At 45.6% G+C, this 71,988-nt stretch overlaps 1 protein-coding gene across 1 annotated transcript; it reads left to right on the top strand.

Moving 5' to 3' along the window:
* The first annotated feature begins 11,956 nt into the window (after positions 1–11,956).
* Positions 11,957–59,288, top strand: LRRC31 (leucine rich repeat containing 31). The gene is made up of 10 exons (XM_066600870.1): positions 11,957–12,241; positions 24,811–25,053; positions 30,952–31,089; positions 31,963–32,130; positions 51,206–51,373; positions 51,845–52,012; positions 53,729–53,896; positions 55,274–55,441; positions 56,996–57,163; positions 58,683–59,288. Exons 1-10 carry the CDS (start codon positions 12,229–12,231, stop codon positions 58,997–58,999), a joined length of 1,719 nt encoding a protein of 572 aa, XP_066456967.1. The 5' UTR covers positions 11,957–12,228; the 3' UTR covers positions 59,000–59,288.
* Positions 59,289–71,988: the final 12,700 nt, after the last annotated feature.

The following is a 71,988-nucleotide window of genomic DNA, read 5'->3' as shown; positions in this document are numbered from 1 at the left end:
GCTTGTGCCAAATTTCAAATTTCTATGACATTAAGAAGTGAGAGAATTGGATTCCGTACATAAAATTTGGATGCTAATTCTTTTGTGCTTAGAATTGAATAATCAGGTTGGGACACATTAGCTTTTCCTATTTATGACATAATCAATGCCCGTGCCAAATTTCAAATTTCTATGACATCGGGAAGTGAGAGAATTAGATTCCGTACGTAAAATGTTGACGCTAATTCTTTTGCGCTAGAATTGTATAATCGAGTTGGGACCTAAAATTTTCCTATTTATGACATAATAATCAATGCCTGTGCCGAATTTCATGTTTCTATGACATCAGGAAGTGAGTGAATTAGATTCTGTACATAATATTTTAGACGCTAATTCTTTTGCACTAAGAATTGAATAATCGAGTTGGGACCCATTAGCTTTTCCTATTTATGACATAATCAATGCTCGTGCCAAATTTCATGTTTCCATGACATCGGGAAGTAAGAGAATTAGATTCCGTACATAAAATTTGGACACTAGTTCTTTTGCGTGAGAATTGAATAATTAAGTTGGGACCCATTAACTTCCTATTTATGACAAAATCAATGCCTGTGCCAAATTTCAAATTTCTATGACATTGTGAAGTGAGAGAATTAGATTCCGTACGTAAAATTTGGACACTAGTTCTTTTGTGCTTAGAATTGAATAATCGAGTTGGGACCCATTAACTTTTCCTATTTATGACATACTCAATGCTTGTGCCAAATTTCATGTTTCTACGACATCGGGAAGTTGGAGAATTAGATTCTGTACGTAAAATGTGGACGCTAATTCTTTTGCGCTTAAAATTGAATAATTGAGTTGGGACCCAATAACTTTTCCTATTTATGACATAATCAATGCCCGTGCCAAATTTCAAATTTCTATGACATCGGGAAGTGAGAGAATTAGATTAGGTACGTAAAATTTCAACGCTAATTCTTTTGCGCTAGAATTGAATAATGGAGTTGGGACCCATTTACTTTATCTATTTTGGAGATAATCTATGCTTGTGCCAAATTTTAAGTTTCTACGACATCAGGAAGTGAGAGAATTAGATTCAGTACGTAAAATTTGGACGCCAGTTCTTTTGTGCTAGAATTGAAATATCGAGTTGGGACCCCCTTACTTTTCCTATTTTGGACATAATCTATGCTTGTGCCAAATTTCATGTTTCTACGACATAGGGAAGTTGGAGAATTAGTGGCGAGTCAGTCAGTGAATCAGTCAGTGAATCAGTCAGTGACTCAGTAAAGGCTTTCATCTTTATATATATATATAGACTAGCTGATATACCCGGCTTCGGCTGAGTTAATTTGGTACTCGTGTTTATCTGGTGTTCACATGGAAAATCTTATGAAGTCGTGGTTTAGAGATACCGGGAAAAAAATATGTTCACCATTTTGCATGGTTCTTTGCATTACCCAGGAAACAACATGTGGAGGTAACCATGCAACGTTTTCTTTTAATAAAATGACATCTGGAAGTGAGAGAATTAGATTCCGTACGTAAAATTTGGACGCTAATTCTTTTGCGCTTAGAATTGAATAATCGAGTTGGAACCTATTAACTTTTCCAATTTATGACATAATCAATGCCTGTGCCAAATTTCCAGTTTCTATGACACCGGGAAGAGAAAGAATTAGATTCCGTATGTAAAATTTGGATGCTAATTGTTTTGTGCTTAGAATTGAATAATCAAGTTGGGACCCATTAACTTTTCCTATTTATGACATACTCAATGCTTGTGCCAAATTTCATGTTTCTACGACATCGGGAAGTTGGAGAATTAGATTCTGTACGTAAAATGTGGACGCTAATTCTTTTGCGCTTAAAATTGAATAATTGAGTTGGGACCCAATAACTTTTCCTATTTATGACATAATCAATGCCCGTGCCAAATTTCAAATTTCTATGACATCGGGAAGTGAGAGAATTAGATTAGGTACGTAAAATTTCAACGCTAATTCTTTTGCGCTAGAATTGAATAATGGAGTTGGGACCCATTTACTTTATCTATTTTGGAGATAATCTATGCTTGTGCCAAATTTTAAGTTTCTACGACATCAGGAAGTGAGAGAATTAGATTCAGTACGTAAAATTTGGACGCCAGTTCTTTTGTGCTAGAATTGAAATATCGAGTTGGGACCCCCTTACTTTTCCTATTTTGGACATAATCTATGCTTGTGCCAAATTTCATGTTTCTACGACATAGGGAAGTTGGAGAATTAGTGGCGAGTCAGTCAGTGAATCAGTCAGTGACTCAGTAAAGGCTTTCATCTTTATATATATATATAGACTAGCTGATATACCCGGCTTCGGCTGAGTTAATTTGGTACTCGTGTTTATCTGGTGTTCACATGGAAAATCTTATGAAGTCGTGGTTTAGAGATACCGGGAAAAAAATATGTTCACCATTTTGCATGGTTCTTTGCATTACCCAGGAAACAACATGTGGAGGTAACCATGCAACGTTTTCTTTTAATAAAATGACATCTGGAAGTGAGAGAATTAGATTCCGTACGTAAAATTTGGACGCTAATTCTTTTGCGCTTAGAATTGAATAATCGAGTTGGAACCTATTAACTTTTCCAATTTATGACATAATCAATGCCTGTGCCAAATTTCCAGTTTCTATGACACCGGGAAGAGAAAGAATTAGATTCCGTATGTAAAATTTGGACGCTAATTGTTTTGTGCTTAGAATTGAATAATCAAGTTGGGACCCATTAACTTTTCCTATTTATGATATAATCAATGCCCGTGCAAAATTTCACGTTTCTATGACACCGGGAAGTAAGAGAATTAGATTCTGTACGTAAAATTTGGACACTAGTTCTTTTGCGCTTGAATTGAATAATCGAGTTAGGACCCATCAACTTTTCCTATTTATGACATAATCAAAGCCCGTGCCACATTTCACGTTTCTATGACACTGGGAAGTGAGAGAATTAGATCCCGTACGTAAAATTTGGACGCTAATTCTTTTGCGCTTAGAATTGAATAATCGAGTTGGGACCCATTAACTTTTCCTATTTGTGATATAATCAATGCCCGTGCAAAATTTCACGTTTCTATGACACCGGGAAGTAAGAGAATTAGATTCCGTACATAAAATTTGGACGCTAGTTCTTTTGCAGTGCATGGTTGTGGTACGGTGTAGCATTTTTAATTGAGGCAACAGATTATTTGGACAATGTATGGCACAGTTATTTGGGCACTACACTATTTGGCAATTATAATTAAGCCCTGTTTGGTATGATTTTTTCCTTGTATGATTATAAAGAGGCTGGGCAAACTTTTTTGGTAAGCAATTATTAATAGAGATGAGCGAACGTACTCGTCCGAGCTTGATACTCGTTCGAGTATTAGCGTGTTCGAGATGCTCATTATTCGAAACGAGCACCACGCGATGTTCGAGTTACTTTCACTTTCATCTCTGAGACGTTAGCACGCTTTTCTGGCCAATAGAAAGACAGGGAAGGCATTACAACTTCCCCCTGCGACGTTCAAGCCCTATACCACCCCCCTGCAGTGAGTGGCTGGCGAGATCAGGTGTCACCCGAGTATATAAATCGGCCCCTCCCGTGGCTCGCCACAGATGCATTCTGACAGAGATCAGGGAAAGTGCTGCTGATGCCGGAGCTGCTATAGGGAGAGTGCTAGGATTGATTTTAGGCTTCAAGAACCCCAACGGTCCTTCTTAGGGCCACATCTGACCGTGTGCAGTACTGTTGAGGCTGCTTTTTGCAGTGTTGCACTTTTTTTTTTTTTGTATATCGGCCGTGCAGAGCATTGCGTCCTGCAGTAATTTTACATAGTCCAGGGCCAGTAGTGGTGAGGCAGGGACAGTGAAAGACATATACAGTCTATATAGGCAGTGGGCTTTTCCAAAACAATTTGGGAAAAAAAATCTCTTTGGGCTGCCTGTGACCGTCCTCAGTGTACTACGTCTCTGCTGGGGGTAGTTGTCCTAATTCATATGCAGCCAGCTAAGTGTTACAGCAGGCTTGCGCAAAATTCTTTCCTGGCTCTGCGTTGCCTCTTACATCACCGCTGTATTCCTGTCCAGAGTGAAACAGTCTGCAGTAATTTTACATAGTCCAGGGCCAGTAGTGGTGAGGCAGGGACAGTGAAAGACATATACAGTCTATATACACAGTGGGCTTTTCCAAAAAAATTTGGGAAAAAAAATCTATTTGGGCTGCCTGTGACCGTCCTCAGTGTACTGCGTCTCTGCTGGGGGTAGTTGTCCTAATTCATACGCAGCCAGCTAAGTGTTACAGCAGGCCTGCGCAAAATTCTTTCCTGGCTCTGCGTTGCCTCTTACATCACCGCTGTATTCCTGTCCAGAGTGAAACAGTCTGCAGTAATTTTACATAGTCCAGGGCCAGTAGTGGTGAGGCAGGGACAGTGAAAGACATATACAGTCTATATAGGCAGTGGGCTTTTCCAAAAAAAATTGGGAAAAAAATCTATTTGGACTGCCTGTGACCGTCCTCAGTGTACTGCGTCTCTGCTGGGGGTAGTTGTCCTAATTCAAACGCAGCCAGCTAAGTGTTACAGCAGGCTTGCGCAAAATTCTTTCCTGGCTCTGCGTTGCCTCTTACATTACCGCTGTATTGCTGTCCAGAGTGAAACAGTCTGCAGTAATTTTACATAGTCCAGGGCCAGCAGTGGTGAGGCAGGGACAGTGAAAGACATATACAGTCTATATAGGCAGTGGGCTTTTCCAAAAAAATTTGGGAAAAAAAATCTATTTGGGCTGCCTGTGACCGTCCTCAGTGTACTGCGTCTCTGCTGGGGGTAGTTGTCCTAATTCATACGCAGCCAGCTAAGTGTTACAGCAGGCTTGCGCAAAATTCTTTCCTGGCTCTGCTGTGCGTTCCGTAAGCGAAGTCAGCCTCCAACCACAGGCCAATAAGCGGCACATTTAATTACAGCGTTCTGTTTCTGCACTACTGGTAATACAGCATGCTGAGGGGTAGGGGTGGCCTAGAGGACGTGGACGCGGGCGAGGACGCGGAGGCCCAAGTCAGGGTGTGGGCACAGGCCGAGCTCCTGATCCAGGTGTATCGCAGCCGACTGCTGCGGGATTAGGAGAGAGGCACGTTTCTGGCGTCCCCACATTCATCTCACAATTAATGGGTCCACACGGTAGACCTTTATTAGAAAATGAGCAGTGTGAGCAGGTCCTGTCGTGGATGGCAGAAAGTGCATCCAGCAATCTATCGACCACCCAGAGTTCTGCGCCGTCCACTGCTGCAACTCTGAATCCTCTGGCTGCTGCTCCTCCTTCCCCCCAGCCTCCTCACTCCATTACAATGACACATTCTGAGGAGCAGGCAGACTCCCAGGAACTGTTCCCGGGCCCCTGCCCAGAATGGCCAGCAATGGTTCCTCTCCCACCGGAGGAGTTTGTCGTGACCGATGCCCAACCTTTGGAAAGTTCCCGGGGTCCGGGGGATGAGGCTGGGGACTTCCGGCAACTGTCTCAAGAGCTTTCAGTGGGTGAGGAGGACGATGACGATGAGACACAATTATCTATCACTCAGATAGTAGTAATTGCAGTAAGTCCGAGGGAGGAGCGCACAGAGGATTCGGAGGAAGAGCAGCAGGACGATGAGGTGACTGACCCCACCTGGTTTGCTACGCCTACTGAGGACAGGTCTTCAGAGGGGGAGGCAAGTGCAGCAGCAGGGCAGGTTGGAAGAGGCAGTGCGGTGGCCAGGGGTAGAGGCAGGGCCAGACCGAATAATCCACCAACTGTTTCCCAAAGCGCCCCCTCGCGCCATGCCACCCTGCAGAGGCCGAGGTGCTCAAAGGTCTGGCAGTTTTTCACTGAGAGTGCAGACGACCAACGAACAGTGGTGTGCAACCTTTGTCGCGCCAAGATCAGCCGGGGAGCCACCACCAGCCTCACCACCACCAGCATGCGCAGGCATATGATGGCCAAGCACCCCACAACGTGGGACGAACGCCGTTCACCGCCTCCGGTTTGCACCACTGCCTCTCCCCCTGTGCCCCAACCTGCCACTGAGATCCAACCCCCCTCTCAGGACACAGGCACTACCGTCTCCTGGCCTGCACCCACACCCTCACCTCCGCTGTCCTCGGCCCCATCCAGCAATGTCTCTCAGCGCAGCGTCCAGACGTCGCTAGCGCAACTGTTTGAGCGCAAGCACGCCGCCACGCACCCGCACGCTCAAGCGTTAAACGTGCACATAGCCAAACTGATCAGCCTGGAGATGCTGCCGTATAGGCTTGTGGAAACGGAGGCTTTCAAAAACATGATGGTGGCGGCGGCTACGCGCTACTCGGTTCCCAGTCGCCACTACTTTTCCCGATGTGCCGTCCCAGCCCTGCACAACCACGTCTCCCGCAACATTGTACGCGCCCTCACCAACGCGGTTACTGCCAAGGTCCACTTAACAACGGACACGTGGACAAGCACAGGCGGGCAGGGCCACTATATCTCCCTGACGGCACATTGGGTGAATTTAGTGGAGACTGGGACCGAGTCAGAGCCTGGGACCGCTCACATCCTACCTACCCCCAGAATTGCGGGCCCCAGCTCGGTGCTGGTATCTGCGGCGGTGTATGCTTCCTCCACTAAACCACCCTCCTCCTCCTCCTCCTCCAACGCAACCTCTGTCTTGCAATCAAGATGTGTCAGCAGCACGTCGCCAGCAGTCGGTGTCGCGCGGCGTGGCAGCACAGCGGTGGGCAAGCGTCAGCAGGCCGTGCTGAAACTACTCAGCTTAGGAGAGAAGAGGCACACGGCCCACGAACTGCTGCAGGGTCTGACAGAGCAGACCGACCGCTGGCTTTTGCCGCTGAGCCTCCAACCGGGCATGGTCGTGTGTGACAACGCCCTTAACCTGGTGGCGGCTCTGCAGCTCGGCAGCCTCACGCACGTGCCATGCCTGGCCCATGTCTTTAATTTGGTGGTTCAGCGCTTTCTGAAAAGCTACCCAACCTTGTCAGACCTGCTCGTAAAGGTGCGCCGGGTCAGCGCACATTTCCGAAAGTCCAAGACGGATGCTGCCACCCTGCGGACCCTGCAACATCGGTTTAATCTGCCAGTGCACCGACTGCTGTGCGACATGCCCACACGGTGGAACTCTACGCTCCACATGTTGGCCAGGCTCTATGAGCAGCGTAGAGCTATAGTGGAATACCAACTCCAACATGGGCGGCGTAGTGGGAGTCAGACTCCTCAATTCTTTACAGAAGAGTGGGCCTGGTTGGCAGCCATCTGCCAGGTCCTTGGAAACTTTGAGGAGTCTACCCAGATGGTGAGCGGGGATGCTGCAATCATTAGCGTCACCATTCCTCTGCTATGCCTCTTGAGAAGTTCCCTGCAAAGAATAAAGGCAGACGATTTGCGCTCGGAAACGGAGGCGGGTGAAGACAGTATGTCGCTGGATAGTCAGAGCACCCTCATGTCTATATCTCAGCGCGTTGAGGAGGAGGAGGAGGAGGAGGGGGAGGAGCATGAGGAGGAGGGGGAAGAGACAGCTTGGCCCACTGCTGAGGGTACCCATGCTGCTTGCCTGTCATCTTTTCAGCGTGTATGGCCTGAGGAGGAGGAGGAGGAGGATCCTGAAAGTGATCTTCCTAGTGAGGACAGCCATGTGTTGCGTACAGGTACCCTGGCACACATGGCTGACTTCATGTTAGGATGCCTTTCTCGTGACCCTCGCGTTACACGCATTCTGGCCACTACGGATTACTGGGTGTACACACTGCTCGACCCACGGTATAAGGAGAACCTTTCCACTCTCATACCCGAAGAGGAAAGGGGTTCGAGAGTGATGCTATACCACAGGACCCTGGTGGACAAACTGATGGTAACATTCCCATCCGACAGCGCTAGTGGCAGAAGGCGCAGTTCCGAGGGCCAGGTAGCAGGGGAGGCGCGGAGATCAGGCAGCATGTACAGCGCAGGCAGGGGAACACTCTCCAAGGCCTTTGCCAGTTTTCTGGCTCCCCAGCAAGACTGTGTCACCGCTCCCCAGTCAAGGCTGAGTCAGCGGGAGCACTGTAAAAGGATGGTGAGGGAGTACGTAGCCGATCGCACGACTGTCCTCGGTGACGCCTCTGCCCCCTACAACTACTGGGTGTCGAAGCTGGACACGTGGCCTGAACTCGCGCTGTATGCCCTGGAGGTGCTTGCTTGTCCTGCGGCTAGCGTCTTGTCAGAGAGGGTGTTTAGTGCGGCTGGGGGAATCATCACGGATAAGCGTACCCGCCTGTCAACCGACAGTGCCGACAGGCTTACACTCATAAAGATGAACAAAGCCTGGATTTCCCCAGACTTCTCTTCTCCACCAGCGGACAGCAGCGATACCTAAACAATATGTAGGCTGCACCCGCGGATGGAAGCATCGTTCTCTATTACCATCAAAAACGTGGACCTTTTAGCTTCATCAATCTGTGTATTATATTCATCCTCCTCCTCCTGAAACCTCACGTAATCACGCCGAACGGGCAATTTTTCTGAGGCCCACAAGGCTCAGTCATATAATTTTTGTAAACAATTTTTATACGTTTCAATGCTCATTAAAGCGTTGAAACTTGCACCTGAACCAATTTTTATTTTAACTGGGCTGCCTCCAGGCCTAGTTACAAATTAAGCCACATTAACCAAAGCGATTAATGGGTTTCACCTGCCCTCTTGGTTGGGCAGGGGCAATTTTTCTGAGGTACATTAGTACTGTTGGTACACCAACTTTTTTGGGTCCTCGCCTACAGTGTAATCCTATTAATTTTTAGCCCACCTGCATTAAACCTGACATTACCTCAGCTGTGCTGGGCACTGCAATGGGATATATTTATGTACCGCCAGTGGGTTCCAGGGAGCCACCCATGCTGTCGGTCCACACGGAGTTGTAACTGCATGTGTCCACTTCTAAAGAACCCCAGTCTGACTGGGGCATGCAGTGTGGGCCGAAGCCTGGATTAAACATCACATTACCTCAGCTGTGCTGGGCACTGCAATGGGATATATTTATGTACCGCCGGTGGCTTCCTAGGACCCACCCATGCTGTCTGTCCACACGGAGTTGTAACTGCATGCGTCCACTTCTAAAGAACCCCAGTCTGACTGGGGCATGCAGTGTGGGCCCAAGCCCACCTGCATTTAATCGGACGTTAGCTCTGCTGTCCAGGGTACTGCAATGGGAAACATTTATGTACAGTCGGTGGGTTCCAGGGAGCCACCCATGCTGTGGGTGCACACGGAATTCCCATTGCGGAGTTGTACCTGCCTGTGACTATTTATAAAAAAACGCGGTCTGACTGGGGCATGCAGACACCTTGACAGAATGAATAGTGTGTGGCACATAGGTTCCCCATTGCTATGCCCACGTGTGCAGCTCCTGATGGCGGTGGCACAGGATTATATTTCTCATTGCTTCTGTACAGCATTGTGGGCTATCGCCCTGCCATTTTTAAAGAGGGTCGCTGCCTAGCCGTGCCAACCCTCTGCAGTGTGTGCCTGCGGTTCCTCCTCATGGCAGACGCACTTATAAATAGACATGAGGGTGGTGTGGCATGAGGGCAGCTGAAGGCTGCGCAGGGACACTTTGGTGTGCGCTGTGGACACTGGGTCGTGCGGGGGGGGGGGGGGGGGGTTGGGCAGCATGTAACCCAGGAGAAGTGGCAGCGGAGTGTCATGCAGGCAGTGATTGTGCTTTGTTGGAGGTAGTGTGGTGCTTAGCTAAGGTATACATTGCTAATGAGGGCTTTTCAGAAGTAAACATTGTTGGGAGGGGGGGCTCACTCTTGCCGCTATTGTGGCTTAATAGTGGGACCTGGGAACTTGAGATGCAGCCCAACATGTAGCCCCTCGCCTGCCCTATCCGTTGCTGTGTCGTTCCCATCACTTTCTTGAATTGCCCAGATTTTCACAAATGGAAACCTTAGCGAGCATCGGCGATATACAAAAATGCTCGGGTCGCCCATTGACTTCAATGGGGTTCGTTACTCGAAACGAACCCTCGAGCATTGCGAAAATTTCGTCCCGAGCAACGAGCACCCGAGCATTTTGGTACTCGCTCATCTCTAATTATTAATCAAATCCATTTATGATTCCCATGCATTAATTGATCACATATTGTCAATCTGTGATACTTGCACCAATACGTATGTTTGTATCCATGCCTAAGGGCTCTTTCACATGAGCGTATATCGGCCGCTGTTTTCATGGTCGGCCGATATATGCTCTCATCTGATGCACTGGATTCCAATGCATCAGTTCAGATGGGCGTATTCCTGTGGCGTAAAAGCGCCTGGCTGGACAATATATCGCCGGGCAGGAAAGATATTCCTGGAACTAGCTTTTTGGCCAGAATATGTTGGCGGATGCATAGACCCCTATGGGAGCCTACGACAGCTGCCGGAGAAAGGAGGGGCGGAGGGAGTTTAGCAGCGTGATTGTTAAACTCCCTCCCTCTTCTCTCCTCCTCTTTGCCCCTTGCGAGCTGTTTGTAATGGGAGTTGGCATGGCAGGAGCGTGCCAGTTGCTAAGCTCCCGCCCTCTCCCTTTGCTGGCTGCCGACATGAGATGGAGAGGGGGCGGGAGCTTAGCACACTAGCTCCTGCCCCACCTCCTCCCCTTGTCGAGAGGCGGTGAGGGGGAGGGAAGGGGGAGACAGTTTAGCAGAGCTAAACTGCCTTTCCCCGCTCAACGGCATTACGGGCTTGGCATATATGCACTAGGTTCGGGCCGTCTGAACGGGTGCCAAAATGATAGATTTGTGCGCCCATTCACGCGTTTTTATGTTGCCGGCAGGGTCCTATAGGTCTTTTTAGTCTATGGGAGCCACCGCCGTACTCTGTCCGAAAGATAGTTCCTTTACTATCTTTTTTTGGCCGGCATAAAATCCCCCAACCAGAATGTGCCCTGTATGTGCTATCTTGGCCAGCCGGCCGTTTTTACAATGCGGGAATACGCCTATCTGCATTGTAAACCAATGCATCAGATTGGCAGCGTATATTGGGTGGTTGTAAAAGTGCTAGCTGATCGCTAAATTCAGTTCAAACTAAAAATTGTTGTTCAGCCTCATCAGCAGTTCTCCACGGGGAGTGCTGATAGCATTATTTCCCCCTGGAGAACAAAGGATCTGAATGCAGATAATAGTCTTGGGCTAGTAACTGCATTCAGCTAAGGCTTCATTTGCACACTTAATTGCTCTTAAGTAGCTGAGTAGCTACCTAATAGTTTATGCAAAATGATCATTTAAAGCTGTCACTCAAACTGTAGTATGAGCAATCATCTGCTGGTGTAAATGGGCCTTAACTGCACCTGTGTCCTGTTGGTATTCCTGAATCTGAGTTTGTTCTGAATTCCTGGCTACAGTACCTCTACCTGCCAATCACGCCAGGACTGGTCTCAGCTTGGTTGGTTGGTCCAGTGGATTCACAATTCCGTAATCCGTAACAATCAGTAAGGTGAGTATAAGGTGGGCATAGAGAAATGTGGAGTTATGATATAATTTGTAGTAAGAGACAAATCTAGTGGCGTGTCCCTATGCTTTGATACTAAACTTATTTTAACATTCAGTGGTACTGAAAACTGTGCATCATGCTGGGCTTCCAGCGTGCTGAGTTATTGGAAATTTACTGGGCTGTAAAAATGATAATACGAGCCCATGTGTTCTTCATAATGAAAACATTAGGAAACTACAATTGATTCTGAAAACAATTGCACAGTCTTCTTCATACCCGACATGACTCCAATCCAAGAGCATACAAGTCTGGGTTGTACATTGACTTTAGAAAGTACACAATAAATATATTTTAACTTTCTCACTCTGTAACCTGAGCTAGCTACTGACTCAGCCACTTACCAGCATTTTTCTTGGCATCCCATACTAAAAGGAAGTCTTAAGTCAAAGTCCATCCTATTTCCTGGGTTGTTATGTTCTGTGCTGTTGCACTACCTGTTCTAGTATAGCAGAAGCTGTCTTGAGCAGAGCTGGTTACATGATCATACCTTGTTTCTTTACTCTTGTACAGCGGACAGGAATGCAGCATGGTGTAGGTGGAGTGAGAACGCCTTGGGTTTCACCATGATTTTTTGCTTAACACGATGACCCTTAGCGCAGACAGACCTGAAGTTGTAAAGCCAAGGGACATCAAGGAATATACTCCTACAATTCCCAACATCTTGGAGTGCACAACCTTTGTAACGCGGTACAAAGCATGGACATTAAAGGTATGCTAACACTGTTATGCACATTTTACTGTACTTTTTGCAATCAAAGGCTATTTAGTCTAATGAGTTCCAGAGGTGTGCTTTCTCCCACAGCATTGCACAGCATAGACTTCTATGGGGACCTTTGGTGCGTAAATGCGCACAAAATTGAGCATGCTGCATTTTTTTTTGCATGCGCAAAATGCACCCGCAAAAAAGACTAATGAGAATAAACCCATGGAAAGGAATGGCCTCTATTCTTTGCGTATTGCGCGCACAAATACGGTCATCTGAAGCCGCCCTTAGGCCTCATGTCCACGGGGAAAATCAGATCCGCTGCAGATTCTACATGGAGAATCTGCAGCGGGTCCCTCCTACCCCGCGGACATGAGCGCCGAAAATAAGAATTTAAAAGTATTTACCATCCGGCGCGGGCGGAGAAGACCAGCTGTTCCTCACGGCCGGATCTTCATTTTCGGCCGGCGGATGAATTCCTGACGCCGGCGGCACGTCGCCGGCACGTCGTCGACGTGCCGCGCGCATGCGCCGGGCACATCCGCCGAGCCGAAGCAAGGAAGATGCGGCCGTGAGGAACAGCTGATCTTCTCCGCCCGCGCCGGATGGTAAATACTTTAAATTCCTATTTTAGGTCTCCCGCGGATCCGGACGGCTTCCATAGGCTTCAATAGAAGCCCGCGGGAGCCGTCCCCGCGGGAGACCCGCACGAAAATGGAGCATGGTCCGGATTTTTCCATGCTCCATTTTTTTTTAAATCCCTTTTATTGACGATCCGCGGGTATTTATGTACCCGCGGGTGGTCAATGCATCCCTATGGGATGCGGATCCGCATGCGGGAGATCCGCTGCGGATCTTAAATCATATTTTGCCCGTGGACATGAGCCCTTAGTGTTGATTTTTAAACATCCTATGTACAGTAGCTTATTTAGATTGGAAGGTACATTAGAAAAAAAACAAATAGTAGGCAGATTGTGTGGCTAGTGAGTTATATAAGATACAAAACATTGGGGTGCATTTGTTAAGGCCCATTTAGACACAACAATTATCGCTCAAAGCCATCTTCTGAGCCATAATCGTTGTGTGTAGCTGCACTTACATCGTGCAGTTTTCATTAAACCATCGCTCATTGTTGTCTTTCAGCGTGCTGAAAGACAACAATGAGTCTTATCAGGGATTCACATCGGGATACAATTGTTTCAGCTGTATCCCGCTCCCTGATGACAGGTGGGGTATGAAAAACGCAGCTGTCCAGGCGCTCCATGCAGAAAACCGCTGGATGCAGAAGACAAGAGGGGCCAGCCGTCTTGTCTTCTGTATCCTCCGCGGGGAGCGCTCAGCTATATGACAGCTGGGCGCTCCCAGTGGGGAACAGCTGGATGCAGAGAACAAGCCTTCAGTGTGATTGCATCTAGACATTGTCATAAACTGCAACAAAATTTGGTGTATAGTGTGAAATCCAGTTTTACAACAAAAAGAATAATCTACTGTGCCTTGTTCAATGAGGGGCCGTGGCTTAAGGGAAAGGGAGCATGGCTTAAATATGCCAACATGCACTAAACTAAGCAAACAAAACCAATATGCACTTTTGTTACGCGCTTTAACAAACATAACTACTCTTGGAGTTAAATTATATACAATTTTGATAACTATTCAATAATCCAGAAACAACTAAGCGCCCTTTTACACGGGCCGAGAAATCATTCAGATCCCTGAATCCAGAGGGGATCTAAACGATTTCCGTTCATGGTTAATGCATGTCCGGTATTAGTGCAGCATGTGTCCATGTAAGGTTTTTAATGAAGAACCAGTCAAGAAACAATTTCAAACAACAAGAACTACTTTTTGTTTTTTGTTTCTTGTTGTTTGACATTGTTTCTTGACCGATTCTTCATAAAAAACCTTACATGGACACACGCTAAATGGCAATGTGGACGATGAATGAGAATTTCATTGCCATCTAAACAGGCAGTCGTTCAACTATGAATGACTGCCTGCTTACTGTGAACGGAGGCGGGTGGGCCTGTATGATACCCAGCCCCGTTCCACCTCCAATGACTCAGCCATGCTCGTTACTGTGTAAAAGCACATGAACGATTATCACTAGGACAACTTGTTGGGCATCTGTGCCCAACAAGTCGTCCCATGTAAAAGGACCCTAACAGGTCCTGTTAATGCCGGTTTAAAGGGATTTTACTGTAGATATGTTACACAGTTTAATGTCTCCAATTAGCTTCTTATATGGAAGAGTTGTAAAGAAACATTCAAAAATTCAGCAAAAATTGTGTGTTTTATAGTTTACTGCACATACTCCAGTATGCACCTAAAAATTATAAAAGAGTAAGCACTAAGATCTATTCCTGCTATGCCAATGATGAGAGGGGCACCAATCCAGCAAATCAAAATTTAGTCGTTGGTGCACATTGCTATTTATTATGCAATATCATATAAAGTATCGTGCAATGTTCCTTTTTGAAGCATATTAAAACATACTAGAGTACACATATACTATATGTGCCTCCCCGCACAACCTGATTGGTTAGAGTAGTACGTGTTCAAATTAATCAATTGTCATAATAACAATATCAATTAAATTATAATTTAGCTTATAGTTGCTCTTCAGGCCTCCTTCACACAAATGTCATTTTAGCACTGCAATAGCTGCCCCCCCCCCTTCCCAAAAAAAACCTAGCCATCGGAGCTTAAAATTGCGTGAACAAAAAATGGCCACAGTTTTACGTGCTGGTTGCGGGGTCTTGCAGTGCACTGACGCCACAGCTCCAAAATCCCTCGGCCACCAGAACAATATAAAGTGACATGAAATGCCTCACTAGAGGAACAGGTCATTGTTTAGCAGCGCTCCTTGCTATTAAACTCCCTCCCTTCCTTTGCCAGCTGGCTCCCATAGGAAAAATATCAGCGTTTAAAAAAACCGTACCTATTGCGCTATGTTTTAACGCATGATTTTTTAGGCCAAAGGTTCTTTTAGACGCGATTTTTGGATGCACCTACTCTGCATTAAAATAACGCTCATATGAAAGAGGCCTTGGTCTCCCATCACCACTGCAGACCCCTTTACCTGGACTCCCCCTGTTCTATTACATGGTTGATATGGCTCAGTATGTTTTGAATGTTATACACAATACTCATTATTTCGTACAGTCTTGTCTTATATCCTTGTTCTCCTGAGCAGTTCTCACTGCAAACCCTGCTACATTCACAATTTGTGAATTTTGTCAGAATCATTAACTATTCCACCAGCAATGCATGTGAATGGCAAGAATTACAGCACTGTGTATTTTAGAATTCATAGCCTGTTTATTATTGATGCAGGTTAGCTCCATTCAACATCAATGGAGTTAATTTGTGAAACCACATGCCAAACTGCACCAGAAATCAGATTTCTCCTGCAGATTATTTTGAGAATGCAAGGCGGATTTGCCCAGTGCTAATCCTGATCGGGTGAAGACACTGGCAACGCCCCCACAATCATTAGAATACAGTCATCTGAAACCATCAATTTTTGTGGGATCAGATGACTCTTGTTGATGTATGGGGGTCTTCCAAGTTTCCCCAATAGATGATGTCAAGGGAAAGAAAGTTCAGGCACATCGAATTCATCCTTTTGTCCCTGGGTGAGATAAGTTGCCACCAGAGCTGTCTGGTTGTATGTAGCTTTCTCCACTCTCCCCATATAAAACACATGAACACTCAACTGAACTGTGCGTTCAGCCAACAACTATTAAAGGTTTATTAGTAGAGATGAGCGAGCACCAAAATGCTCGGGTGCTCGTTACTCGGGACGAAATTTTCGCGATGCTCGAGAGTTCGTTTCGAGTAACGAACCCCATTGAAGTCAATGGGCGACTCGAGCATTTTTGTATATCGCCGATGCTCGCTAAGGTTTCCATTTGTGAAAATCTGGGCAATTCAAGAAAGTGATGGGAACGACACAGCAACGGATAGGGCAGGCGAGGAGCTACATGTTGGGCTGCATCTCAAGTTCCCAGGTCCCACTATTAAGCCACAATGGCGGCAAGAGTGGGCACCCCCCTCCCCTCCCAACAACTTTTACTTCTGAAAAGCCCTCATTAGCATGGCATACCTTAGCTAAGCACCACACTACCTCCAACAAAGCACAATCACTGCCTGCATGACACTCCGCTGCCACTTCTCCTGGGTTACATGCTGCCCAACCCCCCCTCCCCCCGCACGACGCAGTGTCCACAGCGCACACCAAAGTGTCCCTGCGCAGCCTTCAGCTGCATTCATGCCACACCACCCTCATGTCTATTTATAAGTGCGTCTGTCATGAGGAGGAACCGCAGGCACACACTGCAGAGGGTTGGCACGGCTAGGCAGCGACCCTCTTTAAAAGGGGCGGGGCGATAGCCCACAATGCTGTACAGAAGCAATGAGAAATATAATCCTGTGCCACCCCCATCAGGAGCTGCACACGTGGACATAGCAATGGGGAACATATGTGCCACACACTATTCATTCTGCCAAGTTGTCTGCATGCCCCAGTCAGACCGCGTTTTTTTATAAATAGTCACAGGCAGGTACAACTCCGCAATGGGAATTCCGTGTGCACCCACAGCATGGGTGGCTCCTTGGAACCCACCCGCTGTACATAAATGTATCCCATATCAGTGCCCATCACAGCTGAGGTAACGTCCGATTAAATGCAGGTGGGCTTCGGCCCACACTGCATGCCCCAGTCAGACTGGGGTTCTTTAGAAGTGGACAGATGTAGTTACAACTCCGTGTGGACCGACAGCATGGGTGGGTGCCAGGAAGCCACCGGCGGTACATAAATATATCCCATTGCAGTGCCCATCACAGCTGAGGTAATGTCATGTTTAATGCAGGTGGGCTTCGGCCCACACTGCATGCCCCAGTCAGACTGGGGTTCTTTAGAAGTGGACACATGCATTTACAACTCCGTGTGGACCGACAGCATGGGTGGGTGCCAGGAAGCCACCGGCGGTACATAAATATATCCCATTGCATTGCCCATCACAGCTGAGGTAATGTCATGTTTAATACAGGTGGGCTTCGGCCCACACTGCATGCCCCAGTCAGACTGGGGTTCTTTAGAAGTGGACACATGCAGTTACAACTCCCTGTGGACCCACAGCATGGGTGGCTCCCTGGAACCCACCGGCGGTACATAAATATATCCCATTGCAGTGCCCAGCACAGCTGATGCAACGTTAGATTACACTGTAGGCGAGGGCCCCAAAAAATTGGTGTACCAACAGTACTAATGTACCTCAGAAAAATTGCCCATGCCCAACCAAAAGGGCAGGTGAAACACATTAATCGCTTTGGTTAATGTGGCTTAATTTGTAACTAGGCCTGGAGGCAGCCCAGTAAAAATAAAAATTGGTTCAGGTGCAAGTTTCAACGCTTTAATGAGCATTGAAACGTCTAAAAATTGTTTACAAAAATTATATGACTGAGCCTTGTGGGCCTAAGAAAAATTGCCCGTTCAGCGTGATTACGTCAGGTTTCAGGAGGAGGAGCAGGAGGAGGAGGAATATTATACACAGATTGATGAAGCTAAAAGGTCCCCGTTTTTGATGGTGATAGAGAACAATGCTGCCATCCGCGGGTGCAACCTACGTATTGTGTATCGCTGCTGTCCGCTGGTGGAGAAGAGAAGTCTGGGGAAATCCAGGCTTTGTTCATCTTGATGAGTGTAAGCCTGTCGGCACTGTCGTTTGACAGGCGGGTACGCTTATCTGTGATAATTCCCCCAGCCGCACTAAACACCCTCTCTGACAAGACGCTAGCCGCAGGACAAGCAAGCACCTCCAGGGCATACAGCGCGAGTTCAGGCCACGTGTCCAGCTTCGACACCCAGTAGTTGTAGGGGGCAGAGGCGTCACGGAGGACGGTCGTGCGATCAGCTACGTACTCCCTCACCATCCTTTTACAGTGCTCCCGCCGACTCAGCCTTGACTGGGGAGCGGTGACACAGTCTTGCTGGGGAGCCAGAAAGCTGTCAAAGGCCTTAGAGAGTGTTCCCCTGCCTGTGCTGTACATGCTGCCTGATCTCTGCGCCTCCCCTGCTACCTGGCCCTCGGAACTGCGCCTTCGGCCACTAGCGCTGTCGGATGGGAATTTTACCATCAGTTTGTCCGCCAGGGTCCTGTGGTATAGCATCACTCTCGATCCCCTTTCCTCTTCGGGTGTGAGAGTGGAAAGGTTCTCCTTATACCGTGGGTCGAGCAGTGTGTACACCCAGTAATCCGTAGTGGCCAGAATGCGTGTAACGCGAGGGTCACGAGAAAGGCATCCTAACGTGAAGTCAGCCATGTGTGCCAGGGTACCTGTACGCAACACATGGCTGTCCTCACTAGGAAGATCACTTTCAGGATCCTCCTCCTCCTCCTCCTCCTCAGGCCATACACGCTGAAAGGATAACAGGCAAGCAGCATGGGTACCCTCAGCAGTGGGCCAAGCTGTCTCTTCCCCCTCCTCCTCATGCTCCTCCCCCTCCTCCTCCTCCTCCTCCACGCGCTGAGATATAGACATGACAGTGCTCTGACTATCCAGCGACATACTGTCGCTGTCCGTTTCCGAGCACAAAGCGTCTGCCTTTATTCTTTGCAGGGAACTTTTCAAGAGGCATAGCAGAGGAATGGTGACGCTAATAATTTCAGCATCCCCGCTCACCATCTGGGTAGACTCCTCAAAGTTTCCAAGGACCTGGCAGATGGCTGCCAACCAGGCCCACTCTTCTGTAAAGAATTGAGGAGGCTGACTCCCACTACGCCACCCATGTTGGAGTTGGTATTCCACTATAGCTCTACGCTGCTCATAGAGCCTGGCCAACATGAGGAGCGTAGAGTTCCACCGTGTGGGCACGTCGCACAGCAGTCGGTGCACTGGCAGATGAAACCGATGTTGCAGGGTGCGCAGGGTGGCAGCATCCGTGTGGGACTTGCGGAAATGTGCGCTGACCCGGCGCACCTTTCCGAGCAGGTCTGACAAGGTTGGGTAGCTTTTCAGAAAGCGCTGAGCCACCAAATTAAAGACGTGGGCCAGGCATGGCACGTGCGTGAGGCTGCCGAGCCGCCACCAGGTTATGGCCGTTGTCACACACGACCATGCCCGGTTGGAGGCTCAGCGGCGCAAGCCAGCGGTCGGTCAGCTCTGTCAGACCCTGCAGCAGTTCGTGGGCCGTGTGCCTCTTCTTTCCTAAGCTGAGTAGTTTCAGCACGGCCTGCTGACGCTTGCCCACCGCTGTGCTGCCACGACGCGCGACACCGACTGCTGGCGACGTGCTGCTGACACATCTTGATTGCGAGACAGAGGTTGCGTAGGAGGAGGAGGAGGAGGGTGGTTGAGTGGAGGAAGCATACACCGCCGCAGATACCACCACCGAGCTGGGGCCCGCAATTCTGGGGGTGGGTAGGACGTGAGCGGTCCCAGGCTCTGACTCTGTCCTAGCCTCCACTAAATTCACCCAATGTGCCGTCAGGGAGATATAGTGGCCCTGCCCGCCTGTGCTTGTCCACGTGTCTGTTGTTAAGTGGGCCTTGCCAGTAACCGCGTTGGTGAGGGCGCGTAGAATGTTGCTGAGACGTGATCGTGCAGGGCTGGGACGGCACATCGGGAAAAGTAGTGGCGACTGGGAACTGAGTAGCGCCGGGCCGCCGCCGCCATCATACCTTTGAAAGCCTCCGTTTCCACAACCCTATACGGCAGCATCTCCAGGCTGATAAATTTGGCTATGTGCACGTTTAACGCTTGAGCGTGCGGGTGCGTGGCGGCGTACTTGCGCTCCAACACTTGCGCTAGCTACGGCTGGACGGTGCACTGAGAGACATTGGTGGATGGGGCCGAGCACAGCAGAGGTGAGGGTGTGGGTGCTGGCCAGGAGACGGTAGTGCCTGTGTCCTGAGAGGGGGGTTGGATCTCAGTGACAGGTTGGGGCACAGGGGGAGAGGCAGCGGTGCAAACCGGAGGCGGTGAACGGCCTTCGCCCCACCTTGTGGGGTGCTTGGCCATCATATGTCTGTGCATGCTGGTGGTGGTGAGGCTGGTGGTGGTGGCTCCCTGGCTGATCTTGGCGCGACACAGGTTGCACACCACTGTTCGTCGGTCGTCTGCACTCTCAGTGAAAAACTGCCAGACCTTTGAGCACCTCGGCCTCTGCAGGGTGGCATGGCGCGAGGGGGCGCTTTGGGAAACAGTTGGTGGATTATTCGGTCTGGCCCTGCCTCTACCCCTGGCCACCGCACTGCCTCTTCCAACCTGCCCTGCTGCTGCACTTGCCTCCCTCGTACTTACTCCAATTACTACTACCTGAGTGATAGACAACTGTGTCTCATCGTCATCGTCCTCCTCACCCACTGAAAGCTCTTGAGACAGTTGCTGGAAGTCCCCAGCCTCATGCCCCGGACCCCGGGAACTTTCCAAAGGTTGGGCATCGGTCACGGCAAACTCCTCCAGTGGGAGAGGATTCGGAACCATTGCTGCCCATTCTGGGCAGGGGCCCGAGAACAGTTCCTGGGAGTCTGCCTGCTCCTCAGAATGTGTCATTGTAATGGAGTGAGGAGGCTGGGAGGAAGGAGGAGCAGCAGCCAGAGGATTCAGAGTTGCAGCAGTGGATGGCGCAGAATTCTGGGTGGTCGATAGATTGCTGGATGCACTTTCTGCCATCCACGACAGGACCTGCTCACACTGCTCATTTTCTAATAAAGGTCTACCGCGTGGACCCATTAATTGTGAGATGAATGTGGGGACGCCAGAAACGTGCCTTTCTCCTAATCCCACAGTAGTCGGCTGCGATACACCTGGATCAGGAGCTCGGCCTGTGCCCACACCCTGACTTGGGCCTCCGCGTCCTCGCCCGCGTCCACGTCCACTAGGCCTACCCCTACCCCTCAGCATGCTGTATTACCAGTAGTGCAGAAACAGAACGCTGTAATTAAATGTGCCGCTTATTGGCCTGTGGTTGGAGGCTGACTTCCCTTACGGAACGCACAGCAGAGCCAGGAAACAATTTTGCGCAAGGCTGTAGTGAGACGTAGGTGCGTATGACTGAGCTAGTGGAATTCACAGCGCAAAAGCAGTCAAGTGGCCAAAGGCCAGTAGTAGGCCTTATGTGTTTTGCTTCTATTTTTTTAAAATGGTGAGCTGATACAGCAGACAGATACTGTGGGCAGCGTATAATATTATGTATACTCTTGCCCTTCGGCGGGATGACAGAGCTGATGTAACAGAGACAGCAGATCCAGGAAACAATTTTGCGCAAGCCTTCTGGAACGCTTAGCTGCGTATTAATTAGGACTACTACCCCCAGCAGATAGATACTGTAGGCAGCGTATAATATTATGTATACTGTTTCCCTCTGGCGGGATGACGGCGCTGATGTAACAGAGACAGCAGATCCAGGAAACAATTTTGCGCAAGCCTGCTGTAACGCTTAGCTGCGTATTAATTAGGACTACTACCCCCAGCAGATAGATACTGTAGGCAGCGTATAATATTATGTATACTCTTTCCCTCTGGCGGGATGACGGCAATCATGGAACAGAGACAGCAGATCCAGGAAACAATTTTGCGCAAGCCTGCTGTAACGCTTAGCTGCGTATTAATTAGGACTACTACCCCCAGCAGATAGATACTGTAGGCAGCGTATAATATTATGTATACTCTTTCCCTCTGGCGGGATGACAGCGCTGATGTAACAGAGACAGCAGATCCAGGAAACAATTTTGCGCAAGCCTTCTGTAACGCTTAGCTGCGTATTAATTAGGACTACTACCCCCCAGCAGATAGATACTGTAGGCAGCGTATAATATTATGTATACTGTTTCCCTCTGGCGGGATGACGGCGCTGATGTAACAGAGACAGCAGATCCAGGAAACAATTTTGCGCAAGCCTGCTGTAACGCTTAGCTGCGTATTAATTAGGACTACTACCCCCAGCAGATAGATACTGTAGGCAGCGTATAATATTATGTATACTCTTTCCCTCTGGCGGGATGACGGCGATCATGTAACAGAGACAGCAGATCCAGGAAACAATTTTGCGCAAGCCTGCTGTAACGCTTAGCTGCGTATTAATTAGGACTACTACCCCCAGCAGATAGATACTGTAGGCAGCGTATAATATTATGTATACTGTTTCCCTCTGGCGGGATGACGGCACTGATGTAACAGAGACAGCAGATCCAGGAAACAATTTTGCGCAAGCCTGCTGTAACGCTTAGCTGCGTATTAATTAGGACTACTACCCCCAGCAGACACGCAGTAAACTGAAGACGGTCACAGGCAGCCCAAATATAGTATTTTTCCCCAATTTTTTGGAAAAAGCCCACTGCCTATATACCCTGAATATCTCTTTCCCTGCCTCACCAGTACTGGCCCTATACTCTGTACAATGACTGCAGACTGCGGACGCAGTGCTCTGCATGCCCGATATACAAAAAAAAAATTGTGCAACACTGCTAAAAGCAGCCTCAACAGTACTGCACACGGTCAGATGTGGCCCTAAGAAGGACCGTTGGGGTTCTTGAAGTCTAAAATAACTCCTAACGCTCTCCCTATAACAGCTCCGGCACCAGCAGCACTTTCCCTGATCTCTGTCAGAATGCATCTGTGGCGAGCCGCGGGAGGGGCCGATTTATATACTCGGGTGACACCTGATCTCCCCAGCCACTCACTGCAGGGGGGTGGTATAGGGCTTGAACGTCGCAGGGGGAAGTTGTAACGCCTTCCCTGTCTTTCTATTGGCCAGAAAAGCGCGCTAACGTCTCAGAGATGAAAGTGAAAGTAACTCGAACATCGCGTGGTACTCGTCTCGAGTAACGAGCATCTCAAACACGCTAATACTCGAACGAGTATCAAGCTCGGACGAGTACGTTCGCTCATCTCTATTTATTAGCTTCATTATTGTGTGATGATAGTAGATCCCATGGAAGATGGATGGATAGAAAAATAGATGATGGGATCAAAATCTTGCCCTGCAATTGCTAAAGTTAGAATGTATGAACTGTCCTTTAGTAGTCTCTATTCAAAGTGATACATTTACCTGTACTGCAATTTCAATTATATTAAAAAGTATTTGATGTTTTTACTGCTATTCATAGTTAAAGTAGTTTTCCTGTTTCAGCAAAGATAGGTTATTTATTGTAGATGAGCGAGCATTACCTTTAGCGAGTATCTCCCCTGCTCGAGACTGCAGGTTCGGGTGCCGGCAGCGGGGGAGAGCGGGGCGGAACGGAGGGGAGATCTCTCTCTCCCTCTCTCCCCCCCGCTCCCTCCTGCTGACAGCCGCTACTCATGGCTCCCCCGCGCCGGCACCAGAACCTGCAGTCTCGAGCGGGGGAAATACTCGCTAAAGGCAATGCTCGCTCGAGCAATTGCCTTTAGCGAGTATACTCGCTCATCTCTATTATTTATTATACAATGAAACATTTAGTAACTTTATAATATACTTTGCATATCAATTTGCCATAGTTTTCATGATCTTTGCTTGCTGTAACTCACTGAGAACCTTCATTCTTTACTTATGGTCCTTATAGACAAGCCGATACTCATTTGATCGAGTGAGTAACTTCACCGCTAACTCTTTCGCATTTGCGCAGCCTGTCTAGACAGATACATTGTTGGCTTGTTCAGGTGAGAATCATTTAGTCCCTGTATAAGCAAAGGAGATGGACTGAAAGATTTAAACCGAACAATAAGCGAATGAGCCAACGATGATTTTTATGCCTGCACAAACGAATGAGAAGAGAACGATTCTCATTCGTTGTTCAGTCATTGGCTCGCTTTTAGACTGAACGATTATTGTTCCCCTTTGCTCTTTTGAACAATAATTGTTCTATTTAAACGCAGCGTTACTCAGTTTTGGTCATGTGACGACCAGTTGCTTGACTGATTAGAAGAGAGAACCCTCTATTCATTGTACTGTAACTGTTGCGGTGTACTTGAGTGTTTATTACATCCTCTGAAAGTAAACAACGAAGGCTCCCATTGAATCACACCAAGAAGAAATATTAAGACTGAGAAATTGATGTATAAAGTACATTAGAAAATTGTTTAACTTCTCATTATGCAATGAATAGCTTTATCTGCAACATTTAAACCCTTTCTTTCCTTTCTAGGATGTATCAGTATTTAAGCAAAAAATGTTCAATATTTATGGAATATAGTATTTTCTAAATTATACTCCGCAATTTTGATCTAATTTCATCTATTATGCGAACCTACGCGGTTCGGGTGTTTTTGAAATCGAGCACCGCTTTTTCCGAGTAACTCACTACTCGGACGGAAAGATTCGGGGGGCGCCGGGGGGCAGCGTGGTGGAGCGGGGGGTAGCAGTGAGGAGCAGGGGGGGAGCTCTCTCTCTCCCCCCCCACTCCCCTCTGCAACCCACCCGCTCACCCCCAGCGCCCCCCGAATCTTTTTGTCTGAGTAGAGAGTTACTCGGAAAAAGCGGTACTCGAGTTTACAAACACCCGAACCGAGTAAATTCGCTCATCTCTAGTGCTGATATATTCTACAATGCTATCCACAGAAAGCATTCATGTCCCTTTTTTATTTTTAAAAAGGATCCAAAAAGAATGAGGGAACAGCTCAGAAAAGGTCTCCGTTTGATTTGATATTTAGTCAGATACAAAGGAAAAAGTCAGATAAAGGAAAGAGTGACATATTCCAAGTCAACAGATTCTTCAAAGCATTCGATAAGGGAGCAACCAAAACGACTAATGCCAAGGATGATGAAGTCTCTGATAACAGGCCTGTACCTGGGGATTATGGGGACAACGGAAACGAAGAAGCCAGTCCTAGAGAAGGTAAGTAAATTATCTATCTCATATCTATCTATTGTACTTAATCTTTCAAAAATACTCCCTTTGCTGGATTAGTTGGAAATCATTCATTAAACCAGCATTTTTCGGTCTGAAAATTTGTAAAGTTCTAGTAGTCTGAAAAAAGTGAGGTAATTTTTGGGTTAATGGAGTATACGGCCTCATACACACAACAAAATTCATAATACAATAGTATTGTTATTAGAGATGAGCGAGTATACTCGCTAAGGCACATTACTCGAGCGAGTAGTGCCTTAGCCGAGTATCTCCCCGCTCGTCTCTAAAGATTCGGGGGCCGGCAGCAGGCGGGGAGCGGTGGGGGAGAGCTCTCTCCCTCTCCCCCCCCCCCCCCCCGCTCCCCGCCGCAACTCATCTGTCACCCGCGCCGGCCCCCAAATCTTTAGAGACGAGCGGGGAGATACTCGGCTAGGGCACTACTCGCTCGAGTAATGTGCCTTAGCGAGTATACTCGCTCATCTCTAATTGTTATCCTAAGAAGGTTTCTGTACATCTGTGTGACATTATATGTTTGTATGTGTTCGTATGGTAATGTATGTATATGGAAAAAGATTCTGCCAGGCTCCAGTGCATGCTGTTTGTATGCTGCAGAATTCACCGAAATACTGCATCAAGGTATATGGATCCATGTAAAAACCTCCATATGGTCACCATTTTTCTCCTCCACACTACTACGAAGGAGGACTTGTTTTTAGGTTCAAAAATAGTTTTATTAAACATTTTACAACATACAAGTTTACATGAACAAAAATAAAGAGAATTGGGCAGGGTAGGGGGTAGGGAAAGCCATTACACAATATGGCTATTTTAACAGTAGTAAATAGGTGAGACAAGGCAAGGAATTTTCTGCAGTCAATTAATTCATTAGTCTCTCAGAAAAAAAGAACTCGACCAGCGGAGGTCACCGTATTACAGATAAACTTGATCAACTTAACTCCTGTTGAGACGAGCAGGGAGGTCCAACTGTGTTGGGGTGGGATAAGTTATGATCGTAACAGAACAGAACAAGAACATGGTGCAACATAATGCACCCCCTTTTGTAAGTGGGGGGGCATTATGTTACGATCGTGTGGGCAAACTAAGCGTGGGGCCCACACGATCGTACCCAAAGAGGGAATGGAATAGGATGCACGCACACAGGATGCACTAGGGTCACACGGGTTTCAGGCAATTGACCCTGTGCTACAGGGGAGGATGATAGAGGCCCTACCTAAGCGGGGACATCGCCCCAATAAAGGGTGGCCCAGCGGTCTTCGGAACTGGGGCCTAGCTGATCCTAGGAGCCACGCCACAGAACAGAAGACATACACATGCCGCATGACAGGGACAGAACAGAATACACAGAGCCTGAAAACACAGCATACAGCAGCCAAAATGCAACCACAAGTAACAGATGATAAGCTGAATGTAAATACCAGGTATTGGTTGACATTTTGTACAAAACTTGGAAGCTAGCTGGCCAACTTCTCGGCTCCTGGTTATACCGCTAGTCCCTACATTAACTAGGAGTCCAGGAGAAAACTGACAGAATTTAAACGAACAACGGACATGAACCAGCAAGACACAGATCACACAGAAAGCTTGCAACAGGACAGAACAGAGCACAGGGCACACAGCCACATGCAAAAGGAACAGGACAGAGCACAGGGCACACAGTACAAGTAAAACAGTACAAGACTAGCTTCAGCCAAGGATTCATGACTGCTCACTCTGAAACCCAGACAGAGACTGACAAGAGCAGGGTTTATATGTGAGCACAGACCCAGGAGATTGGCTAGCAGAAAGTACCACACCCAGCCAGCTCAATCAATTAACCCTTGAGGGCTGTGCTGCTAGGAAGCTTAGAATTACAGATCCCAGCAGCACACGTAACAGGATAGTGCCATCTTGGGCATCCGTTTGAACTTTCATATACAGTCAGTAATAGCTATATTTTTCCCGTTTCACCCAGTAGATTCCCTCCTCCAACTAAGCTCCCACAGGCCTGCTCCTCCAGTAGAAGACCCGAGATAGGGTCTTAACAGATAAACGTATAAGTACCACCAGACAAAAACACAGACTGGGAAGGGTCGCGTCCATAATTGGACATGAGGGGAGGGAACAGGCGAGGAGGAGATCGGAGTTCAAGTCCAGGCCCTTTCTTCATCTAGGTCTGCCCCTCGAGTCCTGGTTCCTCCATCTCAGGGGGAGGACTTGTTTTTGAAGCAGGCAATCATTATGGAACTCATGTGCACATCTACAAAAGAACATATGAAACTCGTATGGAGTTACAGTGAATTTATATAGTACCTGTAGACACTACATGGAAACATATAATCAGAGCTGGTTTCAAACAAAGCTGGACCCTGAGCAAAATATAAAGTGGGGCCTCAAATACCAAAATACTGTACCAACAACATAGCTGATTTCAGTTAATTCAGAAGGCTCTGTGCAGAGAGCTGTAGTGCTGTTCTCTAGTTCTGTCAGGAGTGTTGCTATGGTCTTAAAAGAACAGTGGCACAAACCCCAAAGTACTGTATAAGTCCCACCCACACAGACATATAAAAATGAGTTAAATATACCTACAATTGCAATCAAAATTATTTAACTTCCATTGCAAATTAGGTTTATTTGCCAAATTTACAAATGTTCAGCAAAAAAACACTCAAAAGAAAAATAATTTAATTAGTTCAGTACAACTAATGTAACAAGTGGTTTATCCTAATTGAACACAAAATGTTACTTTTGGTGACAACTGCAGTCTTGGAATTATTCATCCCTCTTAGGGACCTTCCACACAGGACTGCACAGACTACGTGCGGATTTTGATGCAAAATTGAAAATGACTTAAAATATGCCTGCAATTCCAGATCAAAATCCACATTTAGGCCTGTGAATTTCGGTGTAGAATTACGCAGCTGCGGATTTGACTGCATCCTGTGGTGTAGTTCCATCCCATATCAAAAGTCCCTTAATAGAATCCCTCATAAGAGCGCATATTTGCAAATCAACTGTTGTCTCAAGCACACCTGATGCAACTAATCAAGGACTTCATTAATTGTATCAGGTGTGCTTTACATAAAACACATCAAACACCTGGAATAGTTAGAGCTGTGTTAACTTTGACGTTTAGTTGCAAGAGTGATATAAAAAGTTAAGAGAAGAGATAATTGACTTGCACAAACAAGGAAAAGGATGCATTAAGATAGCAAAGGCACTGAATGGTTCTAGATATATAGTTGGAAGCATAGTTTGCAAGTTCAAAGTTAAAGGTGCACTGGCTACATTACCTGGACATGGCAGAAAAAGAAAGTTACTATTGGTTGCTACCAGATTCTCGAGGAGGCAGGTGGGCAAAATCCCTAGAGTGATTGCAAAAGAACTGCAGCATGATTTTGTGGCAACAGGCACTTAGTTTTCCATCTGCACAGTAAGGCCTTAGTCAGATGGGCGTTTTTTCACGCGATTTGCGCATGCGTCCGGCGATTTTATAAAACCATTGCTTTGCAATGGTATCGGACACATGAGCGCTTTTTACACGCTCATCCGATAAATTATAGAACAGAAATCGCAGATCGCACCTATCTGCGATCTGCGATTCCTGTTCTCTTCTCTATATGCGCTCAATAGGGCCGGCGGCAGCAGCGCTGACCTCATTGAGACCATATACTAGACAAATCATTCTTCTCTGCCACAGCTGTAACAGCTGTGGCAGAGAAGAACAATGTTTGCCCATTGAATTCAATGGAGCCGGCAATACAGCCGGCTCCATTGAAAGCAATGGGCTGCCGGCGAGCGCGGGATGAATTTTCGGGAAGGGCTTAAATATATAAGCCCTTCCCTGCAATTCATCCAGAAATGTGTAAAAATAAAAAAAATATATATACTCACCTGGTCCCGGCAGACGGAGTTCAGCCGCGGCCAGCAGCAGTTCTCCTGAACTGCTCTCTGTAGTATTCAGCAGCCGGGGATTTAAAATCCCCACCAGCTGAATGAGCTGCCTCTGATTGGCTCAGCGCAGGGCCAATCAGAGGCAGCACTCACTCACCCATTCATGAATTCATGAATGGGTGTGAGGGAGAGCTGCCTCTGATTGGTCAGGCTGTGACCAATCAGAGGCAGCTCATTCAGCAGGCAGGGATTTTAAATCCCCGGCTGCTGAATACTACAGAGAGCAGTTCAGGAGAACTGACGCCGGCCGCGGCTGAACTCCATCTGCCGGGACAAGGTGAATATTTTTTATTTTTATTTTTTACACATTTCTGGATGAATGAATTGGAGGGGCGGGCTTATATATTTAAGCCCTTCCCGAAGATTCATCCCGCAATCGCCCGCAGCGCATTGCTTTTTAATGGAGCCGGCTGTATTGCCGGCTCCATTGAATTCAATGCGCTGGACAGCTCCGGCCCATTTCTATTGAAACGCGGCTAGGAGCAGTATTTTCAGGCGATTTTTCGGCCCCGGTCACGCGATTTGCGGATGCGCATCCGTCATGCGATCCGCAAATCGCGTGAAAAAACGCCCGTCTGACTAAGGCCTAAGACGCATGCTAAACACTGATAGTCTTCATGCCTGAACTCCAAGATATACACCTCTACAGATCCCAAAAGCACAACAAAAGTCAGCTTCAGTACGCTCCAAAAACTTTTTTAATATGTCATAGAAGTTTTGGAATTCTGTTCTGTGGAGCGATAAAACAAACTTTATGGATCATCAGTATATCTGCAAGAGGAAGGATGGCGCATACACTGAAAGAACACCCTGCATATAGTGAAGCATGGCAATGGCATAGTGGTGCTCTAGGGCTGCCTTGCTTCCTCTGGTACTGGAAACCTGCAACGTGTGGAGGCCAAGATGGATTCAATCAAGTATCGGGAAAACTTAGAAAAAAATGTCTTGCTTTCAGTGACGAAGCTGAAACTTGGGCATCACTGGACCTTCCAACAGAACAATGATCCCAAGTCCACTAAGGCTTGGTTTTAGAAGAAGTCCTAGAAAATTCTGGAGTGGTCGTCACAGTTGGCCGACTTGAACCCCATAGAAAATCTTTGCTGGGATTTGAGGAAGGCAGTTGTAGCACGCAAACCCAAGAATATTAATGAAGTGGAAGCCACTGGCCATGACGAATGGGCCAAGATTTCTCAGAATCGCTATTGGAAGCTGCTGTTTGGCGATGCATCATGTTGGCAGCAGGTCATAACAGCAAGAGATGATCTACTGAGTGCTAAAGACACTAGCCACAGATAATAGTATTCTATCATAAATTACCATGCTCTAATTTTCCAAAGAAAATAAATCTTTTAGACACATTACCCCAAACCCACAGCGAGTGGAGTAGTGGAGGTCTATGGAGTCAGCGTGACCTAATGACATCATTACACCACCTGTGCTGGCATGCTGATGACCTATGTGTGATCCTGCAGCCTTCTTGGGGCTTTTTGACATGGGACAATTGTTGGGCACCTGAGAGCCATCCTAGCGATAATCACTCCTATGCTTTCACTAAATAGAGACGAGAGGGCCGGAACGATCTACATTCACAGTAAACAGGATGATCGGCGTTTGATTTTTATGCCTGCAGAAACTGAATTATTTGTTGTTCAGATTATCCAGCCAGAATATGAATGATGATTGGGCTATGTTAAAGGGCCATTGGCCACAAGCCTATAGTGGCATGTGGTCTAGAAAAAATGGCAGGGCAGGGAATTCCCTGCTCAATCATAGGTTTCAAGTGTATCTATCTTTCCTATGATTGTATGCATGGGGCATTACTGTTTTAAATGTGATACTTGGATTACTGCTGGAATCATTTCTGTAAAAAAAAACAATATGGCATTGTGCTGTTTTATATGATTTTTTTTTCCTCAAATATTTTGCATTGCACAGAAGAGCATGAGCTGGATTCAGATACATCTGGATGGTGGAAGGTACAGCAGTTTATGGAGAAGTTTGGTAAAAAAGCAGAAATTCACTTTATAAACCTAAATAGCTGTGGTCTGACAGCTAATGGCATAAAAGAGCTTGGTAAGTAAATCTCAGTTTACTGCTGTAATAATCTGATATTTTGGCACACCACAGTTAATAGTACTGTATTACACTTCATCATTTTAGGTAATATTGCCTGCAACTTCTACAACAATTGACTCAGGTGCAACTGCACTGATGGCAGCTTTTAGATGTGGTGCCAATTAGCCACATTTTGGATGGAGGTCTATTTTACATGGCCTAGAACTTCTTCTAGCTTTGCTGGTTTTATATACATGATATATATTATATTACTCCACTTAGAATCACCTACATCACTTATTAAAGCGATTGTCCAGAGAAAGTCTCTTTTAAGTTTTAGAACCATATCACTTTGAACAATAAAACAAAAGTGAACTTCTTGTACGGTATTCAGGCTATATAGTCCATTGTATGTATAAGTGACACCCAAAGTGAAAGCAAAAATTAGCTTGTTCTGTCTTGTTTGAAGTCTGTATTGAGTTTATCTGCCGTCTGACAATCAACACAAGATCCACTCATAATTGGATGCGTCAGAAGTGTCTGATCAGTAGGGTCCAACCACCAGATTCCACCCATCAGATATCCTATTGATGTGACATATATGTATCTAGCAGGAAAACGTCATTCTAATCCAACCAAAGTCATTTATGGTAAATCTGTAGAATACATCACAATTATCTGATATTACCATGTATCAAAAGAATGGGATCCAGAGAAGGAGATTGATACAATTTGCAAGAAATGCCAGTAAGAAAATTTGTGGATTCTTGAAGAGATGCAGATCAGCAATGATTTGTAATTAGTGAATTCTCCTTTATCATGAGTAATAAAAACACTATCTTCTACATCAAATTACGTTCCTTACAGCTGTATACTTATATCTTCCATTAGGTTCACTGATGGCATTTCTCCAAGATGCTGAAGAAATTGACCTTTCTTGGAATGAGTTGGTTGGTGGATCTATAATGCTGTTGACCCCACACCTCTGTCATGTCAATAGATTACGAATACTAAGCTTAAGTAACTGTGGTCTGACAGCTGATGATGCTGGAGCTTTAGGTATGGTTATCTGGAGGTTGGCATGCTCAATCGGGTTACATTTAAGCTTTTGGGGTCCCATGATTATTTGTTACACAGCTGCCACAGCTGAATTGCTTAAAGGGGTTGTCCCACGCCGAAACGGGGTTTTTTTTTTTCAACCCCCCCCCCCCCCCGTTCGGCGCGAGACAACCCCGATGCAGGGACTTAAAAAAAAGACAGCACAGCGCTTACCTGAATCCCTGCGCTCCGGTGACTTCTATACTTACCGGTTGAAGATGGCCGCCGGGGTCTGCTCCCTCCGTGGACCGCAGCTCTTCTGTGCGGTCCATTGCCGATTCCAGCCTCCTGATTGGCTGGAATCGGCACGTGACGGGGCGGAGCTTCACGGAGCTACACGGAGCCCCATAGAGAACAGCAGAAGACCCGGACTGCGCAAGCGCGTCTAATTTGGCCATTAGACGGCGAAAATTAGACGGCAACCATGGAGACGGGGACGCCAGCAACGGAACAGGTAAGTGAAAAACTTTTTATAACTTCTGTATGGCTCATAATTAATGCACAATGTACATTACAAAGTGCATTATTATGGCCATACAGAAGTGTATAGACCCACTTGCTGCCGCGGGACAACCCCTTTAAACATGTGTGCTCACTTTCATAAAAGGACAAACACTATTACAGTTTTGTCAAGAGCTTACTCATATTAACAGGAAATGTTATAAAATTGTCTAACGTAAAGCATATATCAATTTCTCATGGTTTTTCAAGATCTCTGCTTGCAGTCATCTAACAGCAAACTTCGTTGTTCACTTTGGGAGTATAAAACTTCTATCCTGGTGATGTGATGAACAAACAAATAGTCAACCCCTTACAGTGTACTAATCAGAACAGTTTTGTAATGAGCTGTATACTTTTGTGTTCAGGCAGCAGAAATGCAGTCCTAAGCTCTCGCTCATGACATGAAGGTTGCAAGTTCATTTCCCGCATGGTTCAGGTAGCCGGCTCAAGTTTGACTCAGCCTTCCATCCTTCCGAGGTCGGTAAAATGAGTACCCAGCTTGGGGAGGGGGGAGGCTAATAAATAAATTACCTGAAACCACTGCAGAATACGTTGGCGCTATACATATAACAAGAAGTAGACAGTGAAGGTGAGAAGGTTCTAGTTAGATGACTGCAGGCAGGTACCATTGAAAACCATAAGTAATTGAGACTGAAATTATTATAGAAAACTGCATAATTTTTTATTTATCATGGATAGCTTTCATTTGATGATACTGTAATAAGCCTTTAAGTTATTTTAATTAAAATAGTTTTGATGTTTCACCATTTTCAAATTTTCTGCTTTGTCAATATTCCAGGGGCTGAAATCCCGTCCTGATAATGGGACATCAGACAGAGGCATGGTATCGTTGTATCTTGTCTCCACCATAAGAATGGGTGGAGACAAGATACACACGTACAACCAATGCCCCCTACAGGATTGGCTGGGCTGGAGAATGGGTGGGCATAATGTCCCCTGCTGGCTGCTGTCAATCACCCCTCTGCCGCTGGGCTTTGTCCCCTTTGCTTCCTGCTGCCCTGCTACACTCCCTGGTATCGTCACATGTGCGCTCACCGGATACAAAGCGCTGTCCCTGCGGCCATGTCCCCCCTGTGCTGCAACACCTCTGGGGATCCCTTGGGTCTGCTCTCACTCGTCCCTGGTCCTGGGCTGATCCACTGCTGCTGCATCCTCCCTGCTCCGGCGCTGTGCGTGTCCTGTCACTGTTCATGCAGGTGTGTTCCCATTGGATTGCTGGAGGCGCTGGCAGTTGACTTCCGATGGCGGGTTTCCTGAGGTCCCCGCTGCGCTCTCTGCTCCCGGCTGCTTACCGCTGTGCTTGCGAGTGGTGGCAGCAGTAGGAGACAGCAGCAGCACAGCATGGAGCATAGGAGCCGCTGTGGCCAGCAGCCCAGCACAGCAACCCACACAGCTGTTCAGCAGGGGCCGCCTTACTTTCCTCCATAGTCATACTGCCAGTAACACACAGCTGCAGTTGACATCGGAGCAGGGAGATTATTGCGTGGGGAGGGAGTTTTGGCTTGGATGGAGGGTTAGGGTTAGGGTTAGTTTCACTGTTAAGCTTACATTATTAGATCAGCCCCCATTTTCCAGCCCAGCAAATCCAGTGGGGGCGTTGGTTGTGGGTGTGCGTTTTGTCTCCACCTATTCTTATGGTGGAGAAAGATGCAACAATACCCAGAGGCATTGCTCATTCTAGGAGAGAACAATGAGGGGGTCTTCACTTTGGCGAGAAAATCGTGAGATTTTATTGCGATGCAAGAGTGAGTGAAAACACATGATTATGAAACCAATGATTTTTAATGGTTTAATTCTCATTTGCGTTATTTTCATTTTTGCGATGCTGCATGAAAAAAAATTTCCTTCTCATCTCTCCTAACAACCTGCGTATGTACTGTGTTTCAAATGCATTCATTGAGAACAATAGGGCTCTTTACACAATAAAATAGAACATGCTGCATTCTTTGCGCATGTAACATATGCAATAAATATACGATAGTGTGAGTGGAACAATGAAAATTAATGTACTTTCATTTACGCTATTTACTATGTATTATGCACACATACAGTGTGTGCATAATATGCAAAGCAAATAAGTTTTTTGAGCCCATTTAGACGGGATGAATGTAGGGGAAAGTATGCCCGACGCTCGTCCCCGGATACACTTGCTCCAGTGCTGTTGCACTGGAACTAGTATTGCTGGCTCACTCACAAAATGGCCAGCAGGAGGGAGGGAAAGATGCAGGAGATTTCTATTTAATTCTGAATGGTTGCTATTTACACGGAGCGATCAGCGATCAGCTAATTATTTATGCTGCATAAACGATGGACGATAAGCTAAACGATCATCGTTCAGTGTAAACAGCAGCCATTCAGTACTGAACGGCCGCTATGTTAAGTCAATGGAGAGGAGCTTCGGAGCGCAAGGAGAGAAACCTCCTCCAGCCGCCCCGCTGTGAGCCAGCGATACTAGCTCCTGTTTAACAGCACGGGAGTGAGTACATGCGGGGACGAGTGTCGGGCATCGTTTGCCCGACATTCATCCTGTCCAAATGGGCCTTTAGTCTTTTTATCTGTGCCACTACTCCCTATAGACTGCAAACTCTTTAAAACTTCCTCTATTAGTTTGTCCATGTGTCTGGCTATGACAGTCTGTCTACTTCCCAGTAAACACTGGATAGACTATTGCAAGTTTCATTCTGAAATAATATTGATCCCTCATGAGAAAATGGAGCGCAGAGGGAGATTCCTTACTGCTGTGCCCTCTGCATGCATGTTTACATTTAAGGTGTGGAAGACATATCCATTACTCAGAAGATTCAACATGCTTGTCACCTCCCGAAAAATAAATATATGAGCGAATTACTTGGAGCTGCATTCTGCTTGTCGCATTGCTTTGGCTGGAGAAACACTGTGTTGTATATGATGAACTAGACAATTGAAAATGTTTAAATAAAAGTATGACAATTAAGCGATTGACCCATTTTATGCCCTAATGATGAACCAATATTTCAGGTTTTTTTCATTGTCGCTTTCAAAAGATAGCAGAATAAAAATGTTATAGTTCTTGGAATGCAGCAACACAAAAACAAATTATTAATATTTCCGTCAACATAATCATATGAGGCTTGTTAGGTGCGAGTTGTATTTTTTTAATCGCATCATTTTGGGGTACATATAATGTGTTATAAAACTTGTATTAAATTTTTGGGGAGTGGATTGGGAACATTTTTTTTAATTTCATTTTTACAATGTTCAGCATGCAGAATAAACAGTGGTCAGCACAATTACGGTGATAACTTTATACAGTTTTTTATGTTTTTCTATTTTTATACACTAGAAACTCTGTTTTTTAAGATTTGTTTTGGCATTGCCACATTCCAAGAGCCATAACATTTTTATTCTTTCGTCAACGGAGCTCTAGGAGGGCTTGTTTTCTGGTATTGTCACATTCTGTTGCATTTTTTTCTTTCAGTCAACGGTGTTTTTTGTTTTTTTCAGGACAAGTTGTACTTTATATTGGTATTACTTAGTTAGCCATATGACCTTTTGATCATTTTCTATTCCATTTTTTTGTGAGGCAAGATATGAAAATAGCTTACTTTGTGTCATGTTTTTATTTATTTTGTTCATGGCGTGCCCTGTGCAGGTTAAATAATGTATTAACTTTTTCTGTGGGTCATTGTGAATGCGGTGATACCAAATTTTATTTATTTATTTTTTTTTTTTTAAACAAATATTTTATTAATAGAGATGAGCGAACGCGTTCGTCCGAGCTTGATATTCGTGCGAATATTAGGGTGTTCGGGATGTTCGTTATTCGTGACGAACACCATGCGGTGTTCTGGTTACTTTCACTTCCTTCCCTGAGACGTTAGCGCGCTTTTCTGGCCAATTGAAAGACAGGGAAGGCATTACAACTTCCCCCTGCAACGTTTAAGCCCTATACCACCCCCCTGCTGTGAGTGGCTGGCGAGATCAGGTGTTCGCCTAATATAAAAGTCGGCCCCTCCCGCGGCTCGCCTCAGATGCGGTGTGAGTTAGATGAGGGACAGTGCTGTTTATACCGGAGCTGCTGTAGGGAAAGAATTGGTAGTTAGTGTAGGCTTCAAGACCCCCCAAAGGTCCTTATTAGGGCCACTGATAGCTGTGTGTTGGCTGCTGTTAGCAGTGGGATTTTTTTTTTCTCAAAATCGCCTCTGCAGACCGTTGCACCTGGCATTAGGGACAGAAGTGCTGCATAGGCAGGGAGAGTGTTAGGAGTGAGTGTAGCCTTCAAGAACCTCAACGGTCCTTTCTAGGGCCATATTTATCCGTGTGCAGTACTGTCCAGGCTGCTGTTGGCTGTGCTGCATTTTTTTTGGGCTTCTCAAAATCGCCTCTGCAGAGCATTCCACCCTCCATTGATACTGCAGGGAAAGAATTGTATAGGCAGGGCCACAACACAGTTATTATTCATAGAATATACGCAGTGCTGCCTGTTGGTGGGAAAAAACTGAAAAGAAATCTATTTGTCCAGCCTGTGTCCGTCCTTACGGGCGGTGGAGACGTGTGAGCTGCGTGAAAAACATTGCTAAATCATACGCACCCAGCTACGCTTTACTGCTGGCTTCGCCATTTGCTTTCCTTAATTGGGAAAAAAAATACCTGCTCTCCAAGAGTTATAATAACTCTGCTACCCTCACGTTCTGTGACACATAAGCAGGGACACAGCGCAGTTATTAAACTTCGCAGGTTCATTGAATATACGCAGTGCTGCCTGTTGGTGGGAAAAAACTGAAAAGAAATCTATTTGTCCAGCCTGTGTCCGTCCTTACGCCTGTGGAGACGTGTGAGCTGCGTGAAAAACATTGCTAAATCATACGCAGCCAGCTACGCTTTACTGCTGGGTTCGCCATTTGCTTTCCTTAATTGGGAAAAAAAATACCTGCTCTCCAAGAGTTATAATAACTCTGCTACCCTCACGTTCTGTGACACATAAGCAGGGACACAGCGCAGTTATTAAACTTCGCAGGTTCATAGAATATACGCAGTGCTGCCTGTTGGTGGGAAAAAACTGAAAAGAAATCTATTTGTCCAGCCTCTGTCCGTCCTTACGGGCGGTGGAGACGTGTGAGCTGCGTGAAAAACATTGCTAAATCATACGCACCCAGCTACGCTTTACTGCTGGCTTCGCCATTTGCTTTCCTTAATTGGGAAAAAAAATACCTGCTCTGCCACAGTTAATAACTCTGCTACCCTCACGTTCTGTGACACATAAGCAGGGACACAGCACAGTTATTAAACTTCGCAGGTTCATTGAATATACGCAGTGCTGCCTGTTGGTGGGAAAAAACTGAAAAGAAATCTATTTGTCCAGCCTGTGTCCGTCCTTACGCCTGTGGAGACGTGTGAGCTGCGTGAAAAACATTGCTAAATCATACGCACCCAGCTACGCTTTACTGCTGGCTTCGCCATTTGCTTTCCTTAATTGGGAAAAAAAAATACCTGCTCTGCCACAGTTAATAACTCTGCTACCCTCACGTTCTGTGACACATAAGCAGGGACACAGCACAGTTATTAAACTTCTCAGGTTCATTGAATATACGCAGTGCTGCCTGTTGGTGGGAAAAAACTGAAAAGAAATCTATTTGTCCAGCCTGTGTCCGTCCTTACGCCTGTGGAGACGTGTGAGCTGCGTGAAAAACATTGCTAAATCATACGCACCCAGCTACGCTTTACTGCTGGCTTCGCCATTTGCTTTCCTTAATTGGGAAAAAAAAATACCTGCTCTGCCACAGTTAATAACTCTGCTACCCTCACGTTCTGTGACACATAAGCAGGGACACAGCACAGTTATTAAACTTAGATAATTCATTCACTAGAGGCAGTGGGGCCTTTCGTTTTCCAAAAAGGGCAAAAATTATATTTGGCCTGCAGTCTTGCGCCAATTTATTTCCTGCCTGGGAAATCTAATCACTGGTAATACAGCATGCTGAGGGGTAGGGGTAAGCCTAGAGGACGTGGACGTGGACGTGGCCGAGGACGCGGAGGGCCAAGTGAGGGTGTGGGCACAGGCCAAGCTCCTGATCCAGGTGTGTCGCAGCTGTCTGCTGCGCGATTAGGAGAGAGGCACGTTTCTGGCGTCCCCACATTCATCGCCCAATTAATGGGTCCACGCGGGAGACGGTTATTAGAAAATGAGCAGTGTGAGCAGGTCCTGTCCTGGATGGCAGAAAGTGCTTCGAGCAACCTATCGTCTACCCGCAGTTCTGCGCCGTCCACTGCTGCCAATCCGAATCCTCTGTCTGCTGCTCCTCCTTCCTCCCAGCCTCCTCACTCCACTACAATGACACCTGCTCAGGAGCGGGAACACTCCCAGGAACTGTTCTCGGGCCCCTGCTTAGATTGGGCAGCAGCGGTTCCTCTCCCACCAGAGGAGTTTATCGTCACTGATGCCCAACCATTCGAAAGTTCCCGGGGTCCGGGGGAAGAGGCTGGGGACTTCCGCCAACTGTCTCAACAACTTTCTGTGGGTGAGGAGGACGATGACGATCAGACACAGTTGTCTTGCAGTGAGGTAGTAGTAAGGGCAGTAAGTCCCAGGGAGCAGCGCACAGAGGATTCGGAGGAAGAGCAGCAGGACGATGAGGTGACTGACCCCACCTGGTGTGCAACGCTTACTCAGGAGGACAGGTCTTCAGAGGGGGAGTCAAGGGCATCAGCAGGGCAGGTTGCAAGAGGCAGTGCAGTGGCCAGGGGTAGAGGCAGGGCCAGACCGAATAATCCACCAAGTGTTTCCCAAAGCGCCCCCTCGCGCCATGCCACCCTGCGGAGGCCGAGGTGCTCTAAGGTCTGGCAGTTTTTCACAGAGACGCCTGACGACCGACGAACAGTGGTGTGCAACCTTTGTCGCGCAAAGCTCAGCCGGGGAGCCAACACCAACAGCCTCACCACCACCAGCATGCGCAGACATATGATGGCCAAGCACCCCGCAAGGTGGGACAAAGGCCGTTCACCGCCTCCGGTTTGCACCCCTGCCTCTCCCCCTGTGCCCCAACCTGCCACTGAGATGCAACCCCCCTCTCAGGACACAGGCACTACCGCCTCATGGCCTGCACCCACACCCTCATCTCCGCTGTCCTCGGCCCCATCCAGCAGTGTAGTTCAGCGCACCGTTCAGCCGTCGCTTGCGCAAGTGTTCGAGCGCAAGCGCAAGTACGCCGCCACGCACCCGCACGCTCAAACGTTAACCGTCCGCATCGCAAAATTCATCAGCCTTGAGATGCTGCCGTATAGGGTTGTGGAAACGGAGTCCTTCAAAAGTATCATGGAGGCGGCGGCCCCGCGCTACTCAGTTCCCAGTCGCCACTACTTTTCCCGATGTGCCGTCCCAGCCCTGCACGACCACGTCTCCCGCAACATTGTGCGCGCCCTCACCAACGCGGTTACTGCCACGGTCCACTTAACTACGGACACGTGGACAAGCACAGGCGGGCAGGGCCACTACATCTCCCTGACGGCACATTGGGTGAATTTAGTGGAGGCTGGGACAGAGTCAGAGCCTGGGACCGCTCACGTCCTACCCACCCCCAGAATTGCGGGCCCCAGCTCGGTGGTGGTATCTGCGGAGGTGTATGCTTCCTCCACTAAAGCACCCTCCTCCTCCTCCTCCTCCTCTGTCTCACAATCAAGATGTGTTAGCAGCAGCATGTCGCCAGCAGTCGGTGTCGCGCGGTGTGGCAGCACAGCGGTGGGCAAGCGTCAGCAGGCCGTGCTGAAACTACTCAGCTTAGGCGATAAGAGGCACACGGCCCACGAACTGCTGCAGGGTCTGACACAGCAGACCGACCGCTGGCTTGCGCCGCTGAGCCTCCAACCGGGCATGGTCGTGTGTGACAACGGCCGTAACCTGGTGGCGGCTCTGCAGCTCGGCAGCCTCACGCACGTGCCATGCCTGGCCCACGTCTTTAATTTGGTGGTTCAGCGGTTTCTGAAAAGCTACCCACGCTTGTCAGACCTGCTCGTAAAGGCGCGCCGGCTCTGCGCACATTTCCGCAAGTCCCACACGGACGCTGCCACCCTGCGCACCCTGCAACATCACTTTAAGCTGCCAGTGCACCGACTGCTGTGCGACGTGCCCACACGGTGGAACTCTACGCTCCACATGTTGGCCAGGCTCTATGAACAGCGTAGAGCTATAGTCGAATACCAACTCCAACATGGGCGGCGCAGTGGGAGTCAGCCTCCTCAATTCCTTTCAGAAGAGTGGGCCTGGTTGGCAGACATCTGCCATGTCCTTGGTAATTTTGAGGAGTCTACCCAGGTGGTGAGCGGCGATGCTACAATCATTAGCGTCACCATTCCTCTGCTATGCATCTTGAGAAATTCCCTGCAAACCATAAAGGCAGCTGCTTTGCGCTCGGAAACGGGGGCGGGGGAAGACAGTATGCCGCTGGATAGTCAGGGCACCCTCCTGTCTATTTCTCAGCGCGTACAGGAGGAGGAGGAGGAGCATGAGGAGGATGAGGAGGAGGGGGAAGAGACAGCTTGGCCCGCTGCTGACGGTACACCGGCTGATTGCCTGTCATCCTTTCAGCGTGTATGGCCTGAGGAGGAGGAGGAGGAGGAGGATCCTGAAAGTGATCTTCCTAGTGAAGACAGCCATGTGTTGCGTACAGGTACCCTGGCACACATGGCTGACTTCATGTTAGGATGCCTTTCTCGTGACCCTCGCGTTGCACGCATTCTGGCCACTACGGATTACTGGGTGTACACACTGCTCGATCCACGGTATAAGGAGAACCTGCCCACTCTGATTCCCGAAGAGGAAAGGGGTTCGAGAGTGTTGCTATACCACAGGACCCTTGCGGACAAGCTGATGGTAAAATTCCCAGCCGACAGCGCTAGTGGCAGAAGGCGCAGTTCCGAGGGCCATGTTGCAGGGGATGTGCGTAGATCGAGCAGCATGTACATCCCAGGCAGTGCAACAGTCTTTAAGGGCCTGGCCAGCTTTATGGCTCCCCACCAAGACTGTGTCACCGCTCCCCAGTCACGGCTGAGTCGGCGGGAGCACTGCAAAAGGATGGTGAGGGAGTACGTAGCGGATCGCACGACCATCCTTGGTGACGCCTCTGCCCCCTACAACTACTGGGTGTCGAAGCTGGACACGTGGCCTGAACTAGCCCTGTATGCCCTTGAGGTGCTTGCTTGTCCTGCGGCTAGCGTGTTGTCGGAGAGGGTGTTTAGTGCGGCTGGGGGAATCATCACCGATAAGCGTAGCCGCTTGTCAACCGACAGTGCCGACAGGCTAACACTCATCAAGATGAACAAAGGCTGGATTTCGCCAGACTTCTGTTCTCCACCAGCGGACAGCAGCGATACGTAAGCAATACGTAGGCTGCACCCGCGGATGGAAGCTACGTTCTCTCTCACCATCCAAAACGGGGACATTTGTGCTTCATCAATCTGTGTCTAATATTCCTCCTCCTCCTCCTCCTGCTCCTCCTCCTGAAACCTCACGTAATCACGCTGAACGGGCAATTTTTCTTAGGGCCACAAGGCTCACTCAAATAATTTTTCAGAACAATTTTTATAAGTTTCAATTAGCTTAAAAGCGTTGGAACTTTAACTTGAACCAATTTTTCGTTACACTGGGCTGCCTCCAGGCCTAGTTACCACTTAAGCCACATTAACCAAAGCGATTCACCTGCCATCTTGGTTGGGCATGGCCAATTTTTACTGAGGTACATTAGTACTGTTGGTACACCAATTTTTTGGGGCCCTCACCTACAGTGTAATCATAGTAATTTCTATGTTCTTCGCCTGCACTCATGGTACAGAAAGGTGTGTGGGGTTGGCCTACAGTTTAGCTACATAAATGTCACTTGTGCCTTGGCTATACTAAGGCTACTGAAATGGAACGAAGACTGCGCTCCCGCTATACTGCTGCTTCAGAATTGTTACTGGGGCCTGTCTTGAGTGCTACTATTGCTTACATGGAACGAAGACTGCACTCCCGCTATACTGCTGCTTCAGAATTGTTACTGGGGCCTGTCTTGAGTGCTACTATTGCTTACATGGAACGAAGACTGCGCTCCCGCTATACTGCTGCTTCAGAATTGTTACTGGGGCCTGTCTTGAGTGCTACTATTGCTTACATGGAACGAAGACTGCGCTCCCGCTATACTGCTGCTTCAGAATTGTTACTGGGGCCTGTCTTGAGTGCTACTATTGCTTACATGGAACGGACACGTGGAGAGGACACGTAGTGCCTCAAAAACATCCCCCTCCTCCTCCAACAGGGAAAACATTGTTGGCAAATGCCTTTGCATTGGTTCGTCTGGCGGCAGTCCAAGAATTTCACCTTTACCGACACTACAAGAGAGCCCCCCCACCATCCCCCCGCCACGGCCCACTTAATCCTGGCCACATTCCGAAAACCAACAAAATACAACCGTGGTACTAGGTCCGCAGTCACCACCACATTACCACCAACGCGGTTACTGTTAAGGTGCATATAACCACGGACACGTGGAGAGGACACGTAGTGCCTCAAAAACATCCCCCTCCTCCTCCAACAGGGAAAACATTGTTGGCAAATGCCTTTGCATTGGTTCGTCTGGCGGCAGTCCAAGAATTTCACCTTTACCGACACTACAAGAGAGCCCCCCCACCATCCCCCCGCCACGGCCCACTTAATCCTGGCCACATTCCGAAAACCAACAAAATACAACCGTGGTACTAGGTCCGCAGTCACCACCACATTACCACCAACGCGGTTACTGTTAAGGTGCATATAACCAGTCTGACTGGGGCATGCAGACACCTTGACAGAATGAATAGTGTGTGGCACATAGGTTCCCCATTGCTATGCCCACGTGTGCAGCTCCTGATGGCGGTGGCACAGGATTGTATTTCTCATTGCTTCTGTACAGCATTGTGGGCTATCGCCCCGCCCCTATTAAAGAGGGTCGCTACCTAGCCGTGCCAACCCTGTGCAGTGTGTGCCTGCGGTCCCTCGTCGTGGCAGACGCACTTATAAATAGACATGAGGGTGGTGTGGCATGAGGGCAGCTGAAGGCTGCGCAGGGACAGTTTGGTGTGCGCTGTGGGGGGGAGGGGGTGCGGTTGGGCAGCATGTAACTCAGGAGAAGTGGCAGTGGAGTGTCATGCAGGCAGTGATTGTGCTTTGTTGGAGGTAGTGTGGTGCTTAGCAAAGGTATGCCATGCTAATGAGCGCTTTTCAGAAGTAAAAGTTGTTGGGAGGGGGGGGGGGCCCACTCTTGCCGCTATTGTGGCTTAATAGTGGGACCTGTGAACTTAGGATGCAGCCCAACATGTAGCCCCTCGCCTGCCCTATCCGTCACTGTGTCATTCCCATCACTTTCCTGAATTGCCCAGATTTTCACACATGAAAACCTTAGCGAGCATCGGCGAAATACAAAAATGTTCTGGTCGCCCATTGACTTCAATGGGGTTCGTTGTTCGAAACGAACCCTCGAGCATCACGGGAAGTTCGTTACGAATAACGAACACCCGAACATTTTGGTGTTCGCTCATCTCTATTTATTAATTTTCACAGTGGAAATAAAGTACATTATAGACAAGCATAGAGATTCCGATACATACAGATGTGCATATCTGTCCACAGTATTGATAGACATTGGATGAATATTTCCATTATAACTATGTTCTTTCAGATCTTATATATGCATAACCACTTATAGGGTAGCCATAATGGCTATTTCCCATCAGTTGTGGACATAAAGCTGATGAGAAATCACCATGCAAGAGTACAACTCCTGTGGAAAACAGTAACAACAATTACTATTAGGAACAACATTTTAAAGTTAGGAACTGTTGGTCTGGGTTAAGCACCACCAAGACAGGCCATACTGCTGAGTGTGGTCGATTATGTAAGATACATGCCAAATGCCACAACACACCACCCATCTTCTTCCTTCCTAAACCCAATGATCATAGTGCGGGGAAAAAGACTTAACAGGAATAACCTGAGAATTGAAGCCACTTTGCCCAGTTGTTTTTGAATTTTCCCACCTGGTCTAGTTTAGTGGCAATTAAATGTTCCATTACGCAGTTGTGTTGGACCATTAAGAAAATTTCGGATAAGGAGGGAATATCAGAGCTTTTCCATCTTCTAGCAATAGCTGATCTAGTTGCCGTCAGTACATGGGATAAGATCACAAGGTCAGGGGGATTGCACTGTTCTATGCCTAGTGATAGAAGAGCCACACTTGCACTCCAATGAAAGTCAATCTGTAGAATGGAGCAAAGTGACAGATGTATTCGCTCCCATAGAGGCTTGAGCAAATCACACAACCACCAGACATGTATCAGTGTGCCTGTTTGTTTGTGGCATCTCCAACATAGGTGTGAATGCTGTGGTGAAATCTTTGCTAGACGATAAGGAGTCAGGTACCATCTGTATAAAAGCTTCCTATTGGTTTCTAGGTGATTTGCACAGTGAGAGGTCTTCAAACTGAGTTGGAATGCTAGTGACCATTGATCAGAGTTGAAGGATTTCTGAAAATCTCTTTCCCAGTTGATTTGAAAAAGAAAATTCTTTAGGTGTAAGCCAGATGATAGGGACGCATAGGCTTTAGATATGCCTCCAGCTTGCTCCCCACTCTTGTATAGGAATGACTCAAACTTTGTAAGTAAGGCTGTAGGCGGGGGTTTTAGTGATGAGAGATAGTGTCGTATTTGAAGGTATTTATAGAACTCTTTATGTGGTAATAGGTATGTTGCATGTAGCTGAGCAAAAGATTTCATAACAGGTCCTTCAAATAAATCCTCTATATTTCCGATGCCCAGATCCAGCCACATGTCAAGGTTTATATCTGGTATTCGTGATTGGATCACTTCCAAAGGCATTTTAAAGATTCGGCAGGGAAGGAAATTAGTTACTATAGTCATTCTTTTCCACATGCAAAGGGTAGCAGTGATAGTAGGGGAAAAGGATGTAGGGAAACTCTTAGTTAGTCTGGAGACCCATAGGAGATTTGATAGTTTAGAGTATCCAGTAATATCAGACTCAATTTGAATCCAGTGTTTAGAACTATCGTTTATCCACCAGCTTTTAAGTTGATCAAGTAATGATGCATAGTAATAATCCTTTATACAAGGGCACCCTAGCCCTCCTTGGGATGGGTGGAGGTATAATACTTTGGCCGGTACACGCGCTCTCTTATTGCCCCAAATATAGTGCATCAACAAACTTTGTATTCTATTTAAAGTGCTATTGGGTATAACCACAGGGAGGTTACGGAATAAATATAAAATTTTTGGAAGTAACAACATTTTAACAAGGGCAATGCGGCCTATCCAGGAGATTCGTAATTTAATATAGTTTTGGATGTCTTTTTCTAAACTAGACAGTAAAATGTTTAAATTAATATGCCCTAATTGGCTAGTAGGGAATGTTAGGGTAATACCTAAATAGGGGATTTGTCCATCTACCCACTGATAGGGGTATAGTGATTGTAGTTTTGCTTGGGTGTTTTTAGAAATTCCCATATTGAGAATTAGAGATTTGGAAGCATTGATTTTGTAGTAACTGACTCGACTAAATTTTTCTATAATTTCTGATAAAGTACTGAGGGAGGATTCTGGGGATGTTAGACTAAGAATAACATCATCTGCAAATAGGCCTATGCGGTGTTCAGTGCTACCTATTACGATGCCGGAAATGTCTGGAGATGAGCGAATCATATGGGCGAGGGGCTCCATCACCAGAGCGAATATTGCTGGCGATAGTGGGCAACCCTGTCTAGTTCCGTTTGAAATATCAAATGGTTTAGAAATAGAACCAGAGGTATATACTTGAGCAGAAGGGGAAGAGTACAAGGCCATTATAGAGGAAGTCAGATGACTGCCAAAGCCAAATTTCAGAAGCACTTTTTTAAGATACCCCCAGTGTACGCGATCAAACGCCTTCTCTGCATCCAGAGTAAGGAGCAGAGAAGGGGTTCCACGGGCACAAGCTACAGAAATGATATTAATGAAACGGCGTGTGCCATCACTAGTTTGACGACCTTTAATGAAACCGACTTGGTCCTTGTCGATTAGATTTGGCATGATCATCATTAATCTGTTTGCCAGTATTTTTGCATATAGCTTTATATCCGTGTTTAGGAGGGAGATTGGCCTAAAATTTGTAGGGGTATCAGGAGTTTTGCCAGGTTTGGGTAGAGTAATAATGAGAGCTCTCAACATTTCTGGAGGGGGTTGCCCTTTCATAGCTATATCATTAAATACTCTGGTGAGATAAGGGGCCAAAATGTACCTATAGGTCTTATAATACTCACTAGTGAGACCGTCAGGTCCAGGGGATTTGTTAGATTTCAGTGCTTTTATTGCTTTGAGGACCTCAGCTGAGTTAAATGGCTGAGAAACGGCATTCAACTCCGCGGGAGATAGTGTGGGCAATTGTACGTTTTCCAGAAACGAGGATATTTCAGTATTTATGGGTTGGGTGATTGAACAATCTTCCTTTAAGTTATATAGAGTCTTGTAGTAGCCTGCCAGTACATCAACAATGCCTTGAGGGTCATATATCTTAACGCCCTGAGTGTCATAAAGGAAGGGTATACGCGCTTTAGCTGTACGGATTTTTGCTTGTTTCGCTAATGTAGACCCAGTCTTATTGCCTTGCCAGTAGTATGTTAATTTTAATTTCCTTAGAGCTAGATCGTGTTCATAGATACGAAGCTCCTGGAGCTGCTGGTGTAAAGCTGATATCTCTCTAGCTCTATCTATGGAGTAGGATGTTTTATTTAATCTATGTAATGTACCTAATTGCGTTTGTAAAGACAGTAGCAAGGCGTTCCTGCGTTTTTTATCATAAGCAGCTTGTTTAAGAAAATGACCTCTAATAGTAGCCTTATGTGCGCACCATAATGTTGGGTCAGAGATCTCGCCATTGTCATTGAGATCGAAGTAATCTAGGAGGGCCTGCAGCGACTGGGGTGCATATTTTGGGTGTTGTAGTATGTAATTGTTAAGGCGCCAAGTCACAATAGGTGGTTGATTAAATTGTTCTTGAAGAGACATTGCTACTGGCGCGTGGTCTGACCATGTTATGGCACCTATTGTCGTAGATGTAACGTTTTTTATAAGGTTTTGATCTATCAGAATAAAATCAATTCTGCTATATACTTTGTGAGGGTGTGAAAAATAGGTATAGTCGCGCTCAGTCGGATGTTGTAGGCACCAAATATCAAAAAGATTTTTGTTGTTTAGTAGGGGAACAATAGAGGTTGGTTGGTTTGTATTCTGAGTAGTGGATGAAGTGTCCACTGAGGGCCATAGAGTTTTATTGAAGTCGCCCAGTAGCACTAATGGGCCCTCTTTAACCTGATCTATAGTTTTTAAGATGTTTTTAATAAATGTATGTTGCTTAGAATTAGGGGCATATATTGAGGCTAGAGTATACTTAAGGCTATTAACAGAGCATATCAGTATGACGTAGCGTCCATTGTCATCTATGATCTCTTTATGGACCGTAAGTGCAACTGTATCCTTGATGGCTATGGACACACCACATTTTTTATGTGTTGCAGGAGAAGAGAAAATATGGGGGAATCGCTTGTGTGTCAGCCTAAATATGTCTTCTTTGTTTAAATGCGTTTCCTGAATGCATAGTATGTCTGTATTAGTTGTATGAGCCTCCTTCCACACCATTGATCTTTTAAAGGGTGAGTTTAGACCCTTGGCATTGATCGATAATATTTTAAGTACCATAATACAAGAAGTTAGGTGCACTGAATTCAGGGAGGGATCTGTGGGGCCCAAGAGAATTATCTCTATTATGTGGGGCCCCCCAGCTCCACCCCCGATCACAATACGACCACAGCCCCATCACGTACAAGCACATCCCAGACCTTTTAGCAAAGGGAAACAAAGTAAACTCAAAATACCAAACACAATGGCTAGAAATATGGGCCTGTAAGGCCAACAAAAGAAACATTGAGATAAATGGTACACATATTACCATAGTTCTCGCGGGGGACTGGATTTACCGGTTACCAGTAGTTTACGTGCCAGATACGGCAGTTTTAGAAGAGAAACAACCCGAGTAAGGAGAGTCCCCAGTCCTGTAATGATTGTTCCGTAGGAGGTCGTGTTAATTGGCCACAGAATGTTCTTCAGTGCGTTTCTTGCTATATGGAACTGTGGACCATTCCTCCCGTAGGGATGGGGAATTCCTTTTTCCATTAGATCCAAGTGGTCCAGGGTGGCCCTGTGGGAGAATATCCCAGTCCTTGCAAAACTGTAAGGCTTCTTCCGGAGATTGTGCATAGAATTTAGTGCCATTTCTAGTGATAATCAGTTTCACCGGGAAGCCCCATTTGTATATGATGCCGTGTTCGCGAAGTATTTTTGTGCTCGTAGCATATGCTCTTCTTCGTAAAAGTGTCGCCGCTGACAGGTCTGCAAACAGTGTAACATTTTTAAAGCGGTCTGGAAGAGTAGGTGGGGTTCTAGCGGTTTCCATCAATTTTTCTTTAATTTGGAAAAAGTGTATACGTGCGATGACGTCTCTTGGTACAGATGCGGGTAAAGCTTTAGGCTTAGGGAGCCGGTGTGCTCGATCGATTGCTAGATCATAGTGAGTGGCGTTGGGAAGGAGGACAGTGAAAAAATCGGTGAGGAATTCCCCAAGATCCTCTGTTTTGCCAAATTTTATTTTTATTACTTTTTTAAAGAAAGATGGGGGTTTTGAGTTTTTTTTATTTTTTATATTTTCACCCTTTTTAAAACTTTTTATATTTGTTCCGCCAAGGGACTTGAATGTCAATATGTTTTATCGTTGGTATAATAAACTGCTATACATCAGTACATCAGTATATGAGTGTATTATATTGGTTTATAGATGGTCTATAGGCCACCACAGATGGCAGAGGCCATCTTCAAATTTCTGGGTGCCATAGCAACCCATTGGGACTCCATGATCACATCACAGGAAGTCTGATGGATGACAGAGGGAGCCCCCCCCCCCCCCTTTGTGAGCCTTTGAAATGCTGTGGCATGTAAAGGGTTAAACAGTAGGGATAAGTGGTTTCTGCGGCCCCCACTGTTAGAGCAGATAATGGGCTATCATCTGACAGCTGGGTCCCTGCTGCTATCCACACGGGAGATCTGTGTTGGTATTGTGATGCTGCGCTGTAAAAAAGAGCTGCATCAGAATAAAGCGATTAAGTTTGAGTTGAGGTAGAGTAGGATCCAACAGACTGCTGTGGATTCCATATCACTTTTTATTTTATTATACGGTTAAAAAAGTATAAGGTTAGCCAAAACAAAAAGTTTTTAAATTATATGTTCCTCTCTTACTATCTACTCTTCAGGTTTTGGCTTAAAAACACATCATACAGTATGCCAAGTGTCTGCAATTCCAAATACTAAGGCCTCAAGCACATGGGATTGCAGGGAGTCTGCATGCCACCATATGGTGCACCATCATAATAATAATAATGATAATTATATGCGCTGTGGAATATGTTTGCGCCATACAAATAAAGATTAGTATTATTATGGTGCACCATCATGTGATGGTCCACGGTTTACATATAAACAATAGGATTTATCATATGCTACAAACACAGCGTGGTTCTGTCTATAAGTTGTTTCTACAGGTTGTCTACTACTGCTAGCTATGGGGACTGTAGAAGGGATGTAGATATCACAGGTGTATTGGTGAAACTAAATATCCTTAGGTATTGTTTGCTTTGATGACCATCAAACTAACAACAACCACTTGACCATGAGTATGTATGTTTGTGTGTAGGTGCTTCTCATGCCCTGCCCCTGATGATGCCATTGCTCCGCCTCTGGTGATGTCATCACAGGTCCTACAACATATATAAAACACAGAGCCTGACCAAGAGGAGAACAACAAAGTTAGGGCTCTTGGAAGCGGAGGACAAAAACGACACTGAGAATACAACTAAGCCATTATTATCTCAGACACAACTCAGCATTCCTGACAGAAGACACCGGCCTACTGCCACCACAGAGATCCGGTTGGCTGAAGGACCTGCGGTGACATCACTGCTGTGGTAGGATCCATTGTGCTGTTTGTTGGAAAGTACTGTATACTGGATAAGCCGACAGCAGCCACCAGGACCTGTGATGGCATCACCGTCATGTGACCACCTTTGTGGTGGGAGTCAGGGATCACATGACCAGGGGCTGATCACTGTATCCAGGAGTCTGCTAAGCTAGTGATATCTGGAAATCAGCCTGGATGTAGCACAGCTGTGTGTGTGTGTGTGTGATGTGTGTGAATCAGGATGCATGTAGCAGAGCTGTGTGTGTAATGTGTGGGGTCAGGATGAATGTAGTAGAGTTTTGTGATGTGTGGGGATCATAATGGATGTACCATGTAGCACAGCTGTGTGGCGCATTGCACCACCAGAAACACTGGTACTATAATTTCCTAATAATTACTAGTAACAATATTATATGTAAAGTATGATGACAGTAAAATATATCCCATTTATTATATACAACCACTTTTTTCTCTACATAGGAGAAGCACTTCAGCATATTCCCAATCTGCAAGTATTGGATTTATCATGGAACGGTGAACTTGGAGGAGCCTTATCCAGGCTCACACAACACTTCTCAATCAATTGTGAATTGAAGTCATTAAATCTAACAGAGTGCAGTCTTAAAGCAGAGGATGGCAATTCACTAGGTACAAATACATTATCCATATCTATCTGTCACTAACCCCCCAAAATAGCTAAAGCTAGCGAATATAAACCAGAGTTTCCATTGTAGTTATCCTTATGTAGTCCTTTACATTCCCTAACGAGTAATCTCTGTAAAACCACCAAGATTTGGTTAGTAGAGAAGACTTCATCAGATCCGCACTCTCTTGTGGAAACTCGTGTGCTCACTCTCTATTTTACAGAAGTGTTGGAAGGGTTAATATGTTATCAGTATTTCTGCCCATTGCATATTGCATAATATATTGGCAATGTGTCCCCTGAGCCAAAGCAGGGAGTACAGTATAGAGTGCTTACATCTTTTATCTTCTTGTACTGTTGAAGAGGGTAGAGAGGCTATCGAACAGAAAAGACATTACTCCCTTACTATTGTTTTGTTCATATATAGAAATGATTGAATTATTTTGTGTAATTAAGCTATATTTTCCCCATTTTAGCACAGGCTATTAGCAAGATGTCAAGAATGGAAGTTTTGGAACTTTCAGAAAATAAAGAACTTGGAGCTGCCATAAAGAATATCACTGAAGAACTAAAAAACTGTTCATGTTTGTGCATCCTAAAACTGCGCTCTACGGGCCTAGAGCAGGACGGCATCAATTCTCTGAGTCAGTAACTATATCTCCTACATCATTTAAAGCCTGAATTTGCTTGTCTTCTCAAGCCTTCCTCTAAGAATGCAGAGTAGAGATGAGCGAGCATACTTGTCCGAGCTTGATGCTCGTTCGAGTATTAGGGTGCTCGAGATGCTCGTTACTCGAGACGAGCACCACGCGGTACTCGTCTCGATTAAACGAGCACTGACCATTGAATTCAATGGAGCCGGCAATACAGCCGGCTCCATTAAAAGCAATGGGCTGCCGGCGATCGCGGGATGAATTGTCGGGAAGGGCTTAAATATATAAGCCCTTCCCTGCAATTCATCCAGAAATGTGTAAAAATAAAAAATAAATATATACTCACCTGGTCCCGGCAGACGGAGTTCAGCGCGGCCGGCTGCAGTCCTCCTGAACTGCTCTGAACAGCTGTGAGTAGTATTCAGCAGCCGGGGATTTTAAATCCCCGCCTGCTGAATGAGCTGCCTCTGATTGGTCACAGCCTGACCAATCACAGGCAGATCTCACTCACACCCATTCATGAATTCATGAATACGTGAGTGAGTGCTGCCTCTGATTGGCTTAGGGGCAGCTCTCAGCTGAATGTCTCAGCTGAAGGGCCTGCCCTATCCGTTTCTGTGTCGTTCCCATCACTTTCTTGAATTTCCCAGGTTTTCACAAATGAAAACCTTAGCGAGCATCGGCGATATACAAAAATGCTCGAGTCGCCCACTGACTTCAATGGGGTTCGTTACTCGAAACGAACTCTCGAGCATAACTGAAAGTTCGACTCGAGTAACGAGCACTCGAGCATTTTGGTGCTCGCTCATCTCTAATGCAGAGCGTGAAATCTCTTTCTCTATATCTTAGTGCCAGATGGCAGAAAATAAATATACAGTATGTTTGTTAATGTCAGTGTTGAAGAAATGCAATAGATGTTTGCTTATCAGTCCACAGTAGTCCGCTGCCCTCCTCACTCTATAACAGCCACCTTGTTATACATAGTAGCATAAAGGCTGCTGTCACGAAGAATGGCTGGAGACTGCAGTAATGCTATATTCTTTCTTTTTATGATGTTCTTAGACAAATGGCACAGATATAGTATACCTGTACTTTTGACATATTGTAAGTGACATGGGTTGTCCAGTTGTAAACTATTGATAGACCATCCTCAGGGTTAGGCCACTAATACGGTAGTAGATAGTGCTGGTTGGTTGGTTGGTTGCATATGACATCCATTTAACTCTTAGCCAGGTCTGTGTGCCTATTCACTGAGCTGATTTCTGCAGGAAGCTCAGAACAAAGTAAAAGTATTCAGCGAACAGCGGGTGGTCTGTTCCCTGACTACAGCTCCCAGCGGCTCACACGCTACTAATTGGTACTAATAGGCATTAGTACCAATTAGTAGTTTATGCAAAATGATCGCTCAAAAGCCATCTTTTGAGCAATCATCTTTATGTCTAAGTGGGTCTTTAGTTGCTCAGTTGTCACTAGTCATTCCGTTTCAGCTCATACAAAATGGTCTCTCAGACATGTGTCTTCACCTGTAATGTGCACATCTATTTATATGTATGTAACCAGCTATTAGCTCCTATTAAATATCTGCATACGTATGAAACATGCCTTTGCATAATCTGCTTTTTTCTCTTCTTGCTAGAAACCTATTTTTATTGATGTTTCGCTTTATTAGCTTTATGAAGAATTGATTTGTTTTTCTTTTTCGGGTAGGTTCTGCATTCCAATATTGGCCCTATTTACTAAAACTGGATCTATCATGCAATAAGGCAACAGGTGGTGGATTCTGTGAGGCTGCGGCACGTCTGACGGCCTTCAAACAACTGGAACTACTAGATATTCATCAATGCTGTCTTTCCAGAGATGATGTTAAAGCCTTGAGTAATACTATGATTTTTTTAAAAATTTACATATCTATGTTAACAATTCCAAATGTGAAGGTTGAAATTAGGCTGTGTTAGGGCTCAGGTCAGGGTTTCTGTCTCCTTTAGTTGGAGGAGAGAAACTGAAATAAAACAAAAAAAAGGATCATTTTTCCCCCCGTTGATTTCAATGGAAATTAAAAAGAAAAGAAAAAAACTAAATCTGACAGAACGGAGACCTTTCCATATTTTTGAAACCCAATTAAAGTCAATGAGAAAAAAAGATCAGTTTTTTAAAGCCTTATTTCAGTTTCTTTCCTCCAAAAATGGAGCAGAGAGACAGAAACCCTGAACTGACTCTAACGCAGGTGAGAAAGCAGCCTTACCAAGTATTCTTAAAGTGTTTACAATGCAGCCATTGCTGTGACAGGTACCTATTGGTCCTAAAAGGTGCCATATAACATAACACATAAACTGAGTATACATAAGAGACAGGGCACTCATTCTGGGAAAATTGCAAGACGAATTTTATTTTTTAATAGTACTAATTAATGTGGCATTGAATTAATTTATTCTATACGTGAATGAGAATGACTGAATAATCGGTATTTAAGCCGAATGATTAGTGAACGAGCTAATGATGATTTTTATGCCTACATAAAATGAATGATGAATAGAGTTGAGCGAACGTACTCTTACAAGCTTGATGCTCGTGCGAGTATTAGCATACTCGATGGTGCTCGCTACTTGAGCGAGCATCACGCCGTGTTCGACCCCGCCCCAGTTTTGGACCCTCCCCACCGCTGATGTGTCAGATTTGAGCCCTCCCCGCTGCGACGCTGCGCATGTCAACGGTAGTTTGTGAGAGAGAGAGATTTTTTACACGATAATGTTCCGTGTACAAGGGCCTTAATTGTCAGAGGACTTTGTGAGTAAAAGGACAGTATTACCAGCAAACTTATGCAGCCATTGGCCACCCTGGGTAAGGCTTCGTCCACATGCGGTTACCGCAGAGTGGAAATGTAAATGACTAATCTGTCAAACCTCTCTGGAACAGCTTATTTCCTAATGGAACAAATGGTCAGACACGCTGAAATGCAACATGCCCAATCCTTATTTTATCCAGAAGCAGACATGAGGATACATTATATTGTCAGTGGACACCGACAATTATCCAGTGTGTATGGCCAGCCTAAAGCAGCTTGTTGGATTTCAACATAACTATACCTTTGCTTCTTCAGCAACAAGAATATTCCTCTCCCTTCTGTAGTAACACGCATGTGCGACCAACCTGCGCATACATGTTTATGGGGGAAGGAATTGTGGATGAATAGGAAGGCAGAGGAAACAATGAAAAGTTGAGATTTTGTCTAATTGCTTTGTATTTGTATTCTAGCTCAGGTCATACCACTCCTATCCAACCTTCAGTCTCTGGATATGTCATCCAACAAAAGCATAGGACTTTCTTCAGAACATCTTTTCAGCCGGCTACGTTTTCTGCCTAAACTGAGATTCGTGAATATCAGCAATTGCACATTAAAGAAGGAATCCTTCGCAGGACTGAGTATGCATCTATAGCTAAAAATTACTTTAAAACATATTTGTGCATCGGCAACTTATCACCTTCTGAAAGCCAACCCATAAAGAGAGCAGAACAGCACCCAATCGTGTGCAAAGCATGGCTGCTCCTCTGTAGAAATAATCTTGTTACCCAACCATATAGATCATCAGAAGACGTAGAACGCAGCTTCCAAAGTGTCGTGTTAAAAAGTTTTGGTTTTTTTTGGCAGTAACAAAAACTAATCTTTGTATTCCATAAAAGCAGGTGTTTGGTTTTTTTTGACACGGCACTCTGGAAGCTGCCTTCTGCTTCTTCTGATGACCCAACTGAAAAGCAATCAGCCTCCAGCTGATTAGTTTCCAGTAAATGACTGTGAAATGTATAATTGAAGTATTGCTATTATTGAATACATTGGAGACATCTGAAATGCCATCTTTGACGCTCGTACAGTGCTGTAAGTTTTAGGCAGGTGCGGAGAAAAATGCTGTAAAGTAAGAATGTTTTCAAAATATAGAAGTCATAATAGGTTTTTGTCAAACAAAATTCAAAGTGCACGAACAAAAGAGAAATGTAAATCAATATTTGGTGTGATCACTAGAGATGAGCGAACGTGCTCGTTTAGGACAATTACTCGATCGAGCATCGCTTTTTTCGAGTAACTGCCCACTTGGGCGGGGGGCAGCGTGGTGGAGCGGCGGGTAGCAGGGGGGAGCTCTCCCCCTCCCTCCCCCCCCCCCCCCCCCCGCAACTCCCCGCTCACCCCCGGCATCCCCCGAATCTTTTTGCCCGATTAGGCAGTTACTCGAAAAAAAACAATGCTCGATCGAGTAATTGCTCTAAACGAGCACGTTCGCTTATCTCTAGTCATCACCCTTTGTCTTCACAACAGCATCAATTCTTCTAGGTACACTTGCACACAGTTTTTGAAGGAACTCGTCAGAGGTTGTTCCAAACATCTTAGAGAACCAGGCACAGATCTTCTGTGGATGTTGGCTTGCTCAAATCCTTCTGTCTCTTCATGTAATCCCAGACAGACTCGATGTTGAGATCAGGGCTCTGTGGGGGCCATATCATCACTTCCAGGACTCCTTCTTCTTCTTTACCCTGAAGATAGTTTTTAATGACATTGGCTATATGTTTGGGGTTGTTCTCCAGCTGCCGAATAAATTTGGAGCCAATCAGAAGTCTTCTATTTTTTTTTAAAGAAATTCTTACTTTGTAGCATTTATCCCACACCTGCCTAAAACATGTACACAGTACTGTAAGCCAATGAAGGCTGATGTTCTGGAATATGGATCAGTATTTCTGTCTTCGTTGCCTTATATGTGGTCAACCCATCATCATAATGGAAAATCTACACCTCTTCAAAGCATCGGAAGGTACATTTTTCAAAGATTCAACCAGTGCTGATAATTTGCCACCTCTATGAACTTTGCTACTCTTGGTCTGTAGTTTCAGGTCATTATTTCTTTTGACCACAAGTGCGCAGTACAGTATATGTTGAATTACATGCCAAGCACTTTGAACAGTACAAGTAACTATAACATGTTTCTCTAGCGGAAGCCTCACATTACCTAATGGACCTTCAGATGCTGGACCTTTCCTGGAATAAATGTGTTGGAGGAAACCTGAAACTGCTTTCTGAAACTCTTAAGACTGCTACAGGCCTACAAAGACTCCTACTGAGCAGCTGCAATCTGGTCACACAGGACCTGGCAGTCATAGGTAATTATGTTTGTACTATATCAGCAATAGTCTGTTTTATAATATGTGGCTGCAAGGGTTTACTTCAAATGTCCGTACTAGCACGTGACTGCCCAAGCCCATCACTGGCTGCAGAGGTGATCTCAGTAAGGCCGGATTCACTCGGACGTATTTGTGCAGGAAAACTTTGTCTGTGCAGTACGCAGAGAATAGAGCCCATTGACTTCAGTTGCACCCAAAAATATGCAGCATGCTCTTTCCCCCTTCACGTTTGTGCAGGGAAACAGCACCTTTGAAACTCATCAAACTAATTGGCCATTTCAATGGTAGAGAGCATTATTGCATGTCTTTTTGCGCATGCAAATATGCATTATTTGCACGTTCAAAAAGTACAGCAAATATGTGGCACAATTGCGCATGTAATTCTATGCATACGCTCATGAGTATACGGCCTAAGTATGGCATGTAGCAGCTAAAACCAGTAATATAGATTGATACGGTCACACGCAGGTACGTCACATCATAGCTTCAGCTGATGAAACAGCTCATTTTTTCGTTAAGTTGTGAAAAATATAAGTAACTGTTAACTTTTCTGGACTGAAACTTGTTTTGGAAACTTTTCTCTTTTTTTTGGTGAAAATTAATTAGCATACTATGCTGCTAAGAATTACAAATATGTGTTAAATCAGACATATTTCAGCTTTATAATATTTTGCGCCACAAAAAAAAGCAGAAGCTATAAATGGCCCAACAGATCATTTCTAGCTAGAACTTAACAACTGGTCCTACCGTATATTGGTCAATCAGAAGCTACACTTGCAGTAAAATAGTAATTAGGCCCAATGTCCACAGGAAAAATAGGATTTGTAAATCCGCGTGGGTGTCCCGTAGCGTGATCTGCGCCCATAGGGATGCATTGGACACCCGCAGGTAATTAAATACCTGCGGATGTCATTTTTCCCTGGCGCGCGGATCGCACATGCGGGAAAGCACCCGCAGCATGCTCCATTTTGTGCGGGGCTCCTGCAGCTTCCATTGAAGGCTATGAAAGCTGTCCAACCCCGCGGCACACCTTCAGCTGTATTTGTGCTGTGCCGCGGGAAAGCAGGAGTTAAAAAAAATTAAAAATGTGCACGGTGCACGACGCATGCGCGTGGCATGCTGCTAGTGTGCCAAGCACACCTGCTGGGCAGATGGAGGGCAGATCTGCAGCGTCCGGACAGGTAAGTATATCTGATTTTCTGGCCTCATGTCTTCGGGGCAGGAGGCACTCGCTGCGGGATTTTGTGCAGGCCCGAATTTCCCCATGGACATAAGGCCTTATGCTTTATTTAGTTACAGAGAAATTGGCATTTTTCTGGCTGTTTTGAGGAGAGTTACTGAATGATAGTTTTAAAGTATTCTTTTGAAAGAGGTTGTCTTGCCAACTTGACCTAGAGGGCTTACTTAAGAAGTGATTCTGTTTAGTGAAGACATGCAATATAATTTTGTAAAATATCATACATTTGAGTCATTTTATTTCATTTTCCATGTATTTCAGCCTCTGCAGCACAAAATGGTCATCTAGAAGAATTAGAGCAGCTGGACATTGCCTACAATGACACAGTACCTGACGAAGGGTGGTCTCTATTCTTTGAAAGCGTGTCATCTCTGAAGAACATAGTTGAATTAGATATTAGCTTAAGACCTGCTTCGTCCCGTGAATGTGGACCGTGGTTCATTCATTTGCTCTCCAATCTGGTAAAGCTACCTAAACTGAAGGAACTGGGATTGCAGCGCTGGGCACTGTCTACAGCAGAGCGCCAGCAGCTGAGCCGTATTCAGAGGGAGAATAATATCAATATACACTTTGACTAACCTTTTATGTACTTTATATATGAACATGTTCAATTTGATAAGTTTTATGTGATCAACCACCAACTTATTAGAGTGTGAACCCCTTTATCCTTCCTAAGAAAGTGAAACGTCTGAGCTTTATGTGCACTGGAACTTACAAAGCTTTCAGATATTATGAGATTTCCCTGTTTGCCTAATACAGAACTGGTTTGGCAGGCGTGGGGAACTAGACACCAGCATTCTGCAGGCATTCCATTTACAATGGCGTTTTGTGCAAAAGGGCTGAATAAATTCCAAAACTGCTTTGAAATCTTGTACTTCTGGGCCAAAAAAACAAACCTACCAGCATCACATGGCCTGAACATGCAGGGCAAGAACATTGGAGGAACAGAAAACACATGTGTTACTTCTTAGAAGATTTAGAGCATGTGTAGGATCAGTATGGTGAAAATCGGGCACCCATATCATCTGCCTTGTGCCAGAGTTGTGGTGTCAAAAAGTTGTAATGTAGGGGCAAATGGCGAAATTGTGAATATTTGAGTTTTTATTCTGGCTCACAACACTTTTTTTTTAATAGAAAAAAAGGAGGCGGACCAATTCTTAGTGGACGTGGCCGTGTACGGCTCATCAGATTTACTATATTCTATGCCATAAACTGGTGTAAATTATAGCTGAAACCCACGCCAGCTGGTTGCTGGTGTCAATTTCGGTCTGGCGCATGGGGGTGTTGCTAGAGCGGGCAAATGTATTAAAAGGATTCTGTCACCAGCATTATGCATTTTAACCTGGCCCCATGCCTCTCCCTGCTATATTATACAAAAGCTGCACATATGTTTATTAGAACAAGCATGTATTATATTTTTGCAAAAACTTGCTTTCATGACTGCCATGGTATATGCAAATCTTCCGTGACTTGAGGCAGGCTACCGGAGCACCAAGTCATGCTGCTTGACCCTAAATCAAGCCCCTTCAGCATTCTGGCACCTCCCCTTGATGACATCAGCGACAAAGGGGAGGCACCAGAACGGTGGAGGGGCATGATGAAAGGCCGGACAGTGTGTCTCAGAGCTCGGACAGCACACCTCTCTGACTCAAGGTGGGCCGATATGCATATACCATGGGAGTTATTAAAAGTGAGTTCTTGCAGAAATAGAATACATGCTTGTTCTAATATGGCAAGGGGAGCTATGAGGCCAGTTTAAGATGCATAATACTGGTGACAGAATTCATTGAACCCCTTAAGGACCAAGCGCGGTAAATATACAGCGCTTGGTCCTGGGCTTTAATATCGCCCGATAGCAGAAATACAGCGCAGGATTAAAGCCTCTGCTTTTGCAATCAGGCAGGAGCAGGTCGGGTTCTCAACTGTAATCACAGCTGAGAACCTGGAGGAGAAGGGAGAAGCTTTTTAACTGCTTCTGCATTTTCCTTTCCCAGGTACATAGCGCTCAATGAGCTGTTTTACCCCCAATAAAACTGAAAAAACTGAAAAAAAAGTTAGTGAAGAAAGTAAAAATATAGTCCTATATGAAGAAAAAATTATTTTTGGTAGCTGAGGATAAAAAGTAGGGCAGTAAAACCACCACATGGGTAAAATCCTAAAAAGGGTCTAGTAGGCTTGTGCCTTTAAATACTTTTGGTGCAAATTTGCTGGCGCAAACTTTACTTAGACTTTTGTATAAAATGCAAAATGTGAAATTAAGCATGCTCCAATGTTTATAAAATCTGTAATACAAGCTGAGTTATTTATCCCCTTAGTGACCGCCGATACGCCTTTTGACGGCCTCACTAAGTGGGCCTTATTCCACACGGCCGTCAATTGATGGTCTCCCTGTTGAATAAAGCCCCTGGGTCTGTGCGTGTGACAGCTCCCTGCTATCAGAGGTAGCCAATAGCCTGGAGCTGTCATCGGGGGCCGCAAGGAGCAACCCCTGATCACGCGATCTCCGTTATCCAATGGAAAATGGCGATCACATAAAAGTGTAAAAAAAAAAAAAGTTGAATAAAGTTAACACAGGTTGGATCCATGAGGAGAGCTGAAAGTACTCACCTCCGTCCTCTGCAACGTCCAGCAATGTTCTGGTCCTTACAGCACATGACCTCATCTTCCGTGTATGCACGTCAGATGGAAAATGTCGGTCACATGCACAGAAGGCCGGGAAGCCTGGGAGATTAAAATCTCCTTGCTCCTGGCTAGCATGAGTAGCCGAGAGCATGGAGATGTCACCAGGGACCGCTGTATGCGGTTCTCGTTCACATGATCGCCGTTATCCAATGGATAACAGCGATCATGCATGCGTCTGATCCGCTGTAATATGTGGATTAATCAAATGGATTGGATTACACAATTCCACTCATATTAGCAGGTCGGAATTACGTAATCCACTCGCCGAAAACAGAACGCAGCATGTTCTATTTTACGGCGGATATCCGCAACATAGAGCCCATTGTGCTCTATGGTCGCGGATATACCCGCACCCCATACGCAACTACATTGTGTATGTGCTGTGGGTACCCGTGTCATTGCTAAGTGATGGCGCAGGAAATCTAAACAAAAAAGGTGTATTGTGCATGACCACCTGTGTGAGTATGCAGTTATGCACAGTACATTACACGGCCACACACATTATTCAGATCGCTACCTGTAATGCGTAATTTAGAAGAAGTCCCCGGGAATGCACTCCTTCCTACAGTTCCAGGAGCAGCTTGCTGAGAGCCTTCTGTTTGACACCGCTGCACATCAGCAAGGTTACAGGGCGCCACGTTTTACACCCCATCCCTGCCACTGAGGTCAAAAAAAGGCCCCCCCTAAAAATTTCAGGTTTGCAGCAAGCATGGGAGGAGGAAGGATACCCAGTTTTATTGCCCCATGTGCCCATCCCAACCAGGCCTTTCGTAATCACCCCTGGTTTCAACTCCTGCTGAGTTCTGTAACAGCTCCCAGATGGTCATTTGCATGCAAATGAAGCTAATAAAGTACTAATAGCAATTAGTATCTACAAGTATTTATGCAAAACGATTGCTGATCTTTCAATCTTTTGAAGATATCTGTGTGTGTAAATGGGCATTACATGACTTGCATTTTTTTTACTAGTGATCCCCTCTGCAGGCTGTTTCTTTCTCTACGGGTTGCTTCTTTGATTTTTCGTTCTCACTAGTGGGAGAAGCCACCATTCATGCTATGTTCTATGCAGGGTGCACAGAGAAGACTGCGGATTCTGCTCCTTAACTCTCTGTAGAACACACAGACATATCATCATGAAAGGACATTATACAGTTACTGAACACTGTATAGGTGATTTCAATAGTTGCAAATCATTGTACTGTTAGTAGTAGTCATGCATGTGCGAGTCTCTCTACCTGTGTCCCCCTCCAGCAACTCCCTCTCCCTATCCTCTCCATAGTCTTCTGTGGCCTGCATCATTCTCCTTTACCTCCTGTTCGCCATGTTGTTATTTCTGTTACTAGAGAGGGGCATGACTTGACAACAGGTAGTCAGCAGCAAATTCGAAACAAGGGAGATGCTAGTTTCTAGCACTTTACAGAGATTTTCAGCCTCAAATCATAATTTTAGGTAAATAAAGTGAATTGCAGTTTTCCTGATTATCACAATCACAATCGCTTAAGCTCAACTTGTTTGAATAGTCAATGACTATTTACCTTTCGAGTAAATAAGGTACTTTAGATTTTCATTGTTCAGCTACAACATCAGATCCACACAAAAACATCAGAACCATTGGCTCCTGAGTAGAACAGAGCTAAAAGGATCACATTGACTATTATTGGGTGTGTCTGGCTTCTGGCATTCTGACCTGCATTCTTATGAACGAAACAATGCCGCATGCTACACTGTGTCCTCCGGCATTTTCTACCGGATCTTCTCTGGAGGCTCTAAATCAATTCATTCAGTATTGCAGCACTGTAAAGTTACCTTTGTTGCTAACATATGTTTTTGCCTTCTTTCTTGCAAGTATTCCCATATAGCACTTTTCCCAAGGCTGCACAAATCTAGAGGTGGATTTACCATTGGATTGTCATCTAGTAAGAGCCGCTCTAGTTTGCACAACATGTCCAGGTTATCCGGTAGACTGGTCAACAGGTTATTTTGAAGAAGCAATTTTTGCAACCCTGAGCAGGAAATAAGAACAATTTGGATTATTATTACTCAGTAAGTATAACCCTGAGTACCGTACAATACTATAACAACAAGTACTTTACCATGAAGCTGACAGATGGTATCTGGGAGCTGCTTCAGGTTATTATTGTGGCAGTCCAAAACTTCAAGTTGTGCAGCAAATTCAATGTGGATGGGAGGAATTCCAGATTATTAGAAATCCATTTATAACATATATATATATATATATATATATATATATATATATATATAATGTATTGTATATTAACATTATTATACTATTTATATTATTGACAATGGTTTTACCTTCAGCATGAAAATGTTGGCTGGGAAACTAGAAAACTGCAAACCATAATCTCATGAATCCTATATAAAGACAACTATAGTCCCACCAAAAATGTAAGCCACACATGAACCGATATAACCACCCCAAAATAAATGTCCGAAACAGGACTGCAGAGATCATTAAAAGATTGTTTTTTGAGCATTACATATATAACAAAAGCATTTAAAAAATAGAACATGAAGAAAATGCAGCATCAATACACAGGGAAATACATAATTTCAGGTCACACGTATAAGTTTCCAAAGAAAATCATGCTCATATAAACCTATAATAGGCGCAACCAAGCTCAGGGTCATGCACAAAATAAAATGTTACCACGTAACCGAGGGTCTGGAAATCCCTGCGACCAACGCGCATGTTTCGCCCAGGGGGTGGGTAATGATTGTAATACTATCTCAGGTATAAATAGCAATCTGTCTCACTAACTCAATTATCGCACACCTGTCTGGTTGTTTTGGGATAGGTGCATGTGATCAATCATTCCTCCCCTCAATTACATAGATGTCAGGAGAAGGAGGGGGGACACGTCACTATGTCCATCAACCAACTTTATTAAAAGATAGACAGCAGTAAAGTGCATTAGAAATGCAAATCAACTCAGTGATGATGTCATCACTCCCCGCGGTCGCATACATAAACTACTGTCAGTGCAATAAATATACTACCATCCCAATACAAATCATCATGCCTACAACATCCCAAGCCATCTATTTGACTCACAATAAAATAGAAACAAGAGGAATTCACATCCAACATCCCTGTTATATATTTATATTAGACATTTCATGAATATGCCCACCAATAAACATACTATAGAAATCAATGTTAAATATTATTATTCTGCCATGTCAATGTAAAAGCAATATAATGCCTAAAAACACACAACAAAAGAGTGTAATAGTGTGAAACAAAAAGTGCTCTCCCAAGTAAGTAGTGAAATTGGGAACAAACATAAATAATATAATGTAGCCCACTGATATAGAAAAAAAAATTGGGGCCGCAATAGTGGTCACTATTACTACTGGGGTCAATATAGGGGACACTATTATTAATGGGGCCGCAATAGTGGTCACTATTACTACTGGGGTCAATATAGGGGACACTATTACTACCGGCACCAATATAGGGGATGCTATTACTACTGGGGCCACCAATATAGGGGACACTATTACTACCGACACTAATATAGGGGATGCTATTACTACTGGGGCCACCAATATAGGGAGTCACTATTACTACACTGGGCGGATTTGCTGCGGAATTACAGTAGCTGTAGCAGCAAAGCGGATGAGATTTTGAAAATCTGCACAAAACCCGTGCGGATATAGACATGTAGTGCGGGATTTAATTCCGCAGCATGTTCATTTCAAATATAATGTATATCAATAGCCCATCCAGTGCTCCAGCATTCCTCCCTGTTGTTGAAATAGAACTGCAGCTTCAGACGGGCTCTGTAAGACCTGAGAGTCGTCAGCCATCAACCACTGCTCAGTAAAAGGGGGCTAACAACAGCTGTAACCTTACGTTCGTAGAAGATAGTCCAAATTCCTTGGTCTTAAAGGAGATGTCCCGAGGCAGCAAGTGGGTCTATACACTTCTGTATGGCCATATTAATGCACTTTGTAATATACATTGTGCATTAATTATGAGCCATACAGAAGTTATAAGAAGTTTTATACTTACCTGCTCCGTTGCTGGCGTCCTCGTCTCCATGGTGCCGACTAATTTTTGGCCTCCGATGGCCAAATTAGCCGCGCTTGCGCAGTCCGGGTCTTCAGCTTTCTTCTATGGAGCCGCTCGTGCCAGAGAGGGGCTCCGTGTAGCTCCGCCCCGTCACGTGCCGATTCCAGCCAATCAGGAGGCTGGAATCGGCAGTGGACCGCACAGAAGAGCTGCGGTCCACGAAGGTAGAAGATCCCGGCGGCCATCTTCAGCGGTAAGTATTGAAGTCACCGGACCGCCGGGATTCAGGTAAGCGCTGTGCGGGTGGTTTTTTTAACCCCTGCATCGGGGTTGTCTCGCGCCGAACGGGGGGGGGGGTTAAAAAAAAAAAAACCCGTTTCGGCGCGGGACATCTCCTTTAAGTTTGGAATATGCTGCACATGCTTCAGACTCAATAAGGCCTAGTAAAGACAAAGAATGAGAAAGGATCGTACTTGGTTAGTCATGACCTGGCTCTTGCTGGTAAACCTCACACCCTTGCTGAAACTCTTATAAAACCACTATTAGTGAAGGTAGTGAAGTGCATGGTGGATGAAAAAACTGCAAACTTGATCTCCAGTATGTCTTCATCAAATAACACTGTGTGTAATAGAGTCCAGGATCTATCAAATGATGTTAAAGGTACCATACGTTTTCATATCAGTCAAGCAAAATTCTTGATTCAAATTAGTGAATCCTCATTGCCAAATTAGCTGTGTAAATGACATTTGTGCGGTACGAATTTTCAGGTTCTTTTCATGAAGATATTCTGTTCTGCAAGCCACTTCCATCCTCTGCAAGCAGTAGTGATTTTTTTCCCCTGCTTGATGCTTTCTTCATTTAAAACTTGATACCGTTGGACAATTGTATTGCTATGTGCACAGATGGCGCAAAGGGCATGGTCTGGACATCCGTTTCTCCTGCCCGTGTGCATAACCTTACATTTATCAATATTCAACTTCATTTGCATTTTTCTACCCAGGCCTCCAGTTTATCCAGGTTCTTTTGTAGCCGCACATTGTCCTCCGTTGTATTAATTGACTTGTATAATTTTGTATCTGGTAATTAATAAATAGATTAAACAGAACGGGGCCTAATACTGAACCCTGTGGCACCCCACTAGCAACGGTGGCACAATCAGAGTATGAACGATTAATTACTACCCTCTGCTTTCTATCTCTGAGCCAGTTCCTTACCCAGATACACACGTTTTCACCCAGTTGTCTCATTTTATATATCAAACTATTATTCAGCATGGTGTCAAATGCTTTAGAGAAAGCCAGATATACGAGATCAATAGACTCTCCCAGGTCCAGCCTAAAACTTACTTCATCGTAGAAGCTGATCAAATTGGTCTGACATGATCGACCCCTCATAAACTCATGCTGATTAGGAGTTATGCCGTTGTTTTCCTTGAGGTAATCTAGGATGGTGTCTCTCAGAAACCCCTCGAATATTTTTCTAATTATTGAGGTGAGACTTACCGGCCTGTAGTTACCAGGCTCTCTTTTAGAACCTTTTTTGTATATTGGAACCACATTTGCAATGCGCCAATCCAGCAGTACAACCCCGGTCTCAATGGTGTCCATAAATATAAGAAATAGCGGTCTAGCTATCATGTCACTTAGTTCTCTTAGAACCCTTGGGTATAGTTCATCCGGGTCCAGTGATTTAACGATTATGCTTCTGCACTTCCTCCTGTATTAGGCAGGCAATATTTAGCTTGGTGGTTGTTTTATTCCCTTGCATCTCGTGTGGCATTTCATTTTCATTCGTGAATACACTAGAAAAAAAACCTATTTAATAGATTTGCCTTCCCCCCATCATCTTCTATGGTTTCTCCTGCATTATTTGTTAGAGGGCCAGTGCTCTCAGCACAAATCCTTTTACTGTTTATATAATTGAAGAATAGTTTAGGTTTATTTACTGCAAATGTTTACTTCAGATATAATGAATTACCGTATATACCGGCGTATAAGACGACTTTTGAACCCCGAAAAATCTGCTCTGAAGTCGGGGGTCGTCTTATACGCCGGTAATACAAAAAAAAAAGTGTTAAAAAAAAAAATCATTACTCACCTCCCCCGGCGTTCTGTCGCGCTCCGGCAGGATGTCGCTCGCTCCTCGTCCCCGGCGCAGCATTGCTTTCTGAATGCGGGGCTTGAAATCCCCGCCTCCAGAAAGCTAATACACACACCGTCAGCCAGTTACAGCCATTCAATGACAGCATTGAATGGCTGTGATTGGCTGAAGGCGCACGTGTGTTAGCAATCACACTCATTCAATGATGTCATTGAATAGTGTGATTGGCTGAAGCCACGTGTGTTTTAGCCAATCACAGCCATTCAATGATGTCATTGAATGGCTGTAACTGGCTGACGGCGTGTGTATTAGCTTTCTGGAGGCGGGGATTTCAAGCCCTGCATTCAGAAAGCAATGCTGCGCCGGGGACGAGGAGTGAGCGACATCCTGCCGGAGAGCGACAGAACGCCGGGGGAGGTGAGTAATGATTTTTTTTTTCTCCACTGTATTACCGGCGTATAAGGTGAAAGTTGGGGGGTCGTCTTATACGCCGGTATATACGGTATATCCACAATACTTACCAAATAGGTGCCTTGTCAAGCAACTGTGAATTGAAGTCATTAAATCTAAGGGCTTCTTCACACTTGTGAGAAAAACGCACAATTTGTGAGCGATGCGAGTGTGTGAGAAGACGCAGAATTATGAAACCCATGCTTTTCATTAGCTTCTTTCCCATTTACAATGTTTTCTGTCCTGCAATGTGTGATATATGTAAATTGCAGCATGTCCTATCTTTCTGCGTTTTGCAATTTTTTTCTTGCCCGTGTTTCCGTATGGAGCCTTTGATTCATTGCAATGCACGAATGTTAGTGTGATGCGTTTTCAACATTAGAAACTCCTATTGTCTACCGCGTGAGAAAATCGCAGGGGGATTGTGATATTATTTTCAGGAAAAAACATCGCTCAAAAATCGCATGAAAAAAAATGTGGGTTTGCCACGGCAATATCGCAATCACCACTGTGAAGGAGCCCTAACAGAGTGCAGTCTTGAAGCAGAGTATGGCAATTCACTAGGTATAAATGCATCCCCCATATCTATCTATTTATCTGGCACTGATCCCCAAAAATAGTTAAAGCTGATAAATACAAACCAGAGTTTCTATTGTACTGGTAGTTATTTGTTATGTAGTCCTTTACATTCGCTGATGAGTAATCTTTGTAAAACCAGCAAGCCCATTATTCTCGTGTATATACCAGCAGGCCATAGCAATGACATTGCGGGGATACGCATCATCACTACACAAAAATAGGACATGTATATCGCACTATAGTGCCCTCATGGAGGGTCAGACGGCACACAGCCCTACCTAACCACTAGCTGAGAACGCTGGAGAGGTGTGCAGTTAGGACACTGGCTGATATAGAAAGATGAGCACGATAGAGGTAAGTCCCTGTCTGACATAACTGCAGAGCTGCACAGGTAAGTATCTGTCATGGCAGCTGCATTACAAATGTCTGCCTGTGAAGGGCTGAAACAGCCTATGAAGATGGGGCTCCGCCCCCAAAACTGCCTCGTCAACACTATGTCATCACCAATAGGAAAGTGCCACATCATCAGATGAGCTCCGTCATGTGACCCGACATCACTGGCCATGGTCACGCCCATTAGTAACCAGGGCAACGGGACTTGCCATCACCTTCCCAGAAGCTGGGAGAATGTAAACAAAGCAACCTCAGGCAGCTCTCACAAGCCTTTGTAAAAACAACTTGTTTTTAAGCCCGTAAGCACATGGCCTATTTTGGCGTTGAGGACCAAGCAATTTTTGGTATTTTTCCATCTCCATATTTCAAAAGTCATAACTTTTTTATTTTTCCGTCCACGCGGCCGTGTAAGGGCTTGTTTTTTGTGTGGCGAACTGTAGTTTTTATCGGTACGTAGACTATATTGTAAAACTTTTATTATTTTTTTTATGATAACAGGGAGAGAAAACGCATCAATTCTGTCATAGATTTTTTTTTTTTTACAGCGTTAATCATGCAGCATACATGACACACTAAATTTTTTCTGTGGGTCAGTACGGTTACAACGATACCAAAATTCTTATATTTATTTTAGGTTTTTACACTTTTTGGCAATAAAACCCCTTTTTTTTGGAAATCTTTTTTTTCTCTCTATAGCTGCATTCAAAGTCCTGTAACTTTTTAATTTTTTTATGTACGGAGCTCTATGAGGGCTTATTTTTTGCGACATGAGCTGTAGTTTTTATTGGTACCATTTTGGGGAATGTACGGCTTTTTTGATCACTTTTATTGCATTTTTTGGGAGGCAAAATGCTAAAAATGAGCATTTTGCCTCTGTTTTTTAGCGTTTTTTTTTAACGCTTTTTGCCGTACAAAATAAAAAGCATGTTCAACTTTTTGTGCACGTCATTACGGACGCGTCAATACCCAATATGTGGGGTTTTAATTTTTTTGACCTTTTTTTTATGCTAATATTTTAAAAAGCACAAAAAAGGGTTTTTTAAACATTTTTTTTTACATTTTTCTTTTTTTTACATTTTTTAAATCTTTTTTTTACTTTATTTGAGTCCCTCTGAGGGAATTACAACACTTTACCTATGATCGCTGTGATAAGGCATGGCAGAGCTACTGCTCTGCCATGCCTTATCGCTTATACAGCAATCATAGGCTGTGGCAGTACAGAACGCCGGTATCCGGCATCCTGTTGCCATGGCGACAGGCCGGGCTCTCGCGATAAAATCGCGAGAACCCGCCAGAGGCACAGAGGGAGCGCGCTCCCTCTGTGAACTCTTTCCCTGCCGTGATCTACTTAGATCGCGGCAGGGAAGGGGTTAACAGCAGGGGGCGCATCTCCGATGCCCCCCCGCTGTTGCAGTGGGACGCCAGCTGTGACTGACAGCCGACTCCCGCTGCGGGATAGCGTGAGGTCAGTCATGATCTTGCGCTATCCCGATGACGTACCGGTACGTCCTGTTGCGGGAAGTACCAGGCTCCCAGGACGTACCGGTACGTCCTGGGGAGGGAAGGGGTTTTAAACATGGTGCTCTACACCGTTTTAGGCTCAATGCCCGCGGACAGATTATCGCGGTGGAATTTGCGGTCAGACGCCCGCCGCAAATTTCTCAGCAATGTCCGTCCATAGACATGCTGTGTTGAACGATTCTCCCCTGCCCATGAGCAGAAATCTACTGTGATTTTCCGATTGCAGGGGAAGAATCGCAGCATTTTCTATATTGTGCGGAAAAACGCACGGACAGCTTCCATTGCAGTCAATAGAAGCAGTCCATCCCACGGTGAGCAACACTGAGCACTGCGGAAGTATCGCGGGAATCCATGTCACAGCCCAGCGCCGGCGTGTCATATGCTGAGACACTGCGGATTTGGACAGGTATAGGGTCTCTGGGAGGCGCTGGGTCTGATTCCGCTGCGAGTTTTCGCAGTTGGTATTCGATCTGGCCTTGGGCAGGAAGCCTTAGGTACATTTGAATTGCGGACGATCTGCAGTTCAAGCTGCCAATAGGGAAGCATGGGCGTTCGCACATGAATTAAAACATGCGGATTTGTTTTGTGGACCTTTTGGTCAGGAAAACAACTCGAAGCACGCTCCATTTCAGTGCGGTTCCCGTAATCAATGAAAGCCGTACGATCGGCGGCCCGTCCTTAATTGAAATGCGGACGGGCCACAGATTCTGCGGAAAAGCAGGTGGTTTAAAAAAAGAAAATCTCTACTGTGCATGCACGGCAGTGCGCCACACATCCACAGTGGAGACCCAGACAGGTAAGCATGGTCCTCGGCCGTGGGCAGGGTTGGAATCCGCTGCAGAATCCGACCAGCCCGGGGACATTGGCTGCACACAAGTGGGTCGGATTCCAGATGCAAGATCCCGCAGCAGAATCCGACTCTGCGCCCGGCCAGCGATCGCGCGTACCTGCTTTTTTCTTTTCCCTCTACTGCAGATGGTCCGCATGGCTCGCAATTGGACATGCGCAGTAGTTTTTTTTCTTAAATCCCTGCTGTTCCCGCGCTGTCACTAGGCGATGCCGCAGGTACCCGCAACCTTGGAGGGAATACTCTTTGGCTTTCAGGGCACAACTGAATAAATTGCAGGCGCCATTGCTGACTTGTAGAGCCATCTAGGTTTCAAAATGATAGAACCTTCCCCACAAGTGACCGCATTTTGAAATCTACACCCTTTAGCCCATTTATTAAGGTGTGCACTGAGCAGTTTTCTGCAAAAATTATTAGAAATCATATGAAAAATAAATAAAATTGTATTTTTTCATAAATATCACTTTCATGACAATTTTCTTTGTTAGATAAAAGTACTAATGTAAAACTGTGTGTTATGTCTCAAAACCGGGGTAATTATGGAGGCCATTTTTTTTGGGGGGGGGGGGGGGTTGACCTCAGTGTCATGGATGGGGTGTAAAAAGTGGCGCCCTGTGAGGCTTTGTAATCTTGCTGAGGTGCGGCAGTCTCAAACAGAAGGCGCTCAACAAGCTGCTCCTGGAACTGCAGGGAGGCGAACATTCCTGGGGGCTTCTTATAAGTTACGTTGGTATTACATGTAGTAATCTGAATAATGCCGGGCTCACACAGCAGTATGTGGAATCCGCCACAGTGGACCCCAGCTGTGAGCCCGGCCGTGCATATGGCCGTGTAATATAGTATGCATAACTGTGTACTCACGCAGACAGTCATGCGCAGTGCACCTTTTTTGTTTGCTTATGTTTCCTGCGCCATAGCTTAGCGATCATGCAGGTATATCCGCGAACTTCCGTACT

This window comes from Eleutherodactylus coqui, chromosome 1, assembly GCF_035609145.1.
Source record: "Eleutherodactylus coqui strain aEleCoq1 chromosome 1, aEleCoq1.hap1, whole genome shotgun sequence".
NCBI classification, from domain to species: Eukaryota; Metazoa; Chordata; class Amphibia; order Anura; family Eleutherodactylidae; genus Eleutherodactylus; species Eleutherodactylus coqui.
The sequence above is the reverse complement of the archived record's forward strand: the minus strand, read 5'-3'. Positions and strand labels throughout refer to the sequence as shown.

What these genes read in the sequence shown, in the direction of transcription:
- LRRC31 (XM_066600870.1), top strand. An exon ending in AGAAGCCAGTCCTAGAGAAG is followed by an intron (nt 25,054 to 30,951) that starts GTAAGTAAATTA and finishes TGCATTGCACAG; the next exon opens with AAGAGCATGAGCTGGATTCA. An exon ending in GGACGGCATCAATTCTCTGA is followed by an intron (nt 52,013 to 53,728) that starts GTCAGTAACTAT and finishes TTTTTCGGGTAG; the next exon opens with GTTCTGCATTCCAATATTGG.